The following is a 59,573-nucleotide window of genomic DNA, read 5'->3' as shown; positions in this document are numbered from 1 at the left end:
AACCTTCTGCAATAAACTCTATGGCAAAAGAATCTGAAAAAGGACAAATACACTCCATGGATACGTCCTGCCTGAACCAGGTGGCTGTACCCTGGCAGCAAACCAACTATACTGCAAGGTAGCATCGGCAAGATGTTGAAGAAAAGGAAAGAAGAGCGGTGCCTACTCTTTTATCTCCAGCTTCCCTGATGTGGGATGCTATCCTATCCCTGGAGGCTGAGCAGCCTTCGGTCCCACTGCTGGACTGGGGTGGGGTCCACCCAGCCTGGCACGGTGCCCTTCGGTTAACCCTTTTTAAAGACCTATTGTCTGCTGTGTTCTGGCTGGGACCAGAGTCTCGAGTGGGACCAAGGGCTGGAGGACCTTCCGGGCAATAGACACCTAGCCACCACGTCTCCTGGTGCTGAGGTTCCCAACTCAAGCCTCCTTCCTGAGAGTGCTGCCTCCTGGCACCTCAGCACCCTCAGCAGGACGCTGTGGCCCTGCATAGGACAGAAGAACGGAGAGTTGTGAAGCTTTAGTGGGAAGAAGTACTGAGCCACCAGACCTTAAGTGTTTGGTCAGGCACAGTCCACTCCAATTCACATCCAGGAAGCCAACTTTCCCTAGACTCTCCTTACTGGAGGGTCCAGAGGCGGGCGTGAGAAATGGCTGCCCCCTTCTGGACACTTCCTGTAACTTCAACTCGACCGCCGGTGCTCGCTGCTGCTGCTGCTGCTGCTAACTCACCTCAGTCGTGTCGGACTCTGTGCGACCCCAGAGACGGCAGCCCACCAGACTGCCCCGTCCCTGGGATTCTCCAGGCAAGAACACTGGAGTGGGTTGCCATTTCCTTCTCCAGTGCATGAAAGTGAAAAGTGAAAGTGAAGTCGCTCAGTCGTGTCCGACTCCTAGCGACCCCATGGACTGCAGCCTACCAGGCTCCTCCGTCTATGGGATTTTCCAGGCAAGAGTACTGGAGTGGGGTGCCATTGCTGGCACCTCCAATTCAGAAAGCCTGGCGGGCTGTTCACGACAGCTATCCTCAAGAAATGTCCTGGGGCAAGTACTGCCGAAATAAATTCCAAACACAACCAACTTTCTAGAAGCCACTTGCCACAGGTAAATTTTCCTCCCACGATTTGAGGGGGGAAAAACCCCAAACACCAAATCACCATAGAAGACGGTCAGCATCTGTAATTACCTCAGGAATGACAATCAAAAAAGACAATAAGGACTCAATCCCCACCAGTCAGAAGGGCCACCATCAAAAATCTACAAACAATAGATACAGGATAGCAGCTGGAAGGGAGGGAATGCCCCTCCTCTGTCTTGGGAAAGGACAATGGCAACACCCACAGTGACTGTCTCCAAATGCCAGAAAAAAAAATTATCTAGAGGGCTAACCCTAGGATCTGCACCCATATTTTCAGACAGGAAATACAGAAGATTAGATTTTCGTATATAGATATATACATCCATATTTTCATATAGAAAATATAACAAATTTTATTTTCAAATAGGAAATATAAAAAATCAATTTTTACATATGGAAATATGCACTCATACTTTCTTACAGGAAATCTAGAAAATTCTATTTTCATATATGGAAATATGCACCCATATTTCCATAAATGAAATCTAGAAAGTTCTATTTTCATGTATGGAATATCCATTCATATTTTCATATACGAAATAAAGAAAAGATTAAAATAATGCCATTTTCAGCATCATGAACCTTGAGATTATCATGAAGGCGAAGTAAGTCAGAAACACAAATACCATGTGAGAAAATGTATATGTGGAACGTGAAATATGACACAAATAAAATTATCTGTGAAACAGAAACACTCACAGATACAGAGAACTAATGGTTACCAGTAGGGAGAGGGAGGTGGGAGGGCCAATACAGGGCTAGGGGACTAGGAGACACAAACCACTGAATATAAAATAAATAAGTTACAAGCATACAGCAGAGGGAAATACAGGCATTATTTTGTAATACCTTTAAATTGAGTATAGTCAGTAAAAACATTGAATGAGCATTTTGTACACTGAAAACAAATATAGTACTGTAAATTAACTGTACTTCATTAAAAAATAGTTGAAGGCTAGCTATAAATACAAAAAATAATCAACAGAAAGAAATTAGCAAAATAAAAATGGGAAATTTTTAAAAATAAAAGATGCTATCAAGAAACTAACTTTGATGAGATTTTTAAAAATCACATGAAGTAGATTTACTCTTTTAATTTTTGCTTCCTGAAGAACTAATTAGTCAAGCCAATAAATCTAACTACAGGATAAATATGTTTTTTTTTTTAAGTTGAGTTGCTTTTGTCAGCGTTCTCTGATAAAACATTTTAGCATTATTTTTGATGCCTACATTTTTATTTCATTTCACAATTCTCTAAAATAGAAGTCACTTAGAAATCTTACTATTTCAAATTGAGACTTTTGTATGTATATATTGAGATGTAAGACAGTGTACTTGAGTTAGAACAATTATCTCAAGTCTTTAAAAGCATTACTCAAAAGGCACAATGATTTTTCTGTGGTTCCTGGACTGATTTACTAAATCAGAAGCTTTAGAACTGCTCATACACTCATATATGAACCATGGAAAATTATATTTTCATATATGAACTATACACCCATATTTTATTCTCATATATGAAATATAGGAAATTTTATGTATACATGAGATATGGGACATTTTATTTATATATATGAAATATGCCCCCATATGTTTATACATGAAACATAGGAAATTCTATTTTCATAAATGGCAATATGCCCCATTATATTCATACAGGAAGTATAAGAAATTCTATTTTCATATATGGCAATATGCCCCTATATTTTCACAAGTGAAATATGGGAAATTCTATTTTCCCATATGAAATATGCCACCATATTTTCATACAGGAAATATAGAAAATTCCATATTTCACAGAAGGAGATCTTCCCTGTTATTTCCATATGTGAAATATATAATATTCCGTATTTCATAGATGCAAATCTGCCCCCTATTTCCATATGTGAAATAAAATATTAAAATAATGCCATTTTCAGCAACATGAACCTACAGATTCTCATACTAAGTGAAGAAAGGCAGAAGCAAAGACAAGTACCGTATGACATCACTTGTATGTGGAGTCCAAAATATGACATAAACGAACTTATCTGTGAAACAGAAACAGACTCACAGATACAGAGATCCAGTGATTACCAGTGGGGAGAGGGATGAGGCAGGGGTGAAACAGAGGATTGAGAGATGCAAACCACCATGTGTAAAATAAACAAGCTACAAGGATATAGTAAACAGCTGAGGGGAAATATAGCCATTATTTTGTAAAACCATTTGTCATTGTTGTTCAGTTGCTCGGGCATGTCCAACTCTTTGCAATTCCATGGACTGCAGCACACCAGGCTTCCCTGTCCTTCACTGTCTCCTCAAGTTTGCTCAGACTTGTCCATTGAGTTGATGATGCCATCCAACCATCTCATCCTCTGTCTCCCCTTTCTCCTCCTGCCCTCAATCTTCCCAGCATCAGGGGCTTTTCCAATGAGTCAACTCTTCGCATCCTGTGCAAAAGTATTGGAGCTTCAGTCCTTCATTCCTTCAGCATCAGTCCCTCCAATGAATATGAGGACTGATTTCCTTTAGGATGGATTGGTTTGATCTCCTTATTGTCCAAGGGACACCCTACAGTCTTCTCCAACACCACAATTTGAAAGCATCTTGGGCACTCAGCCTTCCTTATGGTTCAACTGTCATATGTGCACACGACTAGTGGGAAAACCATAGCCTGACGAGATGGACTTTGTCAGCAAAGTGATGTCTCTACTTTCTAAACATGCCACATACATACACAAATATGTATGTGATTTTGGTGAGAGGGTCCGTGCAACCAGGTCTTTTTAGGTGACTGCTATTTGAGAGGAACAGATACCTTAGTTAATGGGATTAGTGCTTTTCTAAGTATGGGAAGATGCAAGTCCCTGAATTCGTAAATATTTCTCCTGTCATATTTAATTGAGGGCTGGTTCTGCCAGGTCTCCCAGAGAGCAAAGCACCTCATCCTGATCTTCACTCTGATTTCCCTCCAGGATGGATACTAGGTCAGCAACAACCGTGGCTAATGACTTGATTCTTGTCAACCTGGGTGGTGGGCAACATTCTTTATTACATAATCCCGTCCATTTTATTTATTTTCAATAAAATTTGGGAGGCATCTTTGACCAATTTGTCTCAAGAGTTAAGAATTTCACTGATACACCACTCAAATGCTGTTACTCACCCAGTCCTAGAAACAGTAGCAAGCTCCTCTGGGCCACTTGCCTTACAAGTCCCTCAGCCTCCAAGAAATGGTTCCCTCCTGTTGCTTCTTCCCATGTCTAGAGTCACACTGTTACAATCATGGGTCTTACCGACTATCCATCAGGGCGATTGTTTCAAGTCACTTGGTCATCATTATTTTTATCATAGGCTCTGTTAAACATTTGGTAATACAAGAGAAAGTCATATAAAAGTAAAATAGGCAGAATACAAGCAATAGAATTTGTGGTATTTATAAAGTCATAAGTAAGCATTGTTATTTCCTAAGGAGTTACATGGCTGCACCAGAAGAAGAAAAATTCATCTTTATGGTATTTCTGCCCTTAGGGAAGATTAGTTAACATGTAACGTGATGCACAATCACACTAGAGGTAAGGGAGGAGGCCAAACAGGCAGAGAATAAATTTATAATTTTCTTGTCTTCCTAAAAATATGGAAATTACTACATTACTTCTTAATGTAGTTCTGCCATGGGTTCTGCCATGGGAACCGCCTCCTGGGAGCCCTCCCCACCTATGCAACCCGCGCCTAGGTGAGGATCACATGCTTCATCCCAGAGCAGGAGTGAGGGGCAGCAGAGGGGGGCCTTGCCCTCACCCTCCCCGCCACAGGTCTGCTTGCCAGGCCCCTCTGGCCCTGGTGACACCAGGATGCTGGGCTCTGGGGCTCTGTGGCTGAGAGTACACACACACACACACACACACACACACACACTCAGCATGTACAAAGACACACACACACACACCTTAAAAGGAGGCACTCGGGAGCTGGCAGGGCCCCTTTAAGAACTAAGGGACCAGATGCTGGGCATTATGGTGGGGCCCACCTTTCTTTTCCTAACACTGAACCATTCTCTAGGATTTGGCTGAGGTCATAAAAGGTGAGCTGAAGGGGTAGGGACGGGGGATAGAGACTCAGAGAGGGTTTCCTTGAGAGGGTGGTATGCGTGAGGAGGAAGTCTGCTTGGCAGCTTTGAGCTGCAGGCAAATTTGGAGTACTTAGGATCTGTGGATTTCATGGGTTTTCTTGCTTTTATCTTGTGTATGTGCTGGTTGCATCCAACTCTTTGGGACCCCAGGGACTGTAGCCCACCACGCTCCTCTGTCTGTGAAATTCTCCAGGCAAGAATACTGTAGTGGGTTGCCATTCCCTTCCCCAAGGGATCTTCCTGACCCAGGGATCAAACCCAGGGCTCCTGCATTGCAGGCAGATTCTTTACTCTCTGACCTAAAGGTTTTGTCACACGAGTGTTATGTTCCTCGGTTCTTTGTCTCATCACAACAAAGATTTGGAGCGACGGACATTAAAGCCCTCGGCGCGTCATAGCTCTCGGGTCTTGGACAAACCGTGCTACAGCTCTTAGGCAAATCAGTGTTATAGCTCTATTTTATTTAGAAGATAGCAAGAGAGAGAGAGAGTGAGAGAGAGAGAGAAAGAAAAGAGTGCACGCACGCGGGAGAGAGAGTCTAAGAGAAAGCGCTTTGGCTCCTCATTTTATGTTTTTTCCTCCACCTGGGCCTGCCCTATGCAAATTGGGCTTAGCCAGGAGTGCTGTTTGTTCTGCCTGAAGTCTTCACTCTGGTCTTCAGACCTTCCTTGTCTTTTAGCCACCGCCATTTTGGACTCCTTTTCCCTATTCTACCTACCTAACATTCCCCCTCAAGAGATGGGAGGCCCAATTCTTTGGGAATAGGGGCGTTGAGGTCTTTCTGGCTACTTCCTGCTGAACTGGGGCAGCGAGGGGTATTGGGCCTCCCCCTCTTGCTAGTCTCAATCCTCAGAGTCCTTATAGCGGTGTCCAAGGTGTGTGATATTTTCCGTGGTCAGCTGTAGTTTTGTATCTTTGTTGAACTGGCACTGCATGTTGTAGCTGGTTGACCTGGGCAGAGACAAAACAGGTTAGACAATTGACAGTACATGGAATAAGCATAAGCATCATCAATATAGCATAACAAGGACTAGTAGGGACAGTAGTCAATTTTAAGTTCACATCGCCAGGATGGCTGAAGTCCCTCCTTGTTCAGGGATCAGAAGATCTATCTCCTGTCTGTTTTGGAGTACAGTCTCTGTCAAGCTGTGTTGGCTCCTTAGAGTTATCCTGAGAAATCTTATCCCCAGAAACCAGATTTTAGGGGTATTCATTAGAATGACACTCATTGGTAGTTCTGAATAGGTATCTGAGATCTCCCAGGGGCTCACAGGTGTATTGAGTGTCCTCTTCTGTTTTCTTCCATGGCTTGACTCGTGAGCAGTGAATCCAGGAGTCATGTCCTGGTACCTTGACTGCTGTGGGGGTAGAAAGTATTACAGGGTAGGGGCCCTTCCATGTGGGCTGGAGTTGAGCCTTTGGGGACCCATCTTTCCAGACTTTAATTAGGACTTGAGTTCCTGGAGCATATAGTGGTGACTCTTTAGAATCTTTTGGGTCCTGGTTCATACCCCACAAGCGTATACCCTGTTGGAATTGCCCAATGGCCATGGTATAAGACTGGAGGGTCTGAACCTCTGGATCTAGGAAGAGGTCATTGACATAAACAAAAGGTCTCCCATATAGCATCTCATAAGGACTAAGACCAACCTGTTCCTTAGGGGCAATGCGGGTGCGGAGGAGAGCTATTGGTAAAGCCTCCTTCCATCCCAGGGAGGTCTCCTGGGTTATCTTTTTTATTGCTGATTTTAAGAATTGATTGGCTCTTTCTACTTTTCCTGAAGATTGAGGCCTCCAGGCACAATGGAGATAATAAGTAATGCCCAATGCTTTCGAGACTCCTTGGATGACCTTAGAAGTAAATGATGTCCCATTGTCATTTTGTAATGAGCTGGGCAGACCAAATCTTGGAATGATTTCATGGAGCAGTTTTTTTTACCACCTCCTTAGCCTTCTCGGTCATGGTGGGAAAGCCTTCAATCCATCCTGTGAATGTATCTATCATGACTAATAGGTATTTATACCCTTGAGAAACTGGCATCTGGGTGAAGTCCAACTGCCAGTCCTCTCCTGGGTAGGCCCCACGTCGTTGGATGGGCTGGGCCAGCTGGGGTCTTCGAGCTCCTTGAGGGTTGTTTAATTGGCAAGTGGGACAAGAGGACACCACCTGTCTTATAGTTGTTTGGAGGCCTGTTCCTCTGAAGGACCTTTCTAGTAATCTTTGGAGGACCTTTTCTCCTAAATCAGTAGTGGCATGTAAGGAGTTAACCAACTTCCATTGGAGGTTTCCAGGAAGAAAAAGGAGTCCCTCCTTTTGGAATCACCCCATATGATCTTCTTGAAAGCCCTTGCTCTTAGCTTTAAGAATCTCGCCTTCGGTATATGAAAGAGTTTCTGGCAAATTAGTCTGTGGAACTAAGGTGGCAATCCCTATTAGGTCATGGTTCTGTAATGCTGCTCTCCTAGCTGCCTGATCAGCTGCTTGGTTCCCTCGTGCCACTTCCGTGTTCCCTTTTTGGTGTCCTTTACAGTGGGAGACTGAAACCTCAGTAGGCAGATGGACTGGCTCCAAGAGTTGAAGAATCTGATCACCATATTTGATTGGGGACCCTCGGGTGGTCAAGTGGCCCCTTTCTTTCCAAACAGCTGCATGTGCATGTAGCACCAGAAAGGCATACTTGGAGCCAGTGTAAGTGGCTATTCTTTTTACTTTTCCCAGCTCTAAAGCTCGAGTCAGGGCTATGAGCTCAGCTAATTGGGCTGAAGTACCTGGTGGCAGAGGCTTAGCCTCTATGGTCTCAAAATTGGAGACTACTGCATACCCGGCTCTTCTTTTTCCATCCAAGACAAAGCTGCTTCCATCAGTGTACCAGATTTCCTCAGGATTGGTCAGAGGATCTTCTGACAATCCCTCTCGGGGTTTTGTCCAGTGGTCCAAGGTTTCTAGACAAGAGTGAAACAGGAGAGAGCCCTCGGGGGTAGGTAGGAGGGTGGTTGGGTTAAGAACCTCACAAGGGGATATAGTGAGGCCTGGATTTTCCATCAGCATTACTTGATATCTGAGGATTCTTTGATCAGACATCCATAAATGGCCTCTCCCATTTAGGAGTTGTTTTACTTCGTGGCTGGTAAAAATAGTTAGTTTGCCCCCAAAGGAGAGTTTTAAAGCATTTTCTATCATGATTGCAATAGCTGCAAGATTTCGAAGGCAGGGGGGGCCAACCTTGGGAAGTTGGATCGAGCCTCTTGGATAAGTAAGCTACAGGTTGGGGCTCAGATCCCAACCTTTGAGTTAACACTCCCAAGGCTATTCCCTCTCTTTCATGAACATAAAGTTGGAATGCTTTTTGTGGGTCTGGCAACCTCAAGGCAGGTGCCTGAATTAAGGCCTGTTTTAGTGTAGCCTCTGCCTCCTTTTGAGGAGCTCCCCACATCAGTGGGATTGAATCATCTCATCCCTTTAAGCTTTCATATAAGGGCTGGGCGATTAGACCATAGTTGGGTATCCAGATTCTACAATAACCAGTTAGCTCCAGGAAAGCTCGCAATTGTTTTCGAGTCGTAGGGGAGGGCAACTGGAGAATTCCTTGTACCCGATCAGAGGACAGCCTCCTGGACCCGAATGTAATCTGAACTCTGAGGTAAGTGACCTTTGTCTCGACCATCTGTGTCTTAGCACGGGAGACTTTATATCCCCTTTCTGCCAAGAAATTTAGAACCTGAATTGCATGTTGTTGGGCACTTTACTCATCTGGAGAGCAGATTAGTAGGTCATCTACGTATTGTAATATTTTCCCATTAGGTCCCAGATCCAGATCTAGGAGATCCCAGCTAAGGGCCTGTCCAAACAGGTGGGGGCTATCTCTGAACCCCTGAGGTAATACTGTCCAAGTCATCTGTTGGTGTTTTTCTCCTGGGGCCTCCCACTCAAAGGCAAAAAGGTATTGGGATTCTTTAGCCAGTGGTAGGCAAAAAAATGCATCTTTGAGATCCAAGACTGTAAACCATTTGGCACTGGGTGGGATTTCTCCCAAGATTACATAGGGATTGGGTACTGTGGGATGGAGGGGGACTACAGCTTCATTTATAATCCGGAGATCTTGAACCGTTTGCCAGGTTCCGTCTTTTTCTTTACTGAGAGGATTGGGGTGTTACATGGCGAACTGATGGGGACCAATGGCCCACAAGCAAGGAATTTATTTATTAAAGGTTGTAGTCCCTCCCGAGCCTCTCTTTTGAGAGGATATTGTTTCCAGTTAGGAAACCGAGTGGGATCTCAGAGGACAATGATCACTGGTTCAGCTTGGTGCGCTCGTCCAGGAATACCCTGGCCCCACACCTGGGGATTAATTTTGTCTTCCCATAGTTTTTGGTCCCTCTCTATTGAAGGTGTAATGGGTTCTTCAGTAGTAACCAGGAGCTGTAGAGCTCTAGGGGCTGAAAAACTTCCCATCACAAGGGTGGTCTCCAGTTTAGTGAGTATATCTCTTCCCAATAAGGGAAGCACTTATTCCCAATAAGGGAAGCACTTCTTTGTTGCTGGGATGGACACTCAGGGACCACCAGAAACTGGTGGGAAAATATTTGTCCATCCCAGCAACAAAGAAGTGCTCAGGTGAATCTTTTAGTAGTTGCTTTTCCTGTAGCACCCAAAATGGTACAGGTTTGGGAGGAGAGGTCTCCGGAGTAGGAGATCAAGACAGAGTAGGTAGCCCCTGTGTCAACCAAGAAATTCTCGGACCTACCTGTCCTCATTTTATATGTTTTTTCCTCCACCTGGGCCTGCCCTATGCAAATTGGGCTTAGCCAGGAGTGCTGTTTGTTCTGCCTGAAGTCTTCACTCTGGTCCTCAGACCTTCCTTGTCTTTTAGCCACCGCCATTTTGGACTCCTTTTCCCTATTCTACCTACCTAACAGTTTAAAAGCTAACATTATAGAAGTGGTACAAGGGACACCACCTCTGGACAATGCTTCTCTCTATGATTGACTGCAGGGGCTGATGGGTACCAGGAACTCCAAGAATTTTTTAAAATGATGCACATTTACATGGATCTCATTATTCTGAGTCACAAAGAAACAGGATGCAGCATCAGAAAATAGCTGGCACACAGAAACACATGTGTGTGCCCTACACACTCAATGAATGCAGTTTCCTTGACTATGGCAACAGCGATTTCCATCTGGTTCAAACCACGCCACTAAAAATAAAATGAAAAGAAACTTCTCCCTTAAGAATAGGGCCACCCAGTAACTTGTGCCCTTCTAACCAGAAAAGAAATCCAGCTAACATCACCTTTAAGGCTGCAGTGGCCATGCTTTTCTCCTTGCAGAGGCAGGACCTGATATTTTGATCACTGAGGCAGGGGGACCACATCATTTCCCCTCACAAACACTGCAGACAGGTGTCTTCAAGACCCTGGGTTTCTCTGCCAGCTCCTACTTTGATTCCTCAGAGTAGATGGGATGGAAGGGTATCCACCCCTGGCTTTCTCTAAGACGCCCTCAAGGCAGTGGGTGTTCAGTTCAGTTCAGTTCAGTTCAGTCGCTCAGTCGTGTCCGACTCTTTGTGACCCCATGAATTGCAGCACACCAGGCCTCCCTGTCCATCACCAACTCCCGGAGTTCACCTAGACTCATGTCCATCGAGTCAGTGATGCCATCCAGCCATCTCATACTCTGTCATCCCCTTCTCCTCCTGCTCCCAATCCCTCCCAGCATCAGAGTCTTTTCCAATGAGTCAACTCTTCGCATAAGGTAGCCAAAGTACTGGAGTTTCAGCTTTAGCATAATTCCTTCCAAAGAAATCCCGGGGCTGATCTCCTTCAGAATGGACTGGTTGGATCTCCTTGCAGTCCAAGGGACTCTCAAGAGTCTTCTCCAATACCACAGTTCAAAAGCATCAATTCTTCGGCGCTCAGCCTTCTTCACAGTCCAACTCTCACATCCATACATGACCACAGGAAAAACCATAGTCTTGACTAGACGAACCTTTGTTGACAAAGTAATGTCTCTGCTTTTCAATATGCTATCTAGGTTGGTCATAACTTTCCTTCCAAGGAGTAAGCGTCTTTTAATTTCATGGCTGCAGTCACCATCTGCAGTGAGTTTGGAGCCCCCAAAAATAAAGTCTGACACTGTTTCCACTGTTTCCCCATCTATTTCTCATGAAGTGATGGGACCAGATGCCATGATCTTCGTTTTCTGAATGTTGAGCTTTAAGCCAACTTTTTCACTCTCCACTTTCACTTTCATCAAGAGGCTTTTTAGTTCCACTTCACTTTGTCCCATAAGGGTGGTGTCATCTACATATCTGAGGTTATTGATAGTGAGCCTGCAAATATTCTGGAGCCAAAATCTCAGGTGGGGCTGAGCACCAAGTGGGGCCCAGGGACCTAGGGTCTCTGATTTAATCCTCTTTCTTCTGGAAATTATGGACCTCCAGAGATTTAATTTTTAACTTAAAGGAGAGGTGGGGTGGACACCTCCCTCCACTAGGAGAAAGAAGGTCCAATCCCTATCCACTCTGCCCCCCAACCTCACAGCCTCATACCCACTGACATCAACTAAGGCATTGCTAGAGGGACAGACACACTTTGGCAACGAGGCCCCTCTGGAGGCCCAGGGTATGAACAGCTGCACAGAGGGCTGTGTGCTGTGGAGTCCATACCTTAGGAGGTGGGAGGGGGCGGTGGACAGAGAAGGAAGGAGTCTCAGGTCCTGATGGATCAGAAGAAAGAAGATGGGAAGAGGTGGTCAGGACATGGAAGATTAGAAAACCAAGGATGACCAGAAAAGGGGCAAAAAGCAGAAAATGTAGGAAAAATGGAACAGCAAGCTTCTGCTGCTGCTAAGTCGCTTCAGTTGTGTCCGACTCTGTGTGACCCCATAGATGGCAGCCCACCAGGCTCCTCTGTCCCTGGGATCCTCCAGGCAAGAACACTGGAGTGGTTGCCATTTCCTTCTCCAGTGCATGAAAGTGAAAAGTGAAAGTGAAGTCACTCAGTCATGTCTGACTCTTCATGACCCTGTGGACTGCAGCCTACCAGGCTCCTCTGTCCATGGGATTTTCCAGGCAAGAGTACTAGAGTGGGTTGCTATTGCCTTCTTCTGGAACAGCAAGAGAAAGAGGCAAAAGAGAATGTGGGCAACCACACAAGACAGGAAGGAGTCAGAGCAGAAGGAGGGAAGGAAACAGAAAAGAGAGTGAGATGAATGGGGAAGGATGTGAGGAGGGAGAGAGGGAGCCAGGTAGAGGACGTCAGAGAAGGCAGAGCTCAGTAATGAAATTTCTGCTAGGAAGAGAAATCGAGACTCACGGGCAGAGCGTTACCTTACAAAAACCAAGGCCATGTATGCACTGTCAGCCACGTAAGCTAGCAAGTTCATGGCTGTCAAAATGGCCACAGCCAATCGTTGGTTCCAGAAGCACAGTGTTGGGGGAAGGTCACCGCTGCAAGTCATATCATTGGACCTTAGAGGCTGGCCCCCAAAATTCTCGTCAAACTGGTAGAGCGGCCAGAGGACCATAGCAGTGGTGTAGAGGAGGATGGAGAGCACTGTCTGCCCGACCAGGAAACCAGGGTAGGTGTCACTGTCGTAGTCACACCCATTGACAAAGTAGCCCACGACCCCCAGGATGAAGCAAATCGAGTACACGACCACACACCAAATCAGGGCCGGCTGGTGCTGGTACAAGTCAATGTTAGTGATGAAGCCGAAGATGACACAGGCCACGATGTTCTCCAGCCTCCTGATCACGCCTTGAAAGGTGGGCACAAAGCAGTCTACATTGCCAGGCCGGGCACACATCCAGGCCACTTGCAAGGCATAAAGCACAGAAGCCATGGCTGAGAAGGCAGTGGCGGTGATGGCGCGATTTTGGGCAGGACCCTGAGGCAAATACTCGATGTAGGTGATGCCAAAGATGATGGAGGCTGAGAGGCAGGCGAAGGTAAAGTAAAAGGCATAGGCATGGAGAAAACCATCCCAAAACTGGGGGAAGGGGAACCGGCATATACATAACTCAGTTAGGAGGATGAGGAGGGATGCAGAGAAGCAGAAGCACCAGACGAAGAAGCACCAGTTACCTATGCCCGCCCGCAGAGTGTCCTCGATGGCCACCAGCGAGAAGGACACACAGGTGGAGAGCAGCTGCCCCAGGCGGAGGAAATAGCCCACGATGGTCACAGAGTCCAGGCCTGAGAACAAGCTCATGGTGCTGTGATGGTGGTGCACGTCTATGTCACCGATATGGCTGTGGTCTTCACTGAGGGAGAAAGGTCCAGCTCTGGAGGCGGATTAAGTCAGACGCCTGGAAAAGGCTCAGGGGGCCTGTGATGACAGGCTCAGGATATGTGGAGTTTGAACCAGTGACTCAGACCCCTGATAACAGCACAGCTGCTCTACAGTTTTTTCTCCCCACCCATCACCCTTGGCCTTGTCAGACTTGTCTTATCCCAAGGCCCCCAGCTGGGTTGGGTCTGGCCTCAAATGATGAATATTTTGGATCTTCCTATGTGCCGTTATCTACAGACACAGGATAGTGTGGTCTCTATCTACACTTAGACTACACTCTAAGTCTCTGAAACTGGAAAAGAAATTAAAAAACAAAACAAAAAAACACACCTTGTTTCGTAAGAAATTTGACCTGAACAGACATGAGACCATTTGTGGTCTATATTTATTTCACTTAGTGTAAATGTTCAAGAGTTCAGTTGTAGAAATACTAAGATGTTTGATTAAAAGGTGCTTCCAGACCCCATTGGGTATTATGGCATGTAGGGAGATGCACAAGGTTATGTGATTAAAGCTAAAAAATATTGAATCCTGGAGTAGATCTGACCCGGGGATTTCAGAAAAGGGATTATGGATAGTACTCCATAATCACTCCATTCTCCATATGAGAAGACTGACTCTTGAGGAATCCAGTGCCTTCCTTAAGGTGGCATGGCTAGGAACTGGGAATCCCAGATTAAAGTATCAGCTGTGGGTTTCAGTGGTTTGCTCTACAGCCCACATGTCAGCAGGGGCCCCGTGGGTGGGAGTTTTGGGACCCAGGATCCGCCTTCAGGCCACGGCCTCCTTCCACAGCAAACTGAAGACACACGTGTCCCGGCCTCTCCTCCCTGCAGCATCACCAGAAGGAGCTGCCATCTGAGGGGACACAGCCCCACCCGGAGGAGGGCAGATTCAGGGTTGAACAGGGAGGAGCCATGGGGTGAGAGCAAGGCCATGGGGACAAGATGACATTGGAAGTAGGGACTGCTTTGAATCCTTTTCCCAACTTTTCCTTAGCATATAACTCTTCCCCATTGGGGAAGGGAGACCCCAACCCAGCCTGACTCAAGGTGGGATGTCATGGGGGAACCTCAGAATAATTAGCATAACGTTTGGCTCTTAAGCTCCAAAACTGCCATCTAGGTGTGGGTCAGGAATGATCTAGGAGTAGTCTTACCTGAGTGAGGATTTTCCTGGTCTGGGAGACTGGTTAGCAGCTTCCAATCTGGGAAGAAGGGATTGGAAATAAACAAGGATGCTGTTCATTCCCCATGGAGGAAGGGCCTGGATTGGAAGTTAGAGGAGAACAGGGGCCTAAGGGGTTTCAGGGCTGTGACAGGGATACATGGCCAGAGTAGCAGGGACCACGGAATTGCCCAGGTCACCTGCCTAAGACAGTCCCTCCAGCCAGGGCTGCAGTCCTGTGCACACAGGGGCTCCTCCAAGGTCCAGTGTGGGGGGAGTGAGGCCCCTCCCAGCCCGCCCCCTCCTCAAGGACAGCTGCCCTGTTTCCAAGGGACTATTTGCTGAGATGCCCCCAGGGCTGAAGGGCCAGCACCCTGAGCCCCAGCCAGCTTCCTGCCATCAGGGGATTATTATATCACCTTTGCTGATTATAAACCCTGGGACAAGCTGAGGCTGGAAAGAGAAACATAGAGCAAACCTGAGAACCTCCCTGGACTCACAAAGCTCCTTGAGCCCCAATTGCCAGTGGAGCCCTGGAACCTGCTGGCCTCCCAGTGGGCACTGCCGGGGTGGGGAAGGGGCACTGGGGTGAGGGAGACTGGGGAGGTTATGTTTTCTGTACCCCAGTGTTTTTCTCACTAACCTCCAGGAACTCATCCTTCAATTTCAGTTAAGACTAAATGACAACTTTGGATTCATTTAATGGCACAGAGGGAGAGCTGGAAGGGGAAGGAGAGGCATGGGGTTCCTGCTGTGTGACCCTGGATAAGGCCTGTGCCTCTCTGGGCCTCTGTTCCCCTACCTGGAAAGCAGCAGGTTTCTCTGAGTCTCCCAGCAGCCCCTCCTCCACTTTAATCTGTGAGCCTGAACATGGTGCCCCAGTCAGAGCACAGTCTGGATGTGGCTGAGCCCTGCCTGCCCAGCAGCCAGGCGTGCAGACTGGAAGTCAGTGAGCTGGGAAGGTCAAGACCAGGACAGAGGAAGGAGGAGGAGGTGTCAGAAGGGCAGAGAAGGTGGAGGGGAGATGAACACTCAGAGTGACAAGGAGGCTGTGGGGCCTGGAGGGGATGCTTCATAGATGGATGACCTTGGGCAAGCTTATTTATCAGAGCCTCAATTTCCCCATCTGTGCAATGGTCTTAATATTGACTTCATATAAATTAAATGTATAAAAGCATGTGAAGGGCTCATCAGAGGGCCTGGAACATAAGCACACTCAATCCATGCCCGCTACCTGTCCCCCTGCCCCTCACAGAAGACCCAGAAGGCCCTGGCCCCACTCTGGACATCAGCACATGCAAGCTTGATTTATTGCAGATCAGGGGCTGCAAACCAGTTTATACTGGAGGTGGCCCAAAGGTGTGCTTGGTTTCCCTATACAGTGTGTTCTAGAACAGATCATATAGAATTGGTGTTATTTTTTTCTTAAGTGTTTGTTATCTACTCAATATTTTAATTTCAGTGAAAATCTGCATTTCCAGCTTTCTTTGACTCCTCAGGAGATCTGGTGTCACTGGGCTGTGTGCCCTTAGGGAGCAGTGGGGGGCTGTGCCTGGAGCTGAGCACTTACTCAGCCCTTTATATTGTTCCTCATGCTCATCTTTGCTTAGTATTTTCTGTATTTTTCTCATTCTCATGTCTGATTGATATAAAGCAGGACTATGATCATCTCCCATGTCCTGGTTTACCCTCTTGGGCATGGCCAGACTTCCTGCCTGCTCACAGGAGCATCTACTCCTCCAACATTCAGGGAGCATCGATGTCCTCAACCTCGAGTACAGCCTTCAACACATTTCAAATGCTCTGAAATCATATGTAGACACGTGTGCACAGACATGCACACATGTTTGTAGGGCATATCTGTAACCTTTCTTCCTGTTTTATAAACACAAGACCTTATCATGCACATGGCCTCTTGCTTTTCCACCACCCCCGACAGAGGCAGCTGCCTCTGTCCTCTCCAGCAGCCCTAGTCCTCTCCATCCCCTTTATTTATTTCCTTCCCTCCTGGCTCCTGGGGGCGTTTGGACCCTTCTCTAGATCAGTGGACCCTCCCCTGTGAGTCTCAGACACTGGGGACACAGGATATGACCAGGGGTCTTGGGATCCATGTGGCTACCATGCTCTAGGGCAGGAGGTAGGCAAGCATTTCTGGAAAATTTTCTGGAAATTTATCTTGGTTTTGTAACAAATTAGTAGTACAACAGATTACTGTAAGCTTGGTACCTTAAAACAACAGTAACTTGTTCTCTCACAGTTCTAGAGGTCAGAAGTGTGAAGCAAGGGGTCAGCAGGGCTGTGCTGTCTCTGATGCCCCAGGGGACGGTCTGTCCTTTCCCCCTCTAGCTTCTGGAGACCCCTTAGCTTGTGGTTACTTAACTCCCTCTCTGTCTCCACCTTCACGTGCTCATCTTCTCTCAACTACATGTATGTGAATCTCTCTGTCCTTTCTCTTATAGACACCAGTTACTGGACTATGGTCCCACCCTCTGTCCAGGACAATTTCCACACTGGAATCCTTAACTAAATATGTCAGCAGAGACCCTACTTCCAAATAAGGCCACATTCTGAGGTTCTGAGTAGACATGACTTTTTTGGAGGACACTCTTCAATTCATATGCTCCTCGCTCCCATCTTCCTGTCCTTTATTCATGGTGACTTTTTCTAATGTGATTAATTGTATCAACTGTATTTATTTGCTGTCTCTTTCAGATTGGTGTCTGTTCAGTGGAGTTCTTGGGACTCACAGTGGGTTGAGCCCTCGTGTACTTTGTCATTAAACTGTGAGCCCCCTTTTACAAGACCCCCCTTTACCTGGGAGGATCCTGCCGCCTGGGTTGGGAGCTTCACCCAGAAGAACTGCACTTGCTCAGAATCCTCCTGGCCAATCACCTGTTGGGCACAAATTGAGTTAATTTCCCAGGTTGGAGTTTTTAGAGCTCAAGGATCAAGAATATTTTGGCCCAAACCCACAAGAAGAGAAGACTTGAAATTTCTATTTCTTCTGTAGTGACTTAAAAAAAAAAAAAAACAATCCCAACTCCTGTGAAGGTGGATGTCAGCCTTATCCTTTCCTCTAGCTGAAGGCCATGGTTTTGCTTGTCTACCCTTACTCTGACCCTGTAGGCCACATGGCCCTGGCTTTAGGGAAGTGTCTCAGCTCCAACTCATAGTACATCAGTTCAGTTCAGTTCAGTTCAGTCACTCAGTTGTGTCCGACTCTTTACAACTCATGGACTGCAGCACACCAAGCTTCTCTGTCCATCACCAACTCCCAGAGTTTACTCAAACTCATGTCCACTGAGTTGGTGACGCCATCCAACCATCTCATCCTCTGTTGTCCCCCTTGTCCTCCCACCTTCAATCTTTCCCAGCATCAGGGTCTTTTCAAATGAGTCACTTCTTCTCATCAGGTGGCTAAAGTATTGGAGTTTCAGCTTCAGCATCAGTCCTTCCAATGAATATTTAGGACTGATCTCCTTTAGGATGGACTGGTTGGATCTCCTTGCCACCCAAGGAACTATCAAGAGTCTTCTCCAACACCACAGTTTAAAAGCATCAATTCTTCAGCGCTCAGCTTTCTTTATAGTCCAACTCTCACACCCATACATGACCACAGGAAAAATCATAGCCTTGACCATATGGACCTTTGTCAGCAAAATGATGTCTCTTCTTTTTAATATGCTGCCTAAGTTTGTCATAGCTTTCCTTCCAAGGAGTAAGCGGCTTTTAATTTCATGGCTGCAGTCACCATCTGCAGGGATTTTGGAGCCCAAGAAAATAAAATCTGTTGTCGTTTGGCCATTGATGAGTAGTAATTTTGATAGTGACTCAAACCAAGAAGATACAAGAGGTGCCCCAAAAAGAGGATAGAGCCTTCACAAGACCTAGAAAGCTTTCTTTCAAAAATAGTCTAAAAAAGTAAAGGGCTTTCATTGTATAGGCAGATACCTATACCTCGAAGGTGAAGGTGACAAAGGGCACTTACGGGCTACGAGTGACACAGCCAGACCAAAAAATCTCCTTAAAATTCTAATCTATTTGACTGGCTGCCATGTGCTCCTTCTGGATGGTAGAGACTCTTAAAATATAGGAAACTCTTAATATACAGGGGGAAAAAAAGCCTCAGAAGATCAGGTATGTTTACATATCAAAGATGCAGGAAGAGAAATGCAAGATCCCTCTAAAGGGCTTTTGATCCTTTAGGGTCAGAATTCCAAAAAGATATTTTATCAAGCTGGTTCTTCTTGCTGCACATGCAAAACTAATTAATTTTGCAAAGTCCAGTGAACACCAATTCGGCCATTTTGGGGTGATGTTTCCTTTAATTTCCAATTAAGCAAGACATTGTAGATATAATTCTGTAGGCACTTCTCTGTGTCTTTCATCTGAAAATAACCCATTGTGATGAAAAAAATTAATTGACAGACAGTCTAAGAAACAAGTGGAAAATTTTATTTGGGCCAGTCTGGGAATTATAACCTAGGAGACAGTCTTTCAGAACACTCTGCGAATGTTCTACCCAGGAGGTCAAAGCACAGTTCTACTTTTGGGACAAACGGTTATCCATCAAGCGAGGTATTACTGACACTTAACATGATCCAGATCAGCTCAACAAAGTGTGTGGTGCGTACAGGTCATTGTGGCCCCCTTAGGAGAAGAAAGTTTATCTCCTAAGAAGCTGTGATCCTTGATATGATAAAGAAGGAATGTTATCTACTTAGGAGGCGTGGTTAATGCAGATGCACAATACCCAGTGAGGGGAGGGAGGAGGCCCAAACAGGGAAAGGAAAATTTTATATTTAATCTTTTCTCCTCTTGCCATTAAAATATGGATTTCATTTCATTTCACTCAATGTGTTTCCACTGAGCAAAATCTTCCTAGTGTCTTTCTCCTGAGAATAGCCCAGGTACTGCTTCTTGAACTAAGTGCCGAGGATCACCTACCCCTCCAGGGAAGAGTTTAATAGCGCCAAATCAAACTTTGCACCATCACCCAATAACAGGCGATCCAATAACCTCCCCCATAGTCATCTGGACGCTCTGAGGAGGCAGATGGGCACAAAAGGTACCCAACCTCCAGTGCCTTGTAGAGTTAGGAGAAGTCTGCCCTGGGTTCCTCCTTCATCAGTCACCAAATCTGCTAACTGAAGGGAAATGAATAAACAAGAAACCTCACAATCTAAGTTGTGAGTTATGTTCTATTTGGAGACCTCACTGGAGACTATAGCTTGGGAGACACCTCACAGATCACGCTGCACAACTGTTCCAAAGAGGTGAGAGGGGGCCAGGATACATGGGAGTTTTTGCTGAAAAAAAAAAGAAAGGAAACATGTGGTCAAACATCAAAGGATTATCCCTAATCACAGAAACAGACATCTTGAGGTTTAGTGTTTTTCTCAGGACCAGAAGGTGCAGGAGTCTGAGTGCATTAGAATCATTCCTTTCTTATGCATCGTAACGATCTACAGCCAGTGCCCTGTCTTTCTCCATCGTGAATTCCCCTCGGGCTGCCCCCATGTGGGGGCTACTGCAGTGGCTGAAGGCTTGACTGTTTGCAGAAATGATTCACAATATTTTTTTGTCCACAGGCCTATAGACAGTGGGTTTTGGTAAGTCAGTAAAAATTCCAGAGCCAATCTCAGGTGGGACGGAGCCCCAAGGAGGGCCTAGGGATCCAAGTCTCTGCATTAGCACTCCTGCCTAAGGGAAATTATTGATCTCCAGAGCTTTATTTTTTTTAACTTAAAGGAAAGGTGCAGTGTACCACCCCCTCCATGAGGTTGAAGTGAGGCCTGATCCTTAGCTACCAATCACACCCCAAATCCACCCCACACACTAACTAAGGCACCCCCAGGGGGACAGACACACTTTGGCAATGAGGCCCCTCCAGAGGCCCAGGGTGTGAACAGCTGCACAGAGGGCTGTGTGCTGTGGAGTCAGCACCTTAGGAGGCAGGAGGGGACGGTGGGCAGAGAAGGAAGGGGTCTCAGGTCCTGATGGATCAGAAGAAGGAAAATGGGGAGAGGTGGTCAGGACACAGGAGATGAGAAAACCAAGGATGATCAGAAAAGGGACAAAAAGTAAAAAATGTAGAAAAGATGAGAGAATCAAGAGAAAGAGGCAAAACAGAATGTGGAAAACCAGAGAAAACAGGAGGGAGACAGAGCAGAAGAGGGGAAGGGAACAGAAAGGAGAGTGAGATAAATGGGGAAGGATGTGAGGAGAGAGAGAGGGAGCCAGGAAGAGGATGTCACAGCTTGGTAAAGATACCTCCTGTGAGCAGAGGTGATCAGGAGTCCCCGGGCTGGTCCTCAGTCCCTACAGAAACCTGGCAAGCCCAGTACACCAGGTCGGCCACGTAAATCAGCAGGTTGATGGCTGTCAGGATGGCCACGGCCAGTCGCTGGTCCCAGACGCATACATAGTTGGTAAGTCTATGTTGACAGCTCACATCCCTGGACCTCTCGGGCTGCCCACCAAACTTTTCATCAAATTGGTAGAGTGGCCAGAGGACCAGAGCACCAATGTAGAGAAGGACAGACAGCAGGCTCAGCACCAGATGGAACACGGAGGAGGAGATGGGCAGCCGGTTCTCACAGTTAGCCAGGTTCAACAGGATGGTCACGATCCCCAGGATGAAGCAGATGGAGTACACGGCCACGCACGACACCAGCAATGGATGGTCCATGTACAGGTAGGGATTGCTGATGAAGGGTAAGATGACACAGGCCACCAGTGTCTCTAGCATCTTGAGGAGGAATGGCAAGCTGCCTGTATAGCCAGTGAAATCACCTGTCTGGGGCCAACCTAAGATCCAGATTGCTTCGGTGGCATAAGACACAGTGGAAATGAAGCAGAACGCAGTAGCAGCGATGGCGTGGTCCCAGGAGGGGGTGTAAAACAAAAACTGGACATAGGTAGCGGGGTAAATGATGGAGACCAAGAGGCAGAAGAGGGCAAGGTAGCAGGCATGGCAGAGGAGAAAGTCCCCCCAGGAGAAGGGGAAGCAGTAATGAAGCGCCAGTGATTCGATTATGAGGATGATGAAGGTCACCACGAAGCAGAAGCACAAGATAACAAAGGACCAGGTACTTGTGGGCACCGTCCAGCTGTCCAGGCTGCCCACTAGTGAGATGGCCACGCAGGTGGAGAGCAGCTGCAGTGTTCGCAGGAAGTAGCCCATGATGGCCCAGAAGTCCAGGCCTCAGGATGATTACATGGAGGTCACGATGGTCATGCAGGTCACCTTCACCTTCAGTATGAGAGTGGTCGTGGCTGAGGACCCGCCGGAGAAAGATCCAGCTTCAGAGGCGGATTAAGTCAGTTGCCAGGGAAAGGCTCAGGGCCCTGTGACGGCTGAGGCTCGGGATCTGTGGAGTTGGAACCAATGGCTCAGACACTCGAGTAACAGCACAGCTGCTCCAGAAGAGTTCTCACCACCCATCAGCCTTGGCCTTGTCAGGAGACTTGTCTTATCCCCAAACTCCCAGCTGGGTTGGGTCTGGCTTCAAACCATGAACATATTTTTGCCCTTTAAATTGTGTCATTATCTACAGGAACACAGAGTAGGATGGGCTTTATCTGACATCCCAAGCCTTTCAGGCTCTGAAAATTAAAGTATTAAATAATTCATTTGGTAAAAGCATTTGACCTAAACATACACGAGATAATTAATGATCTTTATTTATTCCACTTGGGGTTTCCCCCGTAGCTCAAGGGTAAAGAATCTGCCTGCAATGCAGGAGCCTCAGGAGACGCAGATTCGATCCTGGGGTTGAGAAGATCCCCTGGAGGAGAGCATGGCAACCCACTCCAGTATTCTTGCCTGGAGAATCCTATGGACAGAGGAGCCTGGGCGGCTACAGTCCATAGCATCACAAAGAAGCGGACACGACTGAAGCAACTTAGCAAGCATGCATGCATTTATTTCACTTAGTGTGAAAGTTCAATTTAGGCAGTTGCACAAATACTAATGTGTTTAATTGCAAAGAGCTTTCAGTGTTATGTCATATACAGTGGATGCACCAGGTTATCTGTCTAGTGCTAAAAATCTCTGAATTCTGGAGCATATCTCAACTCTGACTCCAGAATTGAGACTGTAGAAAAGAGACTGTAGATTATACTGCTAACCCCATTTTACAAATGAGAAAACTAAGGCTGGAGGACTCGAATTCCCTGAGGTTAAAAGCTGAGGAGTGGGAACCCAGATAGCAATGCCAAAGCTGTGGTTTGAGCACTTCACTCTACAGCCCACATGTCAGCAGGGCCCGTGGGTGGGAGGCCAGGACCAAGCCTCAGGGCTCTGGGACCCGGGACATGCCTTCAGGGCCACGGCCTCTTTCCACAGCAAACTAAGACACAGTGTCCCGGCCTGTCCTCCCCGCAGCATCACTAGAAGGAGCTGCCGTCTGAGGGGACGCAGCCCCACCCGGAGGAGGGCAGCTTCAGGGGTGAACAGGGAGGAGCCCTGGGGTGAGACCAAGGCTGTGGGGACATGAGATGACATGGGAAGTAGGGACTGCTGTGAATCCGCTCCCTCAATTTTGCCTTCACATGTGACTCTTCCCCATTGAGGAGGGGAGCCCCCCAACCCAGCATGACTCCAAAGTGGAACGTCTTTGAAGAAACACAGAACAAATTAATATAATGTCTGACTCTTAAACTGCAAAACTGCCATCCGGATGTGAGTCTGAAAAGATCTAGAAGTAGTCCTACCTGAGTGAGGATTCTCCTGGCCTGGGAGACTGCTTAGCAGCTTCCAAGCTGGGAAGAAGGGATTAGAAATGAACAAGGATGCTGTGTCTGATTCTGATGGGGGGCCTTTCAGGGCATCCCAGGGACAGGGTGGGGATTGACAGATGATCGGCCCTCTTTTAAGGGCAGAAGCTGAAAGAGGCCCCTGCAGGACCCCTAAGAGGTGACAGCCTTGAGGTTGCACCTGGGACTGGGGTGGGGGTAGGGGGCAGAGTGGAGATGACTGGGGGGATCCCAGGGTTCCAGTGGCCCTGGGGCAGCCCAGTAGGTGTCTTCTGACCCAGAAGAGATGCAGGCATGGAGCCAACCTTCCCCATGGAGGAAGGGCCTGGACTGGAACTGAGAGAGGAGAACAGGGGCCTGAAGGGGTTTCAGGGCTGTGACAGGGACACGTGGCCAGAGTGGCAGGGACCCTGGAGACCATGGAATTTCCCAGGTCACCTGCCCAAGACAGGGCTGCAGTCCTGCCTCACACGGGGGCTCCTCTAGGGTCCAGTGTGTCGGGGGAGTGGGGCCTCTCCCAGCCTGCCCCCTCCTCAGGGACAGCTGCCCTGTTTCCAAGGGACTATTTGCTGAGATGCCCCCAGGGCTGAAGGGCCAGCACCCTGATCCCCAGCAGCTTCCTGCCATAGTGATGGTGATGGTCAGACACTATCAACAGAGGTAAAACCTTGCTTGTTTTACAGCCAAAGTCTTATGAATAGTTAAACACAGCTCCAGAGTTTGATGGACTGTTTTTATCTGTATTGATCTGTTTGATCAGTCCAAAAAATGGACTGTGTGGATCTGCCTGTTTTTGTCTGTTTCTATCTTAGTTCTTCTTTCTCTAGAAATATATGACCAGTGACCTGTAGAATAATGACCCACTGATCTGGACAATGTAAGGACAACTCAAGTTTAAAAGCCAGAAAGGTATCTCGTGGTTAATGTAAAGTCTCTAAAAATAGAAGCACAGAGCACCTCCAGCAATGCAGCCTACAGCCTGCATCCCTTTCCTGTTTCCCTCCTTGTATAAATTCCGGCTCAACCTTGGAGTGCTGCGAGCTGGTTCTTTTGCACAGTGGTCTGACTTCTCCCCCGGTTGCATCTTCCTTAAAATAAAGCTACTTTTCTTTTACTCAACACTTGTTTCTCAATACTGAGTTCTTATTCTGAGCTGGGTGACAATGTTGGCCATCCAGGCAGCAGTCATGTCCCTGGGGCTCCGGCCCCTCCCCCTCCTCCGGGGGCGACAAGGGTGGTGCCTCTGAGAAGGTCGAGGTGCCAGTTGCTCCCAGCGAGGATCTACAGGGATGTGCCAGTAGCTGCCAAATGTGTTAGTTTCCGAACTTGCCCTGTCCCTCCCGAGTCCTTCTGTTGCAGGAAGGCGGACCCCTTCCAGGGCCCGAAACTGGGCTCTTGTGTAACAGTTGGAAATGAATTGTCTGAGGAGACACATGCGCTGACAAAGCAAGAGATTTTATTGGGAAAGGGCAGGCACCCGGGTGGAGAGCAGGAGGGTAAGGGAACCCAGAACTGCTCTGTCACATGGCTCGCCGTCTCGGGTTTTAGGGTGATGGGATTAGTTTCCGGGTGGTCTTTAGCCAATCATTCTGACTCAGAGTCCTTCCTGGTGGTGCCTTGTTCAGGCAAGACGGATGCCAGAGAGAAGGATTCTGGGAGGTGGTCGGACAGGTGGTGCCTCCTTTTGACCTTTCCTGAACTCTTCTGGTTGATGGAGGCTTATTAGTTTCCTGTTCCTTACCAGGACTTCCTGTCCTAAAACAACTCACGGAAATGGTTACTATGGTGCCTGGCCAGGGTGGGTAGTGCCTGGCCAGGGTGGGCGGTTTCAGTCAGCGTGCTTCCCCTAACACTTCCTCACAGCCTGCTTTCACTTTCTGTTGAGAGAAGGAAACTGGCCTCTGAAGGAGCTGCGGAGCTGTTGACTGAGTGAGTAGAGGGGTGTGTACCTTGGAAGCCCCCTTCCCACCTGTTTGGGAATATTCTTTGCCCTTTGGAACTTTGGGGTCAATTTGGACAGAACAGGAGTGGGACCTGGCTTTTCTGTGACTCTGTACCAGTCTCTACCCAAGAGGAATTTGCATGTTTGTTTGTAATCTGTTCCAGGGGAGTGGGTGAAGTGAAGTCGGGGGGCCTACATCCATCCAGTGGACTTCTAGACTTTGTAGAAGTCCACTGGACACTTCCTGGCAGGTTGGCAAAACTAGAGCTATGACCTTGTTTTAAAAAAGTCTTTTTTTTAATTGCAATACAGACTGGCCCAGTTTGCTTTCGATTCTGAAGAATGGTGGCCCCTGAATGGGTCTCTAAATTCCTCCACTATTTGGACTTAGAACTAATTTGTCAAAGATCTGGTAAGTGGGAGGGAACTCCATGTGCAGGCCTTCCTGTTACTCCATAGTAACAGTAACAGGGCACTGAAAGGCAAAATTCTTCCAACAAGGGCACTAAATTAAAGGCAAAAGGGAAACTAAACTGCGAAAAGCCTGCCCCCTTTACAGACGAGTCTTTGCAGGCGAGGGAGGGAAAAGAGGGGATCAGCTTCTTATGGATCTGAATTTCCCCCACCTCTGTGGTTCCTATCCTAATGCTCCAGGCAGGGGCTGCCTAGGTCTGCGCTCCCTTCCCCCAGTCTCTGGATGGAAGAAGAGTTCTATTGTTCTAACACCAGGGGAGTTCTAACCTGGGGCACCCCCCCACCCCACCCCCTGCCCAGCATGAGAAAAAAAGGATCTGAAATAGTTTCTTCCTTTAAGACCTGACAGGACACTCGGTTTGGTCAGGGTGTGTCCACTACAGGGGGAGGGGGAGGGAGAGGGTAGATTTCCAACAAGACAGTTCTCTGCAGGAGGTCTGAGTGCGAGAGGACAGCCAGTTGGCCATCATTGGATTTTGTTTTCCACCTCAAACCTACTAAACCATAAAAACACCAGTCCTCCGTACACAGGTGATCCAGAAAAAATGGTAGAAACGTTCATTAGTATTTTTTCCGACCCCGCCCCCGGTTGTAGGCTGATGCACAGACATGGGCGATGATCGGGTTCACAGTGGGGGTGCAGCACCTTGTTCCCGACACTGGTGTCTCAATGTTTGGCTTCCTGAGGGATAAGCAGACAAGCCCGAGTTGGGTAACATGGCTAAGGGGCTTCCAGAAGCTAAAAGAGGCAAAGAGGGACCCTTCCCTGGGGCATCAGAGACAGAGCAGCCCTGCTGACACCTTGTTTCAAAACTCTGACCTCCAGAACTGTGAGAGAATACACTGCTGTTTTAAGCCATCAGGCTTGTGATGATTTGCTGCAGTAGCCCTAGATATTCAAGATGAATTTCCAGAAATGAAAAATAAATTCTTTGTCATATTTTTTTTTTTTTAAGTTTTCAGAAAAGCTTGCTGACCTCCTACTCTAGAGCATGGTGGTCATGTGGATCCCAGGACCCCTGGTCATATCCTGTGTCCCCCAGTGTCTGAGACTCACAGGGGAGGGTCAACTGATCTAGAGAAGGCAGGTCAGTCCAAACACCCGCAGGAGCCAGGAGGGAAGGAAATAAGTAAAGGGGATGGAGAGGACTAGGGCCCCTGGAAAGGACCAGCTGCACCTCAAAAGGGTGGTTAAAAAGCAAGATGCCGTGTGCATGACACGGTCTCATGTGTATAAAACTGAAAAAGATATACAGATATGCCTTATAAACTTGTGTGCATATATGTACACACATGTCCAAATGTGATGTCAGAGCATGTGAAATGCGCTGAAGGCTGTACATGAGGTTGAGGACATGGATGCTCCCTGAATGGAGGGGCAGATGCTTCTGTGAGCAGGCAGGAAGCCTGGCCACACCCAAGAGGGGAAACAGGCACATGGGAGATGATCATAGTCCTAATTTTTGTCAGTTCAGTTATACATGAGAAAAAGAAAATATAGAAAATTAAACGGAGAATGAAAACAATATAAAGGAGACAGCAGCTGCTCAGCTCCAGTGACCCCCTTTTTAGGGAATGCAGCCCAGTGAAACTGGATCTCCTGAGGCTTGAAAAGGAGCTGGAAATCTGGATTTTCATGTGAAATTGGAGCACTGTGCAGCTACCAAACACTTGAGGAAAAAAATAATGTTGATTCTCTACCATCGCTTTCTGAAGGGAAACCAAACACATCCCTGGACCACCTCCAGTCCAAGCTGGTTTGCAGCCCCTGATCTGCAGCAAATCAAGCTGCATATGCTGATGTCCAGAGTGGGGCCAGGGCCTTCTGGGTCCTTTGTGAGGGGGAGGGGGACAGGTAAATGGCATGGGTTGAGTGTGCCATGCACCAGGGCTCTGATAAGCCCTTCACATGCTTCCATACATTTAATTAATGTAAAGTAGATACTAAAGCCCCCTGCACAGACGGCGAAACTAAGGCTCTGGTGAGTAACTTGCCCAGGTTCATCCAGCTCTGAGGGATCTCCCACAATCTCTCCCCTCTACCTTCTTTGCCCTTCTGGCACGTCCTCCTCCTTCCTCTGTCCTGACCATGACCTTCCTGGTTCCCTGTCTTCCAGTCCACACGTCTGGCTGCTGGGCAGGCAAGGCTCAGCCACATCCAGGCTGTACTCCGACGGGGGCACCATGTCCAGGATCACAGATTAGAGTGGAGGAGGGGCTGCTGGGGAGACTCAGGCAAAGCTGCTGATTTCCAGGTCGGGGAACTGAGGCCCAGAGAGGGCACAGGCCTGACCCAGGCTCACACAGCAAGAACCTCATCCTCTCCTTCCCCAGCCCTCCCTCTGTGACATGAGAAGGATCCAAAGTTGTCTTTTAGTCTTAGGTGGAATCTCAGGGTGAGTTCAGGTAATTAAGCCAGGATCAAACTGGGGTACAGAGAGCATGACACCCCCAGCGTTCCTCACGCCAGTGCCCCTCCCCACCCTTGGCAGTGCCCACTGGGAGGCCAGCAGGCTCCAGGGCTCCACTGGTGATTGGGGCTCAAGGAGCTTTGTGAGTCCAGGAAGGTTCTCAGGCTTTGTTTTGTGTTTCTCTTTCTAGCCTCAGCTTGTCCCAGGGTTTATTATCAGCAAAGATGATAAGGCCCCTGATGGCAGGAAGCTGGCTGGGGCTCAGGGTGCTGGCCCTTCCGCCCTGGGGGCCTCTCAGCAAATAGTCCCTTGGAAACAGGGCAGCTGTCCCTGAGGAGGGGGCGGGCAGGGAGAGGCACACTCCCCCAACACTGGACCCTGGAGGAGCCCCTGTGTGAGCAGGACTGCAGCCCTGGCTGGCGGGACTGTCTTGGGCAGGTGACCTGGGCAATTCCGTGGTCTCCAGGGTCCCTGCCACTCTGGCCACGTGTCCCTGTCACAGCCCTGAAACCCCTTCAGGTCCCTGTTCTGTCTCAGTTCCGGGCCAGGCCCCTCCTCCATGGGAAGGTTGGCTCCATGCCTGCATCCCTTCTGGGTCAGAAGACCCCTACTGGGCTGCCTCAGCGCCACTGGGACCCTGGGGTCCCCCCAGTCATCTCCACTCTGCCCCCCGCACCCCCCTCCCCCCAAGTCCCGGGAGCATTCTCAGGGCTGGCCCCTCCCAGGGGTCTTGCAGGGGCCTCCTCTTTCAGCTCCTGCCCTTAAAAGGGGGTGATCATCCATCCATCCTAAGTCCCTCCCTGAGATGCCCTGGAAGACTCCCCATCAGCATCAGACACAGCATCCTTGTTCATTTCCAATCCCTTCTTCCCTGCTTGGAAGCTGCTAACCAGTCTCCCAGGCCAGGAAAACCCACACAGGTAGGACTACTCCTAGATCTTTCCAGACTGGCGCATGGATGGCTGCTTTGGAGCTTATGAGCCAAACATTATGTTAATTTGTTCTGTGATTTCTCCAAGACACTCGTCCTTGGAGTCACGCTGGGTTGAGATATCCCCTCCCCAGTGGGGAAGAGTCACAGGTTGAGACAAAAATGGGTGGAGGGGATTCACAACAGTCCCTACTTCCCATGTCATTCTGTTCCCACGGCCGTGCTCTTACCTCATGGCTCCTCCCTGTTCACCCCTGAAACTGCCCTTCTGTGGTTGAAGCTGTGTCCCCTCAGATGGCAGCTCCTTCTAGTGATGCTGCAGGGAGGACAGGCCGGGACACATCCTCCAAAAGACTACAATCCATAATCTTTTTTCTGAAGTCCCTTTGGGACAGATATGCTTCTGAATTCAGAAACTTTCTGCTTCCGACTAGTAACACGGTACATCTACTCTATGTGACATCACACCCCACTGGTGTCTAAAAACAATTTGTGATCAAACACATTCATTTTGGCAGCTGTACTTTTGAACATTCACTTTCATTGAAATAAACAAAAATTGTTAATTGTCTCAGGTCTGTTCAGGTCAAAATTTGCTACCAAACTATTTTTTTTTTAATTCTTTTTCAGTTTTGAGACTCATGAAGGTTTGTGATTGTAGAAAAGGAGAAGCATACTCTATATTCCTTTAAATAATGGTATCTAACACAAAGAAGGCGATAGCACCCCACTCCTGTATTCTTGCCTGGAAAATCCCATGGATGGAGGAGCCTGGTAGGCTGCAGTCCATGGGATTGCTTAGAGTCAGACACAACTGAGCGACTTCACTTTCACTTTTCACTTTCATGCATTGGAGAAGGAAATGGCAACCCACTCCAGTATTCTTGCCTGGAGAATCCCAGGGACAGGGGAGCCTGGTGGGCTGTCGTCTATGGGGTCGCACAGAGCCGGACACGACTGAAGCGATTTAGAAGCAGTAGCAGCAGCACAAAGAGATAAAAATATATACACAGTTTTGATGCCACCCTCAGTCTAGCTGTGAGTTTAGGATAAAACAAGTCTCCTGAAAAAGCCACCAGTGATGTGTGGGGAGAATCATTCTGGAGTGGCTATGCTGTTACCCAAGTGTCTTGAGTCATTGATTCTAATTCTACAGGTCCTGAGCCTCAGCCTTCACAGGGCCCTGGGTCGTTTCCAGGCATCTGACTCAATCCATCTCCGGATCTGGATCTTTCTCTGGTGGATCTTCAGTGAGGACCACTGCCACAACCAGTGACCGTGACCTGTCTGACCATCACAGCACCATGGCCACCAGGTCCACATCCACAGACCAGGACTACTTGGCCTTGGTGTGGTTCTGCTTCCGCCTGCTGCAGTTGTTCTCCAGCTGTATGGCCTTCTGGCTGGTGACTTCTGGCTTTCGGAAGAGGGGCTACGGGGACGTAAATATCTGGGCCATGCTCATCTGGTTCCTCTCTTTGCCCATAAGCCTCATCATAGTCATAGTTGAATTATGTTATATCCAGTCCCACTTTCATTTCTCGTACCACATGCCCCTCACAGATGCCTGCTTCGCCGCCCACGTCTATCTCTCACTACTCGTCGTCCAGTCTATCCGGAGACACCGGTTTTTGCCTTATGAACCTTTCATAGACCGCGTCAACGCTGCCCTATCATTCACCTACATTACGTGCTTCCTTTATGGTGTAGAACTGTCTTGCACGTGGAACTGCAACAAGCTCAAAGACCTCACCTGCGCTGTGTACACCACACAGGGCGTGCTGAAGGTGCTGGAGATGTTTGTGGCCTGTGTCATCTTCACCTTCATCTGCAACACCTCCCGGCACCCGAAGGAGCCAGCTCACGAGTGGTGTCTGGCCATCTATTGGATCTGCTTTATCCAGGCAGTTGTGGCCACGCTGCTGAACCTGGGCAGCTGGGAGTACAGGCTGCCCATCCAGCTGACCCTGCTCTCCGTCCTCCTCTACTCCACTGCTTTGGTTCTCTGGTGGCTCTACCCAGTAGATGAGGAGATTGAGGGCAAGCCCAAGGGATTCTGGGTCTTGTACATGTTGAGGCTCACCGACCGCTGGAGCCGCTGGAGCCGCAGGGACCATCGACAGGCTGTGGCCATCCTGACAGCCATCAACCTGCTGATTTATGTGGCCGACCTGGTGATCTCAGCCCGCTAGGTTTTGTCAAGGACTGAGGATCAGCCCTCTTGTCAATGGAGGTTTCTATACTGAGCTCTGATGTCATCTTCCTGGCTCCCCTTCTCACATCCTTCCCCGTTCATCTCTCTCTCTTTTCTGTTTCCTTCTCTCCATATGCTCTTTGTCCTGTTTTATGTGTTTGCTCACACCCTGTTTTGTCTTTCTCTTGCTTCTCTCATCTTTTCTACATTTTCTGCTTTTGCCCCTTTTCTGATCATCCTTGGTCTCCTATGTCCTGACCTCCTCTCCCCATTTTCCTGCTGATCCATCAAGATCAGATTCCTTCCTTCTCTGCCCACCACCGCCTCCCACCTCTTAAGGTGCTGACTTCACAGCACACACCTCACTGTGTGGCTGTTCACACCCTGGACATCCGGAGGGGCCTCGTTGCCAAAGCAAGTCTGTACCCCTGGCAGTGCCTTAGTTGGTGTGTGTGTGTGAGTTTGGGGGTGGCATGGGTAACTAGGCTGCTGCTGCTGCCGCTAAGTCGCTTTAGTCGTGTCCGACTCTGTGCAACCCCATAGACGGCAGCCCACCAGGCTCCCCTGTCCCTGGGATTCTCCAGGCAAGAACACTGGAGTGAGTTGCCATTTCCTTCTCCAATGCATGAAAGTGAAAAGTGGAAGTGAAGTCTTGCAGTCGTGTACGACTCTTTGCCACCCCATGGACTGCAGCCTACCAGGCTCCTCCGTCCATGGGATTTTCCAAGCAAGAGTACTGGAGTGGGGTGCCATTGCCTTCTCCGGGGTAACTAGGCATTGGGCCTCAATTATCTGAGTGGAAGGCGGGTGTACAGTGTGCCCTCCCTTCAATTAAAAAAAAAAAAAATCTCAAGAGGTTAATTATTTCCAGCGGGCAGAAGTCTTAAAACAGAGACCCTGGATTCCAGGGCCCCACCTGATGTTCAGCCCCTTTGAGATTGGCTCCAGAATTTTTGCAGGCTCACTAAACACCTGCTGCCTAGAGGGTATCTTAGAGGAAGCCAGGGGTGAATGCCTTCCATCCCAACTACTCTATAGGGAATCAAAAAAAGAAGCTGGTGAAGAACCCCAGGATCTTGAAGACACCTGTTTGCAGCGTTGGTGAGGGGCAGCGATGTGGCCCTCCTGCCCCAGCGTTCAAAACAGCACCCTAGTGTCACCAGGGCTAGAGGTGCCAGGAAAGTGGAGTTGTGAGGGAGGCGCAGGGGAAGGCCCCCCACTGCTGCCACTGTCTCCTGGACTGGGATGAAGCATGTGATCTTCACCCAGGGGCAGGTGGGGTGGAGCAGGGGGCATTCCCAGGAGGTAGTCTCCATGGCAGGCAAATCTTAAGAAGCATTGAAATAAAATTAACATTTTAATGAAAGACAAGAGAAATTTAAACATAAACTTTTGGTTAAATACTGCAGAGATCACATGAAATAAGCACTGAAAAGTGTCCACTGCATGTGACCATTTGAAAGTCATTGACAGCCTTGCTTAGAGCTTTTTTATGAAGTTCTCAGGACAAAAGCCAGTGCACTGGAGACAGAGAAAGAGAACGAAAGACGGTAAATATAGGTTTCTCCTGGGGCAGCTAGTGTCTGTAAGGGGAAAGAGAGGGTCACAGTTGGAGAGGAGCCAAGGGTCAAGGGAACCTAGATGATAAGTTTGCAAAAGGTCATTTACTATTGCTTGACTTCAACCCAAAGGAACATCCAAATACTGACACAAGGCCCAAAGGGGAAAATACTTTTTAATGCCCAGAGCATGATAAAATGTGAATCACGGTGACAGTGTATGACATCATTTAGGTAAATAGGAGATACGTTAACTTGTTATCAAACAGTCTGAATGGTCCAACTGTTTTGGAGTCAGAACAGGAAATAAAGAGAAAGAGGGTAAAGGTTATTAATGTGAAGAAACTTGTGATTATCACTTCAGAGTTACTTACTTCATGAACCCAATTCTTCTGTACAGTATATTGGACAGTAGATGCATGCAGCTATTTAATTTTTTTTAATCATATCCTTTTGTTTTATTTATTTATTTTAGCCAAGCCATGCAGCATGTGGGATCTTAGTTCCCCAAATGGGAACTGAACCTGTGCCCCCTGCAGTGGAAGTGCAGAGTCTTAACTACCAAGGAAGTCCCCTAATTTTTAACTAAATAAAATTAAATAGATTGAAACATGCAAGTCCTCAGTCCTACCAGCCACATTTCAAGCACCATATACCTACATGTTGTTAGAGGCTACTGTATTGAACAAGACAGGTATAGAATATTTCTATCATTGCAGAAAGTTCTACTGGGGACTTCCCTGGTGGTCCAGTGGTTAAGAATCTACCTTGCAATGCAGGGAATGTGGGTTCAATCCCTGGTTGGGGAAGTAAGATTCCACATGTCTCAAAACAACTAAGCCTGCATGCCATAACTAGCGAGCCCACGTGCATCAGCTAGAGACTCCATGCACCACAGCCAAAGATCCCAAGTGATGCAATGAAGACCTGATGAGGCCAAATAAATGAATAAATACATATTTTAAAAAGTTCTGCTGACTGCTCTGCTTCATATATTCCAAGGCCGTATAGTTAGATGCATATATGTTTGGGCTTGTTATGTCTTCTTGTTTACTTTCTCAATTCAAAAACTATCTCCTTGTCCCTTGTGATGTTTATTACCCCAAATTCTGTTTCTCAGAATTTAAATTTGCAATCTGGGCTTTAGTTAATGAATTTACATTTACCTAAAATATCTTTTTCCACATTGTTTCCTTGCCACACTTGAACTTTACACAATCTACGTGGATATTTCAGTGTTTTTGCTAATCGAGGTGATAAGGGAATAACAGAAAATAAGGTTTTGACACAAAATTGGCCTACCGACTTTCCTGAAACAGTCCACTAAAAATTCATACAGGTTGATTCAGGTCAGTTTCATTTTTATCTAGCAATTTCTTTTCTGCTCTTGTTAATTTCTTATTGAATTTCTCATTGAATTTCTCCTTGGGAAATAGTCTAAAAATACCTATTTCCTTAAAAACAATCAGTCCCTCTGGTAGGCTGGAAAAATATTTCTTGGAGAGATAACCTTGTCAACTCCTGTATCCTGTGAATGTTATTTATTTGGAGAAAAAAAAAAGATCTTTGCAGATGTGACTAAATTAAAGTGAGCAGAGAAGGGAGGAGGAGGCCAATATTGGGGTGGGTGGTGGGGCAGAAGGAAATGGGGTCAGGTTCCACATAAGGGGAAAGTATTGAAGAAACTGGGGCCTTGTAACCTGGACAGTCAAGAACTCAGGGTTGAGATGGAGACATGAGGATGAGGTGAAGATGGGTGACAGGTCACCATGTGGAAGTGACACTGGATTTATCCTGGCTGGAAACTTGAGTGGGGAAAGCCTTGTGTGTATAAACCAGGGACTCAACCCTCCGAGCAGTGCTTTCCAGACTACGACTCCTCTGTCCTTGGGCACGTCCAGGCCAGGGTCCATGGCCCAGGTGAAAGGAGTCAGGTGGCAGGGGGGAGGTGGGCTAGGGTTCAGGGCTCAACCTGGTGTCCTATGGTCCAGACATAGCCCCAAACCTGTTCCCACGGGTCAGCGTTTCTTCACAGACACCATCAGCTGGGCTGAGAGGCACCTGTGCAGTGCAGCCTGCATTCTCAGTCCTGACAAGCATCAGTCTGGGGTCACTCACTTGTTCCTGGGTCAACCGCTTAGGCATTGGGGGTGGTGAGCCTTGGAGCAGAGGTCCTGACCACACTCATCATCCTCCCCATTTCTAGGTTCACACGCAGCCCCCTCGGGGCAGGAGGGGACGCACAATGTCTTCCCACAGGCTCAGGTGAGAGCACATCCCAGCCAGGACTGCCATGCCAGATGCACTCCCCTCCCACCCCACACACACACTGGAGACTCCCCACAGGCTGTTCCTTCTTCCTCTCCTCCCGCTGCCATCCTGCTGGGTCTATCCCGGTCTCCAGGGACTGGTTCCTACCACCCAGGACGGCAGAGTCACTCATGGAGCCTCCTGCCCTGCAGCAGACTGTCCCCAGGATGTCGAAGGCTTGAGAAGGGCACAAGGGCAGGTGTTCTGTGAGCTGAGATGAAGGACAACATGGGGACACACACCCTCCCCCTGGCCCAGGACAGGATGGCAGAAGCAACGGAGCAGAGAGAAGGTGGGGGGTGGATGGTGAGAAGAGGGGCTGGGGAACTAATCTGGAGAAGCAGAGTAGGGCAGCTAAAGGGCTTGGGAAGAAACCACCGAAAGGCGAAGGGTGTTGAGAAGCACAGCTCTCACTTCTCCCTGTTGCCTGGGGTGGACCCTGACCTGCTCTTTTCAGAACTGAGAGCAGAAGAGCAGGAGGCAGTGACCTCCATGCGGATGCCTGAACAGGCTAGAGCAGAGTTCAGCATGAGCCCAGTTCTTTCCATGGTGGCTACGGAGTCGGGACTATTGTCCCCATTTCACAGAGGAGACGACTGAGGCAGGAGTTGCCCAGATATGAGTAGAGCCATAGGTGATAGCAGGGCTCCTGGGTTGTCCCAGGTCTGCTCTCTGAGGAGTTGCTCCCAGTGGTCTGCTGGGGAGGACAGAGCAGGGGCTCAGGAGCCAGGCTGGGGTCACTGGAGGACTGTGAAAGATGACATGTGTGAAGCACGGAGCCCAGAACCAGTCACAAAGCAGCCCCTCAACAAACATCACCTCCCATGCCTCCTTCTATCACAGCCTCAGTGAGAAAACCCAGCATTTGCAGCATCAACCCCAGGTGTGTGGGGGCCCAGCTAGGTCAGGGGTCCAGAGGGGCAGCAGGGGTGGCTCTGCCTTTATTAGGAACAGGGGTGATGGTGCTGTTTATGGGTCCCCACCACCCCCAGCCTGGTGCTGGGCACCCTGCCTATGGGGGACCTCAGCCCCCTCCTCAGCCCTTTGATGGACAGGACCTGAGCTCACAGAGGTAGACACGGAGTCAGGTGGGCTGACTGGGGTCTCTCTAGAGCATCAGCCTGTGCTTCTCACCTGGTTCAGTGGTACAAATAGCAGGCATTGCTGTTGTAAAGCAGCACCCCCTCCCCGCCCCCCAACCCCCTGAGTGAAAAACACGGTAGTTTGGTGTCATGAAACTGTTAGTTGCTTAGTTGTGTCTGACTCATTGCGACCCCATAGACTGTAGTCTGCCAGGAGGCATGGCAATCCTCTCCACTATTCTTGCCTGGAGAATTCCATAGACACAGGAGCCTGGCACAGGTTTCATGTTTGAGAAGTGCTGCCTACATCAGGCTACTGTGCTGTGCAGCCACGGATGAGCCACTGGCCTAAGGGCTGAGCACCTCCAAGGGGACAACAGCAATGCCTGCCATTTGTACCACTGAACCAGGTGACGTAGGTGGTGCCACCTGGGAACCAGGTCTGGGAGAGTGGGGATGTGTAGCCTGACCTCTCAGGGTTCTCTCCTGCTCTGGCTCTAGGGTTTAGGGTCATGAACTCTGTTGTTGTTATTATTATTATTTTAATGAACTTTGGAAGCTGTTGGGTTCGGTGGGGCTGCCTGTCTGGCTGTGAGTGGCCACCAAGGGAGAGCCCTTGGTAATAGGTTGCTGCTGAACCATGAAAAGACGCTGGGATTCTTGGCCTCCAGAGGAGAAGAATTCAATCCGGGGCCAGAGATGAGGCTTAATAGCTCAGAGCTTTTGTGTAATAAAGTTTTATTAAAGTATAAAAGAGATAGAGAAAGCTTCTGACATACATATCAGAAGGGGGCAGAAAGAGTACCCCCCCTGATAATTTTTAGCTGGATGTTATATAGTCACTAAGCTAAGTCACTTCAGTCGTGTCCGACTCTGTGCAACCCCATAGACGGCAGCCCACCAGGCTCCCCCGTCCCTGGGATTCTCCAGGCAAGAACACTGGAGTGGGTTGCCATTTCCTTCTCCAATGAATGAAAGTGAAAGTAAAGTCTCTCAGTCGTGTCCAACTCTTAGCGACCCCATGGACTGCAGCCTACTAGGCTCCTCCATCTATGGGATTTTCCAGGCAAGAGTACTGGAGTGGGGTGCCATTGAGCAGTCTGTTAAGAAAGAATGGAATGTCTTAAAACTCAGAGAATGGCACCAGGCCCCTCATCCATAAGATGTATTTGGGGGTGTATTTGCTGTGGCCTGGCCTGGAGGGTGACCCCAGGCTCCCTGACTCCTAGCCCCTAGTTCCTTCCAGGGCTTCAGGCTTCCTCAAAAGGACAGGAACCAGGATTCCCAAAGGAAAACTTTTCCCGAAGGAAATTAACTCAACCTCCTGCTTTGGCTCTGGGGTTTGGATGTCCCCAGGGGAGGGAAAAGCTAGGGAAGCCTCCTTACCTCCCAGGTAGGTGCTGAGGTGAGCGAGTGTCAGGACCCAGAGGGTAGCATGTGCCGTGGCACCAGCCCCATCTCAAGCTCCACGCCTCCTGCACAGCCCGCTCTCAGTGGAGGAAGCATGGTCACAGGGGAGGCACAGGGGCTTCCATCTCCACATCTGAGTTTCCAAGACTGGTAAGTCCAGGGGCCCCGGGAAGAGGGGGGCTGGGAGGGACCAGGGGTCTCTGGCACCCCTCCCCCCTCTAGCAGATGAGGAAACTGACTCAGCAGCAGTGAGTGCCCTCCTCAGGGGGATGGAGCAGGTTTATGCAGAATGAGGGTGGATGGGGCAGAATCCCAGCCTGGAGGATGCTGCTACCACACTTGTCACAAGCAGTGTGGGGCTGTGGACAGACAGCCGGCCTGGGGACAGGGCACCTGGTCCTGACTCTGACTCTGCCACACACAGGGTGACTCTGGACACATTCTGCCCCTCCCTGGGGTCCAGCTGCTCCTCCCCTATGACGAGAGGGTTGAACTAAGCAGAGGACCTTTACACTCTCCTTTGAGCTCCACAGTGAGGGGACTGGACCAGCCTTGGAACTGTGACAAATGACGCTAAACCCCCCAGCAGGGGGGATGGAGCAGCTGCCCTCAAGAACCATGAGGCTTGGACAGTGAGCCCCTCAGGTGAGCCCACCCTGGGCAGTTCTTTTACTAAAGCAGAGAGGCACCTTCATCTTCCGGGAAGTGAGGTCCCAGGGTTGTTTTCAATTTGATTTAGGAAAATAGAAGAATGTGAAAATCCTGTACCTAGACTTACAGGGGTAAATGTGCACTTGCTTTTCTCAATGAAAAAAAATTAATCACTAGTCAATCTAAGAAAGAAACCAAAAACTTTATTCAAGCCAACCTGTCAACTATAACCCAGGTCCTAGTTTTTCAGTAAACTGAGAACTGTTCTGAAGACATAAGGCAGGAGATTAGTATGTATGTGATTTGGGGGAAGGGGAACATACAAACAAGCACACGGCTTGGAAGAGGCTTACTGCTCTTCCCAAGGAAAAATACTTTAGCTAAAGGCGTTCATGCTTTTCTAAGTATGAGAAGATGCAAGAACAGAGTTCATAAAAATTTCTCCTAAAAAACTATCACTATCTGAGGGCAGGTTCTCCCAGTTTTCCCAGAGCACAAAATGCCTCATCCTGAGTTTCCCCCCTGAATTCCTTCCAGGATCGACTATAGGTCTGTGACCACAGTGGCTAATGACTTGATTCTTGTACAGCTGGTGATGGGCGACATTCTTTACTGCACAATTCCCTTCCTTTTGACCTTAATTTCAAACAAGATTTGGGAGGCTTTTTTGGCCAATTTGTCCCAGGGTTCTAGGAATGCTCATTCCAAAATCAACCCAGGATTTTGTTGTTAGGCCACTGAATGCGCTGTTACTCACCCACTCCTGGTAACAGTAGCCAAATCCTCTGGAGCACCTGCCTTACTAGTCTGTCAGCTCCAGGAAACGGCTCCCTCTTGTTGCCTCTTTCCTTTCTGTATCCAGAGTCACACTATTACAATCATGGATCTTATAGAACTTTACATCAGATCAGTCATTTCAAGTCACTTGGTCATCATGATTGTTTATTATAGGCTCAATCACTCATTTATTAATGCAAGAAACAAGAGTCTTGTAAAACAGGTAGAATAAGTAACACAGCTAGTGACAATAAGGTCCTAAATAAGTAAGTAGTAGTACCTTCTAAGGAGTTACATGCATGCACCAGAGAAACTCAACTTTACGTTTGAGTAGGTATTTCTGCCCTTGATAAGGGCTGGTTAACACATAATACAGATGCACAAAGCATACTAGAATGGAGGGAAGAGGCCGAAAAAGACAGAGAAAATTTTTATTTTTAAATTTTTCTTATCTTGCTTTAAAATACAATTTTTATTTCAGTCCTTAGGATTTCGCCGTGATGTGGACGGCCTCCTGGGAGCCCTCCCCCTGCACCCCACCTGCCTCTGGGTGAAGATCACACGCTTCATCCCAGTACAGGAATGAGGGGCAGCAGAGGGGGGTCTTTCCCCTCCCCTCCCCAACAGCTCTGCTTTTGTGGCTCCTCTGGCCCTGGTGACTCTAGGAGGCTGAGCTCGAGGCTTTGTGATTGAGGACAGGAGATTGAGGGGCCTTCACAGACCCCGGTTACTGTAAAGGGCTGTGGTCTCAATGCAGGGAAGCACATGGTCACACACACATGTATACACACATACCTGCACTGAGCATACACACAGGCACACACCTCTCTGGAGAGGCATCCAAGTGCTGTCATGGCCCCTTTAAAGGTTAGAGGAAAAGATGCTGGCACTGGGGTGGAGCCCAACCTCTTGTGTCACAGGCTGGGCCACACCCCCAGGCTCTGGTCCAGTTGTGGATGGGAGTCAGGGGGAGGGGCTCCCAGAGACCTAGCTTTGGTGAGGGTGGGAATTGGCTAGGACCTTCAGAGCTCTAGACAAGTTGGGCGCAATTAGACTATGTGGATTTGGTTCTGGAGTTTTTTGTCTTTGTCTTTTTCTTTCACTTTTATGAGGTTGAAAAGCTACATTATGAATGTGGAAGAAGGGACAATGCTATTCTCAATGACTGACAGCAGAGGCTGTTGGGAACCAAAAGCTCTGGGAATAAAAAAAAAATTGTATGCATTTTATAGATCACATTATGCTGGAGTCCCAGAGAATCAGAAAGCAGCAGCAGAAAGCAACCAGCACACAGAAACACACATGTAGCCTTCCCTGGTGGCACAGTGGATAGAGTACACCTGCCACGCAGGGCACACCCCTGGTCTGGGAATATCCCACATGCAGCAGAGTGACTAAACCTGTGTGCCACAACTACTGGAACCTGTGTGCACTAGAGTCAGTGCTCTGCAACTAGAGAAAGCCCACTCACAACAGTGAAGTCTCAGCACAGCGAAAACTCAATCAATCAATAATTTTTTAAAAAATTATTTATAAAAAAAAAAAAAGAACTGTGTGTCACTGCACACTCAAGCAATGCAGTTCTTTTGATGATGGGAACAGCAACTCCCTCCCCTCTCCAAACAACCTGCCCAAGAAAATTTGAAAAGAAGCTTCCCCTTTAAGAACAGAGTCACCCAGTAATTTTTGCCCTCCCAATCAGAAAAGAGACGAGAACAGAAAAAAAAAAAAAAAAAGCAGGCTAACATCACTTTAAGGCTGGTGGGCCCATGCTCTTCTCCCTGCAGAGGCAGGACTGCAGTTTTGATCACTGAGGCAGGAGGGCCACATCGCTGCCCCTCACCAACACAACCCTAGGGTTCTTCACCAGCTCCTTTTGTGATTCCCCAGAGCATAGCTGGGATGGAAGGTATTGACCCCTGGCTTCCTCTAAGATGCCCTCTAGGGAGTGGGTGTTTAGTGAGCCTGCAAAAATTCTGGAGCCATTCTCAGGTGGGGCTGAGCACCAGGAGGGGCCCAGGGGCCCAGGGTCTGTGCTTTAAATTTGCCAACTGGGAATTACCGATCTCCAGAGACTTTTTTTTTTTTTTTTTAATTTAAAGGGGAGGCACATTGCACACCACCCTCCAACGCTCCACCAGGAGAGAGTGTCCAGTTGCTTACCACCTGCCTCCACTCTCCAAAAAAACACACAGACAATTACCAACTAAGGCACCCCCAGGTGGACAGACATCCTTTGGCAATGGGGCCCCTCTGGAGGCCCAGGGTGTGACCGCTGCACAGAGGGCTGTGTGCTGTGGAGTCCGCACCTCAGGAGGTGGGAGGGGAGGTGGGCAGAGGAGGAAGGAGTCTCAGGTCCTGATGGATCAGAAGAAGGAAGATGGGAAGAGGTGGTCAGGACACAGAAGGTGAGAAAACAAAGAGAGTCAGAATGGGGGTAAAGGCAGAAAATGTAGAAAAGATGAGCGAAGCAAGAGAAAGAGGCAAAAGAGAATGGGGGCTATCACATAAGACAGGAAGGAGACAGAGCAGATGGAGGGAAGGAAACAGAAAAGAGAGTGAGATTAATGGGGAAGGATGTGAGGAGGGAGAGAGAGCCAGGAAGAGGGTATCAGAGGATGTCAGAGCTCAGTAGAGATCTCCTGTGAGCAGAGAGGATCAGGAGTCTGTGGGTTGACCCCCAGTCCCTACAGAAACCTGGTGGGCCCAGTACCCCAGGTCGGCCATGTAAGTCAGCAGGTTGGCGGCTGTCAGGACGGCCACAGCCAGGCGCTGCTCCCAGGCGCACATGCCGTGGGTAGTTCTATCAATGCAGTTCACATCGCTGGACTGCTGGGGCTGCCCGCCATACTTCTCATCAAACTGGTAGAGCAGCCAGAGGACCAGAGCAGTGAAGTGGAGGAGGATAGACAGCAAGTTCAGTCCCAGATGAAAAACAGGGAAGGAGATGGGCAGCCTGTTCTCCCATTCTTCCCGGTCCATCAGCATGGCCAGAACTGCCAGGATGAAGCAGATGGAATACACGGCCACGCACCACTCCAGGGCTGGCTGGTCTATGTACAGGGAGGTGTTGCTGAGGAAGGCAAAGATAACACAGGCCACAAAGGTCTCCAGCACCTTCAGCAGGCCTGGCATGGTGTGCACGAAGCAGGGGATCTCCTTGAGCTTGTAGCATTCCCATACGCAGGCCACTTCCATGACATAAACCACACATGCGATGCAGGAGAACACAGTGGCAGCAATGGCCCGGTTTCGGGTGGCATCATAAGGCAAGAACTTGATGTAGGTGACGGGGTAGAAGATGGAGGCTGAGAGGCAGATAAGGGCAGCATAGCAGGCATAGGTGATGGAGAAGTTGTACCAGCAGAAAGGAAAGTCGGTCGGGAACCTATATAATTCCAGTATGACGATGATGAGCGTACCGATGATACAGAAGCACCAGCTGAACATGATCCAGCTACTTATGTCCCCACATCGAATCCCCATGTCGAGCACTACGAAGAAAGCCGAGATGATGCAGACCAGCTGTGGCATGCGGAGGCAGCTGAACACAATGTACAAGCCACACTTTTCTGGGGATGTCCTACCGGTGGACATGATGTTGTGATGGTCAGGCAAGTCCCGTCGCCAATATGGCAGTGGTCTTCACTGAGGACCCACCAGCCAACGTACACTCTGGAGGCGGATTAAATCAGATGCCTTGAAAAGTCTCGGGGCCTGTGACTGCTGAGGCTCAGGATCTGTGGAGTTAGAACCAATAACTCAGTCACTTGGGCAACAGCTCCAGAATTATATTCCCCACCCATCACCCTTGACCTTGTAAGAAGACTGCTGCTGCTGCTGCTGCTAAGTCGCTTCAGTTGTGTCTGACTCTGTCAAGACTATCCCATTCCAAACCTCACAGCCCAGTTGGTTTTGCCTCAAGCCATAAAGACTTTTTATCTCTTTGGCTGTGCGCCACTATTTTTGGAGATACCGTGGAATGTGGCCCTTATCTGCAATCCCAACATTTTAAGGCTCCAAAAAGAAAAGAAGAACTTTTATAAATTCCTTTGGCTAGAGAATCTTCCTGAACAGACATGAGAAAATTTATCAGGTCAGTTCAATTCAGTCGCTCAGTTGAGTCCAACTCTTTGCGACCCCATGGACTGCAGCAAGCCAGGGCTCCCTGTCCATCACCAACTCCTGGAGCTTGCTTAAACTTATGGCCATCAAGTCTGTGATGCCATCCAACCATCTCATCCTCTATCATCCCCTTCTCCTCCCACCTTCAATCCTTCCCAGCATCAGGGTCTTTTCAAATGAGTCACTTCTTCTCATCAGGTGGCCAAAGTACTGGAGTTTCAGCTTCAGCATCAGTCCTTCCAATGAATATTCAGGACTGACTTCCTTTAAGACTGACTGGTTTGATCTCCTTGCAGTCCAAAGGACTCTCAAGAGTCTTCTCCAACACCACAGTTCAAAAGCATCAATTCTTTGGCGCTCAGCTTTGTTTATAGTCCAACTATCACATCCGTACATGACTACTGGAAAAACCATAGCTTTGACCATGTGGACCTTTGTCAGCAAAGTAATAACTCTGCTTTTTAATGCTCTGTCTAGGTTTGCCATAGCTTTTCTTCCAAGGAGCAAGCGGCTTTTAATTTCATGGGTGCAGTCAACATCGGCAGTGATTTTGGAGCCCAAGAAAATAAAGTCTGTCACTGTTTCCTTTGTTTCCCCATCTATTTTCCATGAAGTGAGGAGACCAGATACCATGATCTTAGTTTTCTGAATGTTGAGTTTTAAGCCAATTTTTTCACTCCTGTTTTACATTCATCAAGAGGCACTTCAGTTCCTCTTCACTCTCTGCCATAAGGGTGGTGTCATCTGCATATCTGAGTTTATTGATATTTCTCCTGGCAATCTTGATTCCAGCTAGTGCTTCATCCAGCCCAGCATTTCACATGACGTGCTCAGCATATAAGTTAAATAATATACAGCCTTGATGTACTCCTTTCTCAATTTGGAACCAGTCATTGTTCCATGTCCGGTTCTAACTGTTCCTTCTTGACCTGCATACAGATTTCTCAGGAGGCAGGTCAAGTGGTCTGGTATTCCCATCTCTTTCAGAATTTTCCAGTTTTTTGTGATCCACACAGTCAAAGGCTTTGGCATAGTCAATAAAGCAGATGTTTTTCTGGAACTCTCTTGCTTTTTTGATGATCCAACGGATGTTGGCAATTTGAAACCACCAGAGTGGTTACTCTGCCTTTTCTAAATCTAGCTTGAACATCTGGAAGTTCTCAGTTTACATACTGTTGAAGTCTGGCTTGGAGAATTTTGAGCATTACTTTGCTAGCGTGTGAGATGTGTGCAATTGTATGGTAGTTTAAACATCCTTCAGCATTTCCTTTCTTTGGGATTGGAATGAAAACTGACCTTTTCCAGTCCTATGGCCACAGTTTTCCAAATTTGCTGGCATATTGAGTGCTGTACTTTTAGGACTGCATCACCTTTTAGGACTTGAAATAGCTCAGTTGAAATTCTATCACCTCCACTTGCTTTGTTTGTAGTGATGCTTCCTAAGGCCCACTTGACTATGGACTCCAGGATGTCTGGCTCTAGGTGAGTGATCACACCATCATGGTTATCTGGGTCATTAAGTTATTTTATTGTATAGTTCCGTGTATTCTTGCCACCTCTTCTTAATACCTTGTTTTTGTTAAGTCCATACCGTTTCTGTCTTTTATTGTGCCCATCTTTGCATGAAAAATTCCCTTGGTATCTCTAATATTCTTGAAGAGCTCTCTAGTCTTTCCCATTCTATTGTTTTCCTCTGTTTCTTTGCACTGATCACTGAGGAAGGCTTTCTTATCTCTCCTTGCTATTCTTTGGAATTCTGCATTCAGATGGGTATAGCTTTCATTTTCTCCTTTGCCTTTAGCTTCTCTTTTTTTCTCAGCTATTTGTAAGGCTTCTTCAGACAATCATTTTGTCTTTTTGCATTTCTTTTTCTTGGGATGGTCTTGATCACTACCTCCTGTACAATGTCATGAACTTCCGTCCATAGTTCATCAGGCACTCTATCAGACCCAACCCCTTGAATCTATTTGTCACTTCCTCTGTATCATCGTAAAGGATTTGATTTAGGTCATACTTGAATGGTCTAGTGGTTTTCCCTACTTTCTTCAATTTAAGTCTGAATTTGGCAATAAGGAAATTCATAATCTGAACCAGTCTTATTTTTGCTGACTGTGTATAGGCCTTCTCCATCTTTGGCTGCAAAGAATATAATCCATCTGATTTCTGTATTGACCATCTGGTGATGTCCATGTGTAGAGTCATCTCTTGTGTTGTTGGAAGAGTAGAGTGTTTGGTATGACCTGTATGTTCTCTTGGCAAAAGTCTGTTAGCCTTTGCCCTGCTTTATTTTGTACTCCAAGGCCAAACTTGCTTGTTACTCCAGGTATCTCTTGACTTCCTACTTTTGTATTCCAGTCCCCTATGATGAAAATGACATCTTTTTTTTGGTGTTAGCTCTAGAAGGTCGTGTAGGTCATCATAGAACCGTTCAACTTCAGCTTCTTTGGCATTAGTGGTTGGGGCATAGACTTGGATCCCAGTGATATTGAATGGTTTGCCTTGTAAATGAACAGAGATCACTCTGTCATATTTGAGATTGCACCCAAGTATGGCATTTTGGACTCTTGTTGACTATGATGGCTACTTCATTTCTTCTAAGGGATTCTTGCCCACAGTAGTAAATATAATGGTCATCTGAATTAAATTTGCCCATTCCAGGAGTCAACAACAAGATGGTGGAGTCGAAGGATGTGCACTCATTTTCTCCCTTGAAAACTCCAGGGAGAGTTGGAGTTGGCAACTCATTGCTGAACAACCATCAACAGGAGAATGTTGGATCCAACCAAAAAAGATATCCCATGTCCAAGGACAAAGGAGAAGCCCCAACAAGATGGTAGGGAAAAATTTAGAGTCTTTATTTATTTCACTTAGTGTGAACGTTCAAAGGTTCAGTGCAAAAACAGTAATATGTTTGTTTATAAGGTGCTTTCAGACCCTTAGAAAAAAGGGTTTGAAAAAAGGGATTGTGGATTGTACTGTGGATGGCTTCTATATTGTTTTCCATTCATATTTTTGTGTGGTTTACTTCTTCTCATGTATGCATGCATGCTAAGTTGCTTCAGCTGTGTCTGAGTCTTCGTAACCCTATGGACTGTAGCCCACCAGGATCCTCTGTCCATGGGATTCTCTGGGCAAGAATACTGGAGTAATATATAAATTAAAAATAATAATAATACTGGAGTGTGTTGCCCTCCTCCAGGGGATCTTCCTGACCAAGGATTGAACCCATGTCCTACGTCTCCTGCATTGGCAGATGGGTTCTTTATCACTAGTACCACCTGGGAAGTCCCTTCTCATGTATAATTGATATAAAGTAGGAGTATGATCATCTCCCATGTCCTGGTTTCCCCTCTTAGGCATGGCCCGTCTTCCTCCTGCTCACCCGAGCATCCACCCTTCCATCCATGTCCTCAACCTCATGTACAGCCTTCAGCACATTTCATGGGCTCTGAAATCATATGTAGAAACATGTGTACATACATGCAAATATGGTTTGAGGCAGTATCTATATCTCTTTTTCCATTTTATAGACATGAAACAATATCATGCACACAGCATCTTGCTTTTCCACCACACCCGACAGGTGCAGCTGGTCCTCTCCAGGGGCCCTAGTCCTCTCCATCCCCTTTACTTATTTCCTTCCCTCCTCGTTCCTGGGGGCGTTTGGACGACCACCTTTCTTTAGATCAGTGGACCCTTCCCCGTGAGTCTCAGACACTGGGGGACACAGGAGATAACAAGAGGTCCTGGGATCCATGTGACCACCATGCTCTAGGGCAGGAGGTCAGCAAGCTTTTCCGAAAACTTTAAAAAAAAATATGACAAAGAATATACTTTTTATTTTTGGAAATTCATCTTGATTTCCTGGGGTTACTGCAGTGAATTATCACAAGCCTGGTGGCTTAAAACAACAGAGATGTGTTCTCTCACAGTTCCAGAGGTCAGCGTTTTGAAACAAGGTGTCAGCAGGACTGCGGTCTCTCATGCCCCAGGGGAGGTCCCTCTTTGTCTCTTTTAGCTTCTGGAGACCCCTTAGCCATGTTATCCAACTCAGGCTTGTTTGCTCATTCCTCAAGAGGCCAAACACTGAGAGATGAATGTTGGGCTTTGCCTGGGACAAAGTGCTGCACCTCTGCTGTGAACACAATCACCACCCACATCTGTGCATCAGCCCATGATGGGCAGCGGGTTGAAAAATATAATAAACGTTTCCACCATTTTTTGTGGATAATCTCTGTAAAGAGGATTGGCAATTGTCCAGTTTAGTAGGTCTGAGGTTGAAAACAGTGTAAGTCCAATAATAGCCACCGGGCTGTCCTCCTGCAGAGAACTATCTTAGTGGAAATCCAACCCCACCCACCCTCGAGGACACATGGAGGCCAAGCTGAGTGACCTGACGGTCTTAAAAGGAGAGACTACTTCAGACTCCCTTTCTTCCTCATGCTGTGGTGACGCTAAGGCTGTGCCCCGCCCCAACACTAGGACCCCTCCTTCTTCCAGAGACTCGGGGAGCCAGGCACAGACCTCGGGGCAACCTCTACCTGGGCCATCGGGATAAGAACCCCAGAGGTCGGGGTGGAGTCAGTTCCCTAAGAAGCTGGCCCCTCTTCTCCCTCCTTTGCCTGCAAAGACTCCTCTGTAAAGAGTTCAGGCTTTTCACACTTTAGTTTCCCTTTTGTACAATTAATTTAGTGCCCTTGTTGGAAAAAATCCTTATTATGAGTAACAGGAAGGCTCAAATGTGGAATATCCTCCCACTTAACCAGATCTCCGACAAATCAGTTCTAACTGCAAAATAGGGGAGTAATTTAGAGACCCACCTGGGACTACTGCTTTTCAGAATCAGAAACATATGTGAGCCAGGCTGTATTATAATTTAAAAACCTCTTTTTTCTTGGTTATAGGGTTATAGCTCTGGTTTTGCCAATCTGTTAAGATGCGTCCCAGTGAACTTCTAGAAGGGATGGATAAAGACACCCCTCCCCCGCCCCCCAATGCACTTCACATCACTTGTTACCCTAGAGCAGATTACAAACAAACAAACTAATTCTCTGGGAGAGACTAGTACAGAGTGGCAAGCGAGTCATTTCCCACTCCTGCGGTGTTCAAAGTGAAGGCGTTAGTCTCCGCTTAGTCATGTCCAACTCTTCTGTGACTCCATGGTCTGTAGCCTGCCAGGCTTCCCTGTCCATGGGATTTTCCAGTAAGAATACTGGAGTGGGTTGCCATTCTTTTCTCCAGGGGATCTTCCCAATCCGGGGATCAAACTCTCATTTCCTGCATTGCTGGCAGATTCTTTATGTCTGAGTTCTAAAGGGCAAAGATTATGTCCAAATGGGTGGGAATGGGGGGCTTCCGGGGTGCACAACCCTCTACTCACTCAGTCAAGAGCTCAGTTGCTCCTTCAGAAGCCAGTTTCCTTCTCTCAACAGAAACTGAAAACAGGCTGTCCACAATGAAGGGAGTGGACAATGACTTCATTGTCACAGTGGGGAGGGATAGGAAAATTCCAGAAACTAATGAGTTTAGCAGCTGTAAAACTTACCTGTAGATCCTCCCCACCTTCCCAACAGCAGCCTCCTCATCAACTCAAGTGTAGCTAGAGGGGCAGAGGCTAGGGGACCTGACTCCTGCCTGGTTGCACAAGGCTCTGACTGTCACCAGGCTCTGATTAGTTTGCTGAAAAGCCAATACAGAGAGGTAAGTGTTGGATGAAAGAAAAGTAACTTTATCTTAAGGAAGCCGGCAACTAGGGGAGAAGGTGGGAACCAACGCCCAACGCTGCAAGGTTCAGCTGGGATTTACGCAAGAGAAACAGGAAATGGTTGCAGGATGTGTGCTGGGGTGTGTCGTGCTTCTAGTTTTGGAGACTTTGCATTAAGCATAAGGCGCCTTGGTGGACTGAGAACCTGAGTTTGTGGTCATTACATTGTCCAAATCAGCACATCTGCTCTAGGGGTGAGTGGCCATATATTCCTGGAAAAATAAAAACAAAGAAACAGAACAAAACAGGCAAAGTGAAACTGAACCAGTCCATCAAAACCCAGAGCTGTGTAGTTCACAGATTTTATTGTAAAATAAGCAAGATGACAACACCAGTGCTGGTGACCTGCCTGACCGTCACCATCACCATGAGAACCTCCTCAGGCCTGGGCTCCAGGACCGTGGGCTTCTTCCTCCACCTGGGGCAGCTGCTCTCCGCCTGCGTGCCCTCCCTGCTGGTGGCCAGCATGGACACTTGGAGTGAGTGCACAGTTAACTGGTCTGTGATCCTGTGGTGCTTCTGCTTCGGTGGGACCCTCCACTGTCTTCATAGTGGAGTTGTGTGGGCTCCAATCCCACTTTCCCTTGTCCTGCTATTCTCTACCACTATGCCTTCTATTTCACCCTTTGCTGCCTCATTGTTTTCATCATCAACTATGTTCAGTTCTTGCTCCAGGGTCCCACCTGGAACCAGGCCATCTCTGCCACTGCCTTCTCCTTCATCAGTTCTGTGCTTTATGCCACCAAAGTGGCCTGGACCTGTGCCCTGACTGGTGATACATCCTGCTCGGTGCCTGCTGGTCCAGATGTGCTTGGGAGCCTGTTGATCTTCCTGGTCTGTGTCATTCTTGCTCTCACTTATAGCATCCTTGTAAACTGTGACACCCGTTTCCAGTGTACTTCTGCCATGGTAAGACAAATGACCCTGTGCTCCATCTGCTTCTCCCTGGGGACCATGTCCACCCTGTTGCTCAAGGATGACAATGAAACACACATATTTGTGGACCATCTTTTACTATAAACGGAGACCGTGCTCTCCATCCTCCTCTACACCAGCTCTCTGGTCCTCTGGCCATTCTACTACACCTTTGAAGAAAAGCTGGGCAGGCAGCCCCTGAGGTCCAGCAGTATGAGCTGCTGTGATTAAAAAACTCACCTGCTCTGTGCATCTGGGATGAAGGTTGGACTGTGGGCATCTTGACATCCACTAACCTGCTGATTTACTTGGCTGACCTGCTATACTTGGCCTTGGAGTCTTCTGTAGGGACTAAGGATGGGCCCCGGGGCTCCCAATTTCTCTTTTCACCTGCAGTTTCTTCACTGAGCTTGGGATGTTCTCTTCCTGGTTCTTTCTCTCCCTTCTCACATCCTTCCCCATTCATCTCCTTCCCTTTCCATTTCCTTCCCTCCTGCTCTGTCTTCTTGTTTTCTTTGTTGGCCCAAGCCCTGTTTTGCTTCTTTCTTTTTTTCCACTCTCATCTTTTCTACATTTTCTGCTTTTTGCCCCCTTTCTGGTCATCCTTGGTTTTCTCGTCTCCTGTGTCCTGACCACCGCTCCCCATCTTCCTTCTTCTGATCCACAGTCTTCCTTCTCTGCCCACCGCCCCCTCCCATCTCCTAAGGTGCTGACTCCACAGCACACGGCCATCTGTGCAGCTGTTCACACCCTGGGCCTCGGGAGGGGCCTCATTGCCAAAGTGTGTTTGTCCCCCTGACAGTGTCTTATTTGGAGATGTGGGGGGAAGGGCTGGGGATAAGGGTGGGTAGCTAGAGATTCTGGAGAAGGCACTGGCACCCCACTCCAGTACTCTTGCCTGGAAAATGCCATGGATGGAGGAGCTTGGAAGGCTGCAGTCCATGGGGTCGCTGAGGGTCGGACACGACTGAGCGACTTCACTTTCACTTTTCACTTTCATGCATTGGAGAAGGAAATGGCAACCCACTCCAGTGTTCTTGCCTGGAGAATCCCAGGGACGGGGAGCCTGGTGGGCTGCCGTCTATGGGGTCGCACAGAGTCGGACACGACTGAAGTGACTCAGCAGCAGCAGCAGCTAGAGATTCAGGCCCTCATCTCCCATGGGAGAGGAGTGCTCAGTGCACTTGCCTTTTAACTTAAAATCTATGGAGGTCTATAATTTTCACTGTCAGGAGTCTTGAAGCAGAGACCCTGGGTCCCTAGACCCCACCTGGTACTCTGTTCCACCTAAAACTGGCTCCAGAATCTTTGCAGGCTCACTAAACACCTGCTACCTAGAGGGCTTCTTAGAGGAATCCAGGAACGAATTCTTTCCATCCCAACTACTTTCCGGGAAATAAAAAAAAGGAGAGCTGGTGAAGAACCCCAGGGTCTTGAAGACAGCTGTCTGTAGTGTTGGTGAGAGGCAGAGACGTGGCCGTCCTGCCTCAGTGATGAAAACAGCAGGTCCTGCCTCTGCAGGGAGAAGAGCATGGCCACTGCAGCCTTAAAGCTGATGTCAGCCTGAGATTTTTTCTTTTCTATTTTATTGTTTCAAGGGCAAAAGTTACTGGGTGACTGTATATTTATACATAAAGTTTCTTTTCAAATTTTTACTAGGGGGTGGTGTTGGGTGGGTGGGTATTGCTGATGCCATAGCTGAAGAAACTGCATTGCTTGAGTGTGTACTGCATACCCGTGTGTTTCTGTGTATCAGTTGTTTTCTGACGCTGCTTCCTGCTTCTCTGGGACCCACACATCTTTTGGTCTAAATAAATGTAAATATACATATATTTTTTAATTCTCTGGAATTTCTGGATACCATCAAATCTTGCTGTTCATAGAGAGAAGCCTATCCTTTCTCCCATATCTATAATGTTCTTTTTTAAATCTCAATACAAATATAAAAGAAAAAAATACAAACCAGCCATAGCCTAATTGCCCCAAATTTTCTTAGAACTCAGAAAAACTGAGCAGATTTTTATTCTCACCCAAACCCCCATCTTTGGGAGCCCTTCCCAATGTGTCTCCACTCCCACCTTTCCCCAGAACCTGGGGGCATGGCCCAGCCCCAAATGACTAACTGTTGTGCCCCCAACACTAGACTTTCTGTCCCCTTAGCTCTTAAAGGGCCCCACCCTAGATGACTGTATTTAAAGGTGTTGTTTCTCACCTGTTTGCAGCCACAAAGCCCCAGAGCCCAGCATCTGGGTGCCACCAGGGCCAGAGGGGCCAGGCAAGCAGAGCTGTGGGGGAGGGGAGAGGAAGGCCCCCCACCCCCCCACCCCACTGCTGCCCCTCGCTCCTGTACTGGGATGAAGCGTGTGATCTTCACCCAGGGGCGGGTGGGGTGGATGGGGAGGGCTCCAGGAGGTAGTCCCCATGGCAGATAAATCTTAAGAAGCAATGAAACAAAATTAATATTTTCAGGCAAGACAAGAAACACTTTAAAAGCTTTCTCTGCCTGTTTTGACCTCCCGCCTCCCCTCTAGTGTGCAGTGTGCATCTGTGGTATGTGTTAACCAGCCCTCCTAAGGGCAGAAATACCTGAACCACCATAAAGATCAATTTTTATTCCTCTAACTTCAGCCTTGTATCTTTATATGATACTGCCTACCTATGACTTTATTAATGTCATTAGCTATATTACTTGTATTCTCCCATTTTACAAGAGCATAGTTTCTGACATTAACAAATGTGTCCCTGAGCCTCTGACAAAAATGATAATAACCAGTTAACTGAAACACTTGACCTCATATACAGTTCTATAACAACCATGATTGTGACGGTGTGACTAGACTGGGGAAGAAGCACCAAGAGGGAGCCACTTCCCAGAGCCTGAGGGACTAGTAAGACAGGTGGTCCGGATGATTTGGCTCCTATTAACAGGACTAGGTGAGTAATTGCCCTTTTACTGGTTTATCAATGAAAACCTTGCCCAACCTGGGAGTGCGCATTCCTAGCACCCTGGGACAAAATGGTCAAAATTTCTCCCAAATCTTGATTGAAATTAAGACAGAAACAGAGCAGATTGCGTGATAAAGAATGTTGCCCACCACCAGGTTCTACAAGAATCAAGTCACTAGCCACTGCAGCTCACTGACCTAAAATCTGCCCTGAGAGGAAGTCATGGAAAAGGTCAGAATGAGGTACTTTGTGCTCTGGGAACTGGCCCTCAGGAACATAGATATTTTCAGGAGACTTTTTTATGGACCAAGTTTCTTGCATCCTCCCATACTCAGAAAAGCTCTAAAACCACTAACCAAGACATCTGCTCCTCCTGAAGAGCAGTAACCTGTACCGAACTGTGTGCTGGTTGCGTGTCCCCCTTCCCCCAAGTCACATACACACTGTCCTCCCCTCCTTATCTCCTCAGAACAGTCCTCAGAGCTCCCTGAGAGGCTGTCTCCCTAGTCACAATCCTCAGGCTGACCAGAATAAAATTTACATTTCTTTCTTAGGTTGAATATTGACTAATTTTTCATCCACAAAAATAAATATGCATTGATCTCCCCAAGTCTGCTGCAGGAATCTCATATTCTACTACTTCCCTGATCCAAATTGAATACACACACACAGCCCAGGGACCTCACTTCCCAGGAGGAGGGAAATGCAGCCGCCGCTGCTGCTGCTGCTGCTAAGTCGTTTCAGTCGTGTCCGACTCTGTGTGACCCCATAGATGGCAGCTCACCAGGCTCCCCCGTCCCTGGGATTCTCCAGGCAGTAATACTGGAGTGGGTTGCCATTTCCTTCTCCAATGCATGAAAAGGAAAAGTGAAAGTGAAGTCGCTCCCACTTCGTGTCCGACTCCTAGACCCCATGGACTGTAGCCTACCAGGCCCCTCCATCCATGGAATTTTCCAGGTGAGAGTACTGGAGTGGGTTGCTATTGCCTTCTCTGGCTATGCTTTAGTAAAAGAATTGCCGAAGGCCAGCTCACCAGAAAGACTCACTGTCTAAGCCTGTGGTTCATGAGGGCGGCTGCTCCATCCCACCCGTTGGGGAGTTAAAGGTCATTTGTCACAATTCCAAGACAAGGTCCAGTCTCTTCACTTTGGAGCTCAAATGGAAATTTAAAGGTCCTCTGTTTAGCATAGCCCTCCCCTCGGTCCACCCTCTCTGCTTGTTTCTTTGCTCTTGGCTGCTGGGTTTATTGGTCAGTTTATTGATTTATTGGTCACAACCTTCATGATTACACAGACCCTCCTTCCCCACAACCTCTGCTTGGTAATATTCCTCTCCCATGAGTTTTCTCAGTCACTTCCCAGTGGTCCAACTCTCCAGTGACGCTTTTCAAAAATAAACTGCTTCCAGGTGTCCCCACCATCTGAGGTCCCCCAGACTCCCTTGTTCCTGCACATTCTTCACTTTCTCTTCTTCAGAATCCAGTTCAGCAGCCTGGATGCTCTCATCCTGTTTGAGGAGCTCCTGTTTCCTTTAGGAAACACACAGTCTTTTCTGCTGAGAGAACAAAGGGGCTGATCTCAGCAGGGGAAGAAGAAAGGGAAGCCTAGAGTGAGAGCGAGGTAGATCAGGGGCCACAGCTGGGCGACAGTCACATGTGGTTCTGACTCCAAAGCAGACCAGCTGGGGGAGCTGAGAGATGCTCGCACAGGCCTGTCTCCAAAGGCAGAAGGAAGGGAGGTGCCTTGGGTCCAGGAATCTGGGGAGGGGGAGCTGTGGCCCCCAAGCCCACCTGCTGCATGACCAGGGCCTCCCGCAGCCCTTTAGCACAAACAGTTGATGGAAAACAGCCGGGAGCAGGAGCTCCGCCCGTGGCAAAGGTCATGAGGAAGGAGGCTCGGCATACGCCATGGCGGGATCGAGCCTCAGGAGTCCCCCTGGAAATTCTCGAGCATCTACCCCCAAAACCAGAGTCTGCCTACTTTCTGCTTTGTGCTCTCACCTGCACCTCTGACTTTAGGGGGGGCTGTCCCCTACTACCTCTCTCTGAAAAAAAAAAAAAAGTTAACTTACAGCTCCAGTTAATAATTCCTGGGTATGATAGTGTTTCAACCTACAAACTCCTTTGGAAGTCCTCTAGCCTGCCTGAATAGGTGTTTCTGGCCACATGTGATTGCTCAGAGCCTCCCAACTGTGAGAGGCATGAGATGTTCTAAACTGTCTAAATACAGATTCCTTTGAACAGTTAAAAGATTGATTAGAAATTGTATTGGCGAAGGGTTTTTCACTTGTTGGGCCAATGTTTGCTGCTAAGTTTCCATATCCCTTACCTGCTGTGTCCCTGACAGTGTATTGATTAATATAATTGGTGTAAGTAGTAGCTTTAATGTTTGTAACCTTGGACCCTTGAGTTAATTCTTTTTCTTGTTATAGCCCACCACACCTTTGCTCTGTAGGAATGCAACTTTATCTAATGCTTTTGGAGGGTGGCGCCTGACTAATCACCTTTAGAGAAAAATAAGTTTTCTGAAGAAAGGGTCTTAAAATGTTAACAGGCCTCCGGGCCAGAAGATGATGCAAATCACTGAAACTTTTGCATATGATAAGTTTGCAGGAAGAAAGCCTGGCTTACTGCATGACTCTACCCCTTCCCCCATGCATAACTTAAGGTATAAAAACTACTTTGGAAAATAAAGTGCGGGCCTTGTTCACCAAAGCTTGGTCTCCCCATGTCGTTCTTTCTCTCACCTTCTGGCTGAATTATTCAGCCTCTTTTCTCCACTGAATTTCCTCACTGAGCTATCCTTATTTAACCACTCTTTATATCCTTAATTAATGTTTAATTAAGCAATTGTTTCCTGATCTTCGCCGATGCCGTCCCGGCTTCGAATTCCCTGGATCCACCGGGGCTGGACCCCGGCAGAAAACATCCCCCATTTGCCTGGTGCCCAAGCCTCAGGCCCTTCCCTTGCTTCCTTCCTGGTCTGGGCTCCCTGTCTCCTGGGGCAGCAGCCAGAGGCTTCCTCAGCCGGCCAGAGCCTCCTCCGCACAGGGTAACTCCAGCTGATGCCCCACCAGACTGTGTCCTGAGCCGCATCCAGAACAGAGCCCGGGGCACAGCTGTTCCCATTCTCTGGCGTTTTGTGGAAAATCATGAAGATGACTTCCTCAGTCCAGCTTTGAGTGGAGAGAAGAGGGACCCTTCTCTCCTGTGGCCTCAGGCACCTGGCTGTCCACCCTGGTTGGGGGTGGCAGTGCTGGCTGCCAATGCATGCGGCCCTTGTCTGTGCGGCTGGCTCCTGTCTGAAGGTGCCTGTAGGGAGTCATGGGAGCTGAGGAGAAGGCAGTGAGGCTCTAATCAATGCCTATGTAAGGTCTCCACTCTCTCTGGCGTGTTCTGGCTGGCTAGTCAACAGGAACTTGTCTGGCTGAGATGGCAGTGCTGCTGCAGGACCTCTGAGTGGGGCACTGCAATCAGAGCAAGACAGACAGAAGCCAGGAGGTGATCCTTGGACCGGAGAGTAGAGGGAAGGGACTCAGCATTTCCCGAGGTTCTATTACCTGCTGAGCTTTGCAGGCAGACAGACTTTTATTCAAATCCTGACACTGTCAGGGAGTTGCTCTGTGACCTTGAGCAAATGATGTAATATACAGTTTGAGCCTCAGTTTCATCATCTTTTAAATGGGGATAATACTAATAATATCCCTTATGATGAAATGATATGGCGGTAGTAAGTCACCCAGTCAGTCTGTTGCTGCTGAGAAAATGTTGACTACTCTATCTTTCTTGGATATAAGGTACAAAGTCAATGCCAATCAGAAATTAATATCCTGAACTCAAGTGCCTGGGTTCAAATTCCAGCTTGGCCACTTACTCAGTGTATGATCTTGGCCAGTTAAGCTCTTTGTACCTGTGAAAATGGAGACAGTGAGTACAAAGTTCATGGGCTGCTGGAAGGAACAAATGAATTTAAAGCAGTACCTGATATGCAGTGAGTGCTACTCCTCTTATAACTTTTATGGCCATAACTACCCCATTGGCACATGGCAAGTGTTTGTTAAATGAATATAACATAAGCTTACAGCTCAGGCTCCAGGATGAGCCTCCTGACCAGGAGACATTCCATCCTTCTGCCATTTGGGGAAATTTTTGAGAATCGCTGAGTCATATTTTGTCTCATTTAATATTCCTAACAACACTTGGCCTTGTGTGATGGATGTGGCCATGGAGGGGAACCACTGAGAATGTGAACTTCCTGCCATATTTGAGAACAAACTCATTGTGTGAGTCCTGGTGAGAGACTGGGCCTCACCCTCAATAAGAATCTTAAAAGGCCAGATAAATATTTGACTTGCCCTGTAAGTGGGGCCTGGACACACAAGAACAGGTGATACACAGAAACAAAGGCCAGAATTCCTTCTGCGGGGCCTGCAGCAGCATCTGGTGTGTGCTTCCAATGACCACGGTGCCTGGACCCGCTGCCCTTGGCTGTGACCTGGCTGCCCAGCACCCCTCCTCCTGGTCTCAGCTTGGAGTCAGGCTGGTCCCTCCCTAATGATTCTCCAAGCTATCCTGCATCCTTCTAGTACAGTTATTCTCTGCTTAAGTGGCCAGAGATGTTCTCTTCAAGGTGCAGTTAACAGCCTTTATGACTAAAAGCAGGAGCTATTATCTCCATTTTCTGGATGAGCCAACTGAGGCTTAGAGTGGCATTGACTGACACAGGACTGACTACTGTGTGCCAGGCTGAGTTCTCGTCTCAGTGCAGGTTTGGGTGGTGTGTGGACATGTAAGGTGAAAGGCCCTGAGATAACAAAGAGGAATTGGAAGCAGCTGTCAGTGGTTGGAGGGAGGGAGGTGAGGAGGCTGGAGAGGTACAAAGGGGCCTGAACTTGCAGGGCTTTGGAGGTGATGTTTTGGAATCTGTGTTCCAGCCTAAGGGAGCAAACAGAAGCCTTCACAGTATCTTACTTTGACTTTACTCCAAATCAGATTTTGAGGGAAAGGATGGAAATAGAGAAAGCAACTAGAAGCTTATGGCAGGAGTGCAGGTGAGGGGATGGATGGATCCCCTCAGGTGGCTCTAGAGATGAAGACGAGTGTGTGGATTCACAAGTACTTTATGAAGAGCATCTGTGAAGGTGGTGCCATTGACTGAGATGGGAAAGATGAGGAAGGATTAGCGTGTGTTGGGGGTGGGGGATTAAAGAGATGGGTCTGGACATGTTGAGTGTGACGTGTCCTGAGATGTCCAGAAGCAGAGATCAGGAGGTGGTTGGCTGTGACTGTGATCCCAAGTGAGATCAGCTCTGGAGGCAGGAACTGGGGAGTTGTCGTTATACAGCCTATTTGCTTCATTCAGTATCTTCTTAAATATCTACCCTGCCCACCTGCCTAAAATAGCAGCCTTGCCCCCCCACCCCCCGCATAGGCACTCCAATAACTCTTCTCACCTGTGTTCCTCTTATGTGGCATTTATCACTCACTGACTTGTTATTATATACTGATGTGCACGTCTCCTGTACTAGAGTGCAAGCTCCATGAGGATGGAACTCTTGGTTCTGTTCTCTGCTCTCTGTCCAGTGCCTAGATCAGCGCCTGGCACACACTCACTCGGTGCACAATAGTATTTGTTGACCAAGTGGAGTCTTAAAGTCATCTGACTGTTTATGAGGCTGAAAGGGCTCCCAGAGAAGAGGTGGTCTGGGCCCAAGTCCTGAGGAAATGGTTCCCTCCTGTTTCTTTTTCACATATCTGTAGTTGTTGCCGTTGTTTGGTCACTAAGTCATGTCCAACTCTTTGCAACCACAAGAACTGTAGCCCACCAGACTGCTCTGTCCATGGGAGACTTGTGGGGCCTTCATAGCCACCAGTTACTGTAAAGGGCTGCCTATCTCAATGCAGGGGAACAGTGGGCACATATACTCAGACACACATACAAACACACACAGACACACACATTGAGTGTGCACACAGGCATACAACTTTAAAGAGAGGCATCTGGGTGCTGCCATGGCCCCTTTAAGAGTTAGGGGGACAGGATATTGGCACTTGGTGGGGTCCAACCTCTTGAGTCACAGGCTGGGCTACAACCCCTGGCTGTGGTCCAGGTGTGGGTGGGGAATCAGTGGCAGTGGTTCCCAGAAACCTAGGTTTGGGTGAGGGTGCAAATTGGCTAGGACCCTTCTGACCTGTGTCTCTGCTGTGAGCAAATTTGGGGCATTAGTATATGTGAATTTGTCTTGCAGAGTTTTTTTCTTCCTTCCATCTTTCTATTGAGATTACAAAGGACATTATCAATATGGGAGAAGGGACAAGGTTCTTCTCTGTGATTAACTGAAGGGGCTAATGGGAACCGGAAGCTTCAGAAATTTTTTTAAAATAATATACACTGATATAGATCGTATTACGCTTGAGGCTCAGAGAAACAGGAAGCAGAAGCAGAAAGCACCTGGCACACAGAAACACACGTGTGTCGCCTCACAGCCAGGCGCTGCAATTCCTATGAGAACAGAAGCAGCAAACTTCACCCCCTAAAGCACCTGCCCAGGAAAATTTGAAAAGAGACTTCCCCTTTAAAAACAGTCACCCAGCAATTTTTGACCCCTTGAAC

At 48.0% G+C, this 59,573-nt stretch overlaps 4 protein-coding genes across 6 annotated transcripts; 1 reads left to right on the top strand and 3 right to left on the bottom strand.

The window, feature by feature from the left end:
• Window positions 1–12,575: 12,575 nt before the first annotated feature.
• LOC133234724 (myeloid-associated differentiation marker-like) lies at window positions 12,576–13,463 on the bottom strand. The gene has a single exon (XM_061395611.1). It carries the CDS (start codon window positions 13,461–13,463, stop codon window positions 12,576–12,578), a length of 888 nt encoding a protein of 295 aa, XP_061251595.1.
• A 6,909-nt stretch (window positions 13,464–20,372) lies between these two features.
• Window positions 20,373–48,933, bottom strand: LOC133234156 (myeloid-associated differentiation marker-like). The gene is made up of 3 exons (XM_061394376.1): window positions 48,718–48,933; window positions 41,522–42,952; window positions 20,373–20,657 (listed from the first exon to the last, which is right to left on the bottom strand). The coding sequence occupies exon 2, from the start codon at window positions 42,807–42,809 to the stop codon at window positions 41,871–41,873; it is 939 nt and encodes a 312-aa protein (XP_061250360.1). The 5' UTR covers window positions 42,810–42,952; window positions 48,718–48,933; the 3' UTR covers window positions 20,373–20,657; window positions 41,522–41,870.
• LOC133234157 (myeloid-associated differentiation marker-like) lies at window positions 20,892–22,189 on the bottom strand. Its single transcript, XM_061394377.1, has one exon. It carries the CDS (start codon window positions 21,895–21,897, stop codon window positions 21,004–21,006), a length of 894 nt encoding a protein of 297 aa, XP_061250361.1. The 5' UTR covers window positions 21,898–22,189; the 3' UTR covers window positions 20,892–21,003.
• LOC133234154 (myeloid-associated differentiation marker-like) lies at window positions 25,277–33,953 on the top strand. Of its 3 annotated transcripts, XM_061394375.1 has the most exons (3): window positions 25,415–25,825; window positions 26,844–26,975; window positions 30,386–33,953. In XM_061394375.1, exon 3 carries the CDS (start codon window positions 30,534–30,536, stop codon window positions 31,419–31,421), a length of 888 nt encoding a protein of 295 aa, XP_061250359.1. In that variant the 5' UTR covers window positions 25,415–25,825; window positions 26,844–26,975; window positions 30,386–30,533; the 3' UTR covers window positions 31,422–33,953. The 3 variants fall into 3 exon arrangements, with proteins under 3 accessions (XP_061250357.1, XP_061250359.1, XP_061250358.1); XM_061394373.1 differs by lacking the exons at window positions 25,415–25,825; window positions 26,844–26,975 and adding an exon at window positions 25,277–25,400; XM_061394374.1 differs by having other exon boundaries at window positions 25,415–26,975.
• Window positions 48,934–59,573: the final 10,640 nt, after the last annotated feature.

Source organism: Bos javanicus, chromosome 21 (genome assembly GCF_032452875.1).
Source record: "Bos javanicus breed banteng chromosome 21, ARS-OSU_banteng_1.0, whole genome shotgun sequence".
NCBI classification, from domain to species: Eukaryota; Metazoa; Chordata; class Mammalia; order Artiodactyla; family Bovidae; genus Bos; species Bos javanicus.
The sequence above is the reverse complement of the archived record's forward strand: the minus strand, read 5'-3'. Positions and strand labels throughout refer to the sequence as shown.

What these genes read in the sequence shown, in the direction of transcription:
- LOC133234724 (XM_061395611.1), bottom strand. Translation starts at nt 13,463, where the DNA reads ATGAGCTTGTTCTCAGGCCTGGACTCTGTGACCATCGTGGGCTATTTC.
- LOC133234157 (XM_061394377.1), bottom strand. Translation starts at nt 21,897, where the DNA reads ATGGGCTACTTCCTGCGAACACTGCAGCTGCTCTCCACCTGCGTGGCC.
- LOC133234156 (XM_061394376.1), bottom strand. Translation starts at nt 42,809, where the DNA reads ATGTCCACCGGTAGGACATCCCCAGAAAAGTGTGGCTTGTACATTGTG.
- LOC133234154 (XM_061394373.1), top strand. Translation starts at nt 30,534, where the DNA reads ATGGCCACCAGGTCCACATCCACAGACCAGGACTACTTGGCCTTGGTG.